Here is a 55,000-nt window from a genome sequence, read left to right on the forward strand (position 1 = left end):
TCATATGGTATTTTAAGTGTCCTAATATTGTGATGGAGTCGCCTCCATTAAATGCTTAGAACAAACTGAATATTTGGGTTGGACTGTTCTGGAACAGTGTTGAAATGCAACTTAACCACTGATTTCTAGTCATGTCCTCTTTTGGAAGGCCAAACAGAGTTTCCCTTCAACTCCACAACATGGCAACTGCGGCAACAGAGAGAATAAAAGTTGTGCCTTCTATCTTTGCATGAACCTTTGGGTCTGTGTAATGCAATTCTTCCCACGTAGTGATGTAGAGATGTGGCGGTGTGGTAGAACTAGACGATTTAAGGGAGTGTGGTTGAACCTTAACTTTATAAAGGATCTCTCTTTGGATTTGAGACTTTGGTCTTTGCAACTTAACAGATCTTCTTGATGCACCAAGAGCTTGTTACACTAAAAAGAGAAAGGAAAATGTGAAATTTCATCATATGACACCTTTAAGACCCTAAAGAATCATATAAACTTGTGGAAAATAGGCATTCAATGTCCACTTTAACGTAATCCTCAAGGTATCCTTTATGTGACAAAAGATTTTCCACACTGAGAGCAGGTGAAAGGCTTTATGAAGTGTGAGTTAACAAATGCTTCTTAAGGTGAGTTTTCTGTGTAAAACTCTTTCCACAATGAGAGCAGGAGAAAGGCTTTTTCCCAGCATGAATTAACAAGTGCCTATTTAGGCCTGATTTCTGTGTATAACTCTTTCCACACCGAGACCAGGTGAAAGGCTTTATCCCAGCATGAATTAACATGTGTTTTTCAAGGCTTGCTTTATGTTTGAAAGTGTTTCCACACTGAGAACAGCTGAAAGGTTTTTCTGAAGTGTGAGTTACCAAATGATGCTTAAGTTGTTCTTTCATTGTAAAACTCTTTCCACACTGAGGGCAGCTGAAAGACTTTATCCCAGCATGAACTAACATGATACTTTAAGCTTGTTTTATGTGTGAAACTCTTTCCACACTGAGAACAGCTTAAAGACTGTAGCCCAGCATGAATTGACATATGCTTATTAAACAATGATTTCTTTGTAAAACTCTTTCCACACTCAGGAAAGTCTTTATCCAAGTATGAATTAACAGGTGCTTATTAAGGTTTGCTTTACATGCAAAAGTATTTCCACACTGAGAGCAACTGAAAGGTTTTTCCGAAGAGTGAATTACCAAATGATTCTTAAGGTGTTCCTTCTGTGTAAAACTATTTCCACACTGAGAGCAGCTGAAAGACTTTATCCCAGAATGAATTAACATGTGCTTATTTAAGCTTGTTTTCTGTGTGAAACTCTTTCCACACTGAGAGCAGCTGAAAGACTTTATCCCAGTATGAATTAACATGTGCCTATTAATGCTTACTTTAAACGTGAAACTCTTTCCACACTCAGAGCAGCTGAACGGCTTTATTCCAGCATGAATTAACATGTGATCCTTAAGATTTCTGTTACACGTGAAAGTGTTTCCACACTGAGAGCATCTGAAAGGTTTTTCTGAAGAGTGTGTTACCAAATGACTCTTCAGGTTATCTTTCCGTGTAAAACTCTTTCCACACTGAGAGCAGCTGAAAGGCTTTTTTTTAACTTCTGATTTTTTAATGCTGCAAGTTCCTGATTTTTCTTCATTGACACCAGGAGCTTTCTGATCCTGATATTTCTCATCCACTTCTTTCAGATCTCGTCTTTCTTCTTTCTTTTTCATCAGGCCTAAAATGAAATCAGTATGAAGATGAAAATTAATTGAAACATTAAAAAAAAAAGTATAAAATATTTGTGTACAGACAAAAACTGTCAGAACTTTCCCTTTTTCAACACAGATCCATGAAAATCCCAAAACACTGCATTATGCTATTAATAGAAAGAGGTTTTGCTGTACGATCATTAAGTTTAATATATATTAAAAAAATAGATGGTCGACCAGGGCATGGTGCGATCCAATCCCACATAAGATGAAAGGAAATGGGGGATTCCCAAGGAACTCAATAGACTGAAAAAAGACAAAATTATTATGATGCTGGTATATAAAACTTAGTTTTTGGTTCTTGAATTGAGTTCTTGGTTATCATACAAGTGTCTGCATGTGTTAATGGCCAATTTAGACCAAGAGGGCTGGACAAATGCTGATTTCCACATAAAAAAATAAAGTTGTGCCATAGGGGTGTGTTGTTAGAAAACTTGAACTGTCCTCCCTTCCAGCATTCCACCCATTTCAAGATCCTAATAGAATTGGCCACAACTGGGACAAATTTATATTTATCATTTTCAAATATTATGGAGCCTATGTGGTTTAACCTTGTCAACTTTGATTACGCTCCATGAAGTTTTAGATTGAAGATCAACCTAAATCTGAAAAGCCTTGAGTTGAAAGGAAAAATAATAAAATTCAGCCAATCCTCCTGAAAGTATAGGATGCTGCAACGAAGCAAGTTTTATTCTGGGTCATTTACCATTCCAGATAAACTGGGAAAGTATGGAATTGATCTCTTTAAAAGTAACCTGTAGGAGGGGAAAGTGGCAACATGAAAAAATTAAATTAAGCAGAGGTAACAAAGTCTATTTGATGGTGGAGACTGTCCGTTGAAGAGAGACTTTAAGATTATTCCATCTTTGAAATGGTATGATTATTGTCATTAATCTTATTCTGTGGAATGTCAGATTTCCTAATGGCTTCTGCTAGTGGTTCAAAGGATAAACAAAAACGTAAAGTTGAAAGTGGACATCCCTGCCTTCTTGAAAAAAAAAAAAAATTGGCCAGTTTACACAGTTAGAAAATAACAAAATTTACAAAAACTTTTTTTCTGATCAACAAGCTACATGGATGTCCACCTTGAACGAGGAATATGACAGACTTTCACAATCAAAGACGAATTATTATTTTGAATATGAGGTCTAGCCGCTTATTTTCCCTCAATGTTTTGGTTTCGGTGAACATTCCTATGATGAAGACACTCTACTGGCTTCTACGAACTATTGTGACTGAAAGAGAGTGGATCATGTTGGAGCTGGAGCTTATTGAGGTCCAAAAACTGTTAATTTTAGTTAAATTACTAAAACTAAAAGGCAGAAACGAGAGAAGGCATCGGAGGAGATGGTACGTGCGACCCGTGAACCAGTTGAGACAGAAAGAGGGTGAATTTGTAAATTGTATTGGTGTAAAATATAATGCACCAATAAATGACATGAAACCATTTAAATAAAGATATATTAATTTCAAGAAACTCCTTTATACGATAATTTAGAGAATGAATGAATGTCTGATTTAATAATTTTGTGTTAAGATGCCATCTGGAGGCCTTGGTCATAATGTTGGAAAGGTGAACATTACATAATACTGCAAAGTGATCAGACAACAAAATTGGTAATATAGAATAGGGTTGGGCCGATAGACGATAGTATCGTGTATCAATTAGCAGATTTCTCTGTTGATAATTAAGACGATATTAGGTTAATTTTCCTATTAATGTATTACATTATAATAATAATTAGGGATGCACCAGTTGACCGGCCATGAATCGGAACCAGCTGGTTTTTGCTTAAAATACGCGATTGGCAATCGGCTGGTTTTTTTTTTTTTTTTAATCGGCCAATTTTTCCGGAAGTGCGCTCGCGTGCACAGACTACATTGTGAGAATTGGCTATCATATCATTTGTGTGGAAGTATTTCAAAATCTGTGCACAGGACACGGGCAGCCGAAATGCAGAGCTACACATCTGAGACACAGAGAGACGCAGCCTTTCCTGCGTAGTGTACCTGTCCGTGCCCTGTGAAGTGATGTTCAGCTCAACTTCTCACGTGTTGCATGAGAAATGAAACTGACTAATCTGTGACAGAAGTAGAACCTGCATACACGTTTGAAAAGCCAGAAGTAAACTTCAGTTATGTATAGGATGATTATTTTTATTTTACCTTAAAATTACATTTGACTTAATTTCATTTAAAAATAACCTGCTGTAGAAGTCTGAAATTAGGGTAACAATTCACATCTATATTTTTTAACTTGAGACAATAGTTTTTTTATTTTTCATTGGCTCAAGTAGAAAAATATATAGATGTGAATATAACCCTATTTTTTTTTTCTTTTAATTGGATGAATGAAACACTTTGCATCTTTGTTTTATTCGCACCAACATTTGATTTTAACATTTTGGAATAATGTGTTTATATAGCATACTTTTATTTAGTCTCACTGGTAAAGACCTTTGTTTAAATTTAAAACCAAATTTAAAAACTAAAATACTGAATGCTGATTAAGAAACATCATATTGAATGTGTGATGATTGTGTTGTTTGGACTGTAGAACTATGCAGTTATTGCCTTTAATTTCACATGGTTACAATTAATGTTATAATTTAAGGCCAGTTCTCTGTAGTTTCAACCCAAATCCAAAACAAAAGCTAAAGGCTGATGTCTGTATCATCTATGTTTGTACTGATTGTAGGCTACTTACTGTGCAGTTACTGCTGTTTATTTCAGATGGTTATTGTTTTCAATTGTTTAAATTTTTGTTGCTTAAAAAAAAAAAAGGAAATCGGAATCGGTCAGTTTGCTTGTAAAAAAAAAAAAAATCGGTATCCGAATCTGCCATGAAAAATCATGATCATGCATCCCTAATAATAACTATTAGGCGGTTTATTATAATTCGGCTATCAAACTGCCCAGCTACTTCACTTCAGCACCGCATTTCACACACAGGAGGATTAGAGCCTGTAGTCACTGAAGTTGTCCGCTATGACTCGGATAACTCGTTAAATCCATGAAATGAAAGAGACAGAAAACGAGGAGTTGGTGTCCCGCACATTTAATGGCTGGTCCACGGCAATATGCTCCTCATACATTTTCATGCACTCTGGAGTATAATGCGATTCAAGCAAAATAAAGAGTTTTGGCCATTACAAAGTCTCCATCCATAAACAGACGTACATTGTCTGTAGATATAAGGTATTTCATTGCACTTTAACAAGAAAACTGAATGCCCTATATATGTGCAATATATTAAATGAGCCCTCACTAACTGAGTTTAATGCCACGGTTATGTTAGAACGCATCTTATTCTTGTTTCTGTGGCAGTGTGTCGAGCTCATCATGAGGTGTGCGTTCTGGAGCACTGTAGGACTGATGCATCAGTTCAATTCAACTGTACTCAAAATATATGAACTTAGCGTTTTTGAATACTTTAAAATTGGGCATAAACGAACACGTTAAATATAGTGTTAAACTGCTGGACTTAAAATTAAATCTACTATTGATTTTCACCGTTGACTGATTTTTCAGAACATTTAGATGGATAACTTAAAAAATCCAAAACACATTTGTTGCAGAATACGGAACACATTTACAATTTATTGATTCAGTTTATATCGAGGTTTGTGTTTTGAATTCATATTTTGCCCATAGACAAGCCGTGCCTGGTCTGGAACAGACATTAGAATAAACAAGTTTACTTCTATGTTGTGACAATGCATTGTTTGACATATGCATAATTCGAAAGCTGAATAAATAATTTTTAGGATAGGATAGGATTTTTGTTAGGATAGGACAATGTTTGGCCGAGGTACAGCTATTTGGAAAATATGTGGAATATGAGGGTGCAAAAAAGTCTTGAGGAAAATCACTTTTAAAATTTTGCAACGTTACATTGTCCTAAAATAGTTTTTTCAACGTGTACCACTCGCATAAACTCTGCATCCGAAGGCAGTATTATTCGTAGGGGCTGCAATTGTTGTTTCGCGGGCTATGTGACGTCAGAACTCGGAACTCGGAGTACATCGATCTAGTTCACTGGTGGGAAGGCACGAGTTTAACTGACGTTCCAGTGTACTTTCAGGGGTTTAAGGTTGGAAAAAAAGCGGGTTACGGGTTGCCTGGAACGCAGCATAAGATGCCAGGTAGTATCACAGTTTGGATTGAAAGGTTATTTACAGGAATGTTATTAACACAACAAATCCACGAACAGCTTTTCAAATCCAGCCGCTGTTTTTAAACCAGAGCCATAACGCGCTTTTCCTCCTCCTGATCAGACGACTTGTCTTCTAGTCTCCAATTTGAGAAATAAAATTACGCAAACAACAAAACATTAGTTTGACTTACTTCGGCGCGCAGATCATCTTCGTCTCTTGAGTTGTTCAGGTTAAAGGCGCATGACCTCCACCTACTGGTCTGGATTGTGAACTGTACACGGTTCAGCTGAATTATCTAAACTATTATAGAAGAAGAACGAACAATAATTATAAAATAAACAAGACATTTTAAATATAAATACAAAATTCAAATTTTCAAACTCTTTCCATTAATATTGTCTTTTTTAAATACTTAAACAATTCTCCGTAATACTCTTGATTGCATTAATGTTTAAAGTAAACAGTTTATGGTTTACAGTTTACCATACCTGTTGTTTGTTTATTTATATTTTTTTGCTATAAAGTTGTTTTTATGCTATTTTAAAAAAGAGAGAAAATCTACAGTACACTTTAATTAAACTCCAGTACACTTCTGCACAGGGCTAGGAGCGATATGAGGAAAAAATCATATCTCTCAATTTGTTGTCTGAGTTGCGGTATATGATTGCCTATATCTTGGTATTTTGTATTTGGTTTAAACAAATAAAGTGAATGTAAGCATCTAGTAATATATTATGGACAAAAAAAGTGTTAATCACAATACATAGTAACATTGCAATCTATAAACAGTATATACATATATAAAAAAAAAGAAAAAAAAATATTTTTTTTTTTTTTTTTTTAAAGCAGAAGTATAGTTAAAAATAAAAATTATTAAAAAGCACAGACTAAGTATTTCATTATTCATTACACTTTACAATAACTGCTATCATACAAATACTTTTATAGGTTTAAATTTTTACATGTCACATTTATTGTACAACTATAAATATTTCATCTACATAACTATACAGGTGATCCCTAAAAAATTATGTTCTTTAGCCCGCAATGAATTCCTGGAAGTGACCACAAACTGAATAGCCTGCAGTATTCTAATGTTCCAGATATAAGTGTTTGCTCTCTGTTTTAACACTGGGTTCTGTTGTACAGTTTACAGAACGTCATGAGGGAGCAATCTGTTTCCCATCTATTGTAAAGTTTTCGCTCCATTCTACATTTTTACTAGCTATTTTTTTTTACGTAACAGGTCAGTCATTCCCAGGCTCTGTACACAAAAGCAAGATGTCCATGCGTGGCAGGGTTGAGTTGTTTGTTCCCAAGCTGCAGAACTGATGTACACTGTTTTGACTGTTATTGACAAGAGAGAAGGACAGGCATGCGCTGAGAAAATATGCACATGGACGAAGCCGAGCAAGAAAAAAGTGAAGTACGGTGAGTTGTCTAACATCTTCGCCAACAGAGTTACAATTCAAAACCATTTGTCACACACGAGACCATCTGCTGATGACTTCAAGTTGTTCGGAACACAGCTCCACCAAAGTGAATAATAAAGGGAGTCGTACTGTACTGATCCACTTTTGACTTTAATATTTGGTATATTATTATTAAGCAATTCAACAATATTATTCAGTGGCAAACCTGACAATGAGTACACTGGTAATTTGGCTTTTACTACCATTTACTTCAGTAAGCCTTGGACTTGATTGTCAATAATAATGTAAGAATGTGAGGTCCTGATTAGAGGTAAACTTAAAACTGACATCAGCTCAAAACTCATTTGAATTTATTATAGACTCCAAGAAATCCAAATCCCCAACTGATTCATTTTAACTTCTGTCACAGAACTTATTGTATCACCCTAAAAAAACAGCGGAATTACTCTTCATTCAGCCCCTACTGCAATAACTGTTCTGATCAACAACTTAGAACCTTATTCCACATGATGTGGGAATGTGATAAGATCAAAGAAAGTTTGGGAAGCAGTATGTACTGTATTATCAAAAATGATTGAGTACCCTATACTGGTGAACCCTGCTGTATTACTATTCAATGACGATTCTACGTCATGGGGAATCTTCTTCGAGTCAATTTGACCCAAACACAACCAGAAGGTTAATATTGACTAACAATGAATCAGTTTCAAATTCTTAAAAACACTTCAGTAGATTAACAAAACTTATCTAATACCCAAACCAAAATATTATTTTATTGTTTACAGCACTGGTTCTCATTCAAACTTTACCATACATTGGTGCAAATTAATTTGTCACTTGATAATGTTGCTCATCTAGTATTTATACAATAGCTCAGTATCTGCTCCATCTGTTCAAACCTGTCATTTTCTGTGAAGATTTCGCTCCTCCTTCACACAGCAGGTAAGCCGTGAGAAAACTGAAAGCACCATCATCTGTTCTTTCACGAGGAGACGGAGAGAATAATCCAGAGCACATATGGTAAGCACAACTGCACAGAGTGAGAGAATGATTGATAGATTACATTATTCATGATCAATCATATTGAGTTCAAGAGTAAGGACTTTGAATACATCAGGCACTCAATCTACTCTGATTTTGTTTAGTTGTATCCTATTATTTGCAGAAAGTATTCAAGCGTTTAAATGTCAGAAAAAGCACAAAATAAACATTATGATTCTACTTATTAAAAGTAATTTTATGATTACAAAATTTGTGTATTTATGTTTAGTCACACACTGTTAAACAACCAAAAGCCTTACACAACCTTATTTAACCAACTTCTCATGAACCAGTCTAACCAGTTACAGGTGGGGTTTTCCTTTAATGTTTTTCTTCCTCATTCTCCTCCTTGTAATTTCGTAAAGCCTTTGAGAGAGTAAAAATGTTTTTTCTTTCTTTTTTCTTTATATGATGGGCATAAACTTCAGAATAAATCTGTTGAGCAGTTAGGAAACCATAATCAGTAATGATGGCTGAAGACACAGACAATCACAACACTTGCAACAGAGACAAAAGGTAAGATAAATATTTGTGATATATTTTTACATGTATCTAATTTATGTACATTTAAATAAAATATTATTTTAATGAAGCAAATACATTATATGTATATGGTGATCGATTAAAGCAAAGTCTAGCTCAGTTTAAAGTTTGAATCATTCTGCTTGTAACCCATATGGCACAGTTAAATACATGTTATTACAAACTGCATTGATAGGCTTGATATAATTTGAGTGAAGTTGATGTTGAAATGCTTAGAACTATGATGTATTGTGTTGTATCTGACAGCATTAAACGAGAGCGATCACATTCCCCTGTACTCAGTGTTTTATCCATGAAGAGTGACAAATCAATGAAAATACCAATTCAGTTAAAAACTGAAGAGCGTCTGTTTAACCAAAGGTAAATCCATTTACATTTGGGTTTGAATGTGTCTTACAACCTGTGTTACTTTTCATTCCATAGTAGAATGTTGCAAATAGTTTTTTATTTACTTGAACATAACAATAAACTTATTATATATTAAAATACTTTGTTGATTAATTGTTTTTGTTTTTTTCTTACATTGTTTTTCAGTTCTGAGGAGAGATCAGATTCACCTGTCCCCAGTGTTTTGTCCATGAAAAGTGATAAATCAATGAAAATACCAATTCAGTTAAAGGATGGAGTTTTTGCATCTGATCAAAGGTAAATACAGTGCAATTTATATTTGCTTGCAAATTCTGTTTCCTGAGATGTTTTGACATGATCTTTTTTCATTGGGCGCACGCGCCTGGCCCTAGGTTAATTTCCGGTCTGTGTTTGTTTACCAGTCTGGCTATGGCACTGGTTACAAACACAAGATTTAAAGTTATGTGATGAGTATGGAGTCAATATAATGCTGCATATATATTCAAAAAAATAAAGTTTTGCAAAAGAAAATAAAGTTTTGCAAACTAAAATTAAAGTATTGAGGAAAAAAATTAAGCTTTTTGCTAACAAAAATAAAGAATTGCAAAAGAAAATAAAGTATTGGGAGAAAAAAAAATAAGTCTTGCAAACAAAAATAACGAATTGCAAAACATAAATGAAACAGCACGAAAGCAATAATTTTACATTACATTACATACAATACATATGGCCATTTCTACAAATTTATTTGCAATGCTGCTTTTATTTTGCATTTCAGTCTAGTTTGAGGTTTGCGATGCCATACTCCCTTTGCGCTTCACTTTTCTGTGTATCTCGCTTCTCGTCACTTAACTTTATTGTTTTTGCACATATATGCACCATTATATTGACTTCATAAAAATAACCATTTTAATGTCTGGTGAGACTGATTTTTTTTTTTTATTCATTATTTTCATAATTTTTATTATAACTCCCAGTTCTGAGGAGAGATCAGATTCACCTGTCCCCAGTGTTTTGTCCATGAAAAGTGATAAATCAATGAAAATACCAATTCAGTTAAAGGATAGAGATTTTGCATCTGATCAAAGGTAAATACACTGTAACTTATATTTGCTTGCAAATTCTATTTTTCTTAAAATGTTTTTCTTTTTTATATGCTAGAAAATAATCATATTAATCTATGGTGATACTGTTTATGTTATTTTTTCCATGCAATTTCATAATTTTCATATTTTTTTAATATAACTCCCAGTGCTAAGACAAGACCATATTCTCCTGATCCCAGTGTTTGGTCCCTGAAAAGTGACAAATCAATGAAAATACCAATTCAGTTAAAGAATGGAGTTTTTGCATCTGATCAAAGGTAAATACAGTGCAACTTATATTTCCTTGCAAATTCTCCTGAAATGTTTTGAGGTTTTTTTTTTTCATTGGGTGCAGTCGCCTGGCCCTAAGTTAATTAGGGCACTGGTTACAAACACAAGAGTTAAAGTTAGGTGATGAGTATGGAGTCAATATAATGCTGCATATATATGCAAAAAAATTAGTTTTGCAAAAGAAAATAAAGTTTTGCAAACTAAAATTAAAGTATTTAGGAAAAGAATTTTGCTTTTTGCAAACAAAAATAAAGAATTGCAAAACATAAATGAAACAGCATTTCACCATTTCTACTAATTTATTTGCAACGCTGCTTTTATTTTGTGTTTCAGTCTAGTTTGAGCTACCGATGACATTCTCCCTTTGCGCTTCACTTTTCTGCGCATCTCACTTCTCGTCACCTAACTTTAAATTTATGCATTTAGCAGACACTTTTATCCAAAGCAACTTACAGTACATTCAGGCTATCAATTTTTACCTATCATGTGTTCCCGGGGAAATCGAACCCCCAACCTTGCAATTGATAGCGCAATGCTCTACCAATTGAGCTACAGAAACACTTAATTTTTTTGCGTATGTATGTGCCATTATATTGAGTCCATAAAAATAAACATTTTAATGTATGGTGAGACAAATTTTTTTTTTTTTTTTTCATAATTTTTATTATAACTTCCAGTTCTGAGGAAAGATCACATTACCCTGATCTGAGTGTTTTGTCAATGAAAAGTGATAAATCAATGAAAATACCAATTCAGTTAAAGGATGGAGATTTTGTATCTGATCAAAGGTAAATACTGTAACTTATATTTACTTGCAAATTCTATTTTTCTTAAAAAAAAAATTAAAAAAAAAAAAAAAAAAAAAAATATATATATATATATATATATATATATATATATATATGCTAGAAAATAATCATTTTAATCTATGGTGAGACTGATTATGTTTTATTTTCATATAATTTCATAATTTTCATTTTTTTCAATATAACTCCCAGTTCTAAGACAAGACCATATTCTCCTGATCCCAGTGTTTGGTCCCTGAAAAGTGACAAATCAATGAAAATACCAATTCAGTTAAAAGGTGGACATTCACTGCTTGACCAAAGGTAAATTCATTCCCCTTTTAATTTGTTTTTGCTGTGATAAATGTAGCACTGCAGTGATTAATATTTTTTTATTATTTTTGTGAATGTTCTAAATCTAAATCTAATTCTGTTAATCTCAAACCACTACTTTAGTTCTCAAATCAAAACTATACATATTTTTCACCCATTTTCACTCATTTTCCAATTTGCTGAATGCTCCACAGAACTCCACACAGAAATGTCTTCATTAAACACTGGTTTAACCGCAGTCTCATTCAGGCTGAATGAATAAAGATTTAACCAGAGCTTGAAATAAACGTTTTTGCTCACCAAACACTGTGGTGCCCAGACAGCAAGCAGTTTTGGCCCAGATCCGGCCCGCATGAAATCCATGATGTGGTCAGATGTGGGCCAGATCTGGGCCAAACTGCTTGCTGTCTGGGATGAATGGTTTTCCAAAGTTACTAGCCACTTTATCCCAGCCTCTGATGGACCATTGGCTGACAAATATCTTTAATTAATTGTCTTACATAATACGTACTTCTCCACTTTGTTGTTTATGATGAGAGTCACTGAACAAAACTCTAAATGCCTCTGACTGACTGACAGTTGCATTCATTAGCTCAATTATGCGCAACACTATAATGTGTACTGCAGTAGTGTAACATTGCAAACAGTTGTATTTCAGATGCCGTTTGAGAAGAGTATAGTAAAATTTAACCAACCAATGTGACTTGTGGGAGTGACTGTGTTACTGTTTTTTAGTTTCCTAGAGACATTGAATTCGCCTGATCCTAGTGCAATACAAATGCCAATTCAGCGTAGAGATGACATAAATCTACCACATCAGAGGTGAGGTTTAATTCTGTTCACCTGTTAAAGTTCATTCATGCTAAGAAGGTCCACTTCAGGGGGTCTGATGACTCACCATGTCAATCACAGTGAACAAAAATAATAAAGATGATTTGCGACTAGATCTTAACTGTTGCAGGGTTTCAGCAACAGATGGCAGGGAATCTCCAGTTTCATGCAACAACATGCTGATCTTTCACATTTTTTTTTCTACATTTTTGAAAACTGAGAAATAAAAAAAGTAAATTAACCACATTTAATTGAGTAATGTATTTGCTCAAGTAGGGGAATCGTGATTATATTTTTGGTTTTGTTTGTAATTTGCTCAAATACAGTGTTCATTAGAAGAAAAATATTCTAATTAAATTAACCACAAAATATTGCTATTATAGAAATGTGCGACTTGCACAGTACTTTAATACTCAATAAGAAAAGTAAAAAAAAACTTCAAATTTACACTCAACTATAGAGCCTACATAGGCCATAGACTCTGTATTTTTATTATTTGCTCATTATTTGTTTTTACAGAGATGATGCACAAAATCCTGATCAAGAAATCCAACAAAGATTAAAATATAATATGAAACTGAAGCATCTCTACATTTTTGAAGGACTGGCAAAGCAGGGAAACCCAACACTTCTGAATGAAATCTACACAGAGCTCTGCATCATCGATGGTGGGAATGGAGAGATCAATAATGAGCATGAAATTAAAAGGATAGAAAAAACATTAAAAAGTGCAGCAGGAGTAACTACACCAATTAAATGCAATGACATCTTTAGAGCTTTACACGGACAAGACAGACCCATCAGAACTGTGCTGACAAAGGGAGTTGCTGGCATTGGAAAAACAGTCTCTGTGCAGAAGTTCATCTTGGACTGGGCTGAAGGGAAAGAGAATCAGGACGTCCAGCTCATATTTCCACTTCCTTTCAGAGAGCTCAATCTGATGAAAGACAAAACACTCAGTCTTTCAGATCTTCTTCATGTGTTTTTCCCTGAAACCAAAGAAATGGAAATATCCAGTGAAGAATATAAAGTGCTGTTCATCTTTGATGGTCTGGATGAGTGTCGTCTGTCTCTCAATTTTCAGAGTGATGTGAGGTTGTGTGATGCAAGTGAACCAGCCTCAGTGGACGAGCTGCTGATGAACCTCATTGTGGGGAATCTGCTTCCCTCTGCTCTCATCTGGATCACCTCCAGACCAGCAGCAGCTGATCTCATCCCCTCTGAGTGTGTCCATCGAGTCACAGAGGTACTAGGCTTCAATGAGCCACAGAAGGAGGAATACTTCAGGAAGAGAATCAGTGATCAGAGTCTGGCCGACAGGATCATCTCACACCTGAAGTCATCAAGGAGCCTCTACATCATGTGCCACATCCCAGTGTTCTGCTGAATCTCAGAGAGATTCCCAAGACTCTCACTCAGATGTACACACACTTCCTGATGGCACAGATTAGCATCAAAGACGCAAAGTATACTGAGAAGGACAACAAGGATATGGAGATGATCTTCAAATTGGGGAAACTGGCATATGTGCAACTGGACAAGGGAAACCTGATCTTCTATGAGGAAGACCTGAGAGAGTGTGGCATTGATGTGACAGAAGCATCAGTGTACTCAGGATTGTGCACTCAGATCTTCAGAGAGGAGTTTGGCTGGTATCAGGGGAAAGTCTTCTGCTTTGTTCATCTCAGCGTTCAGGAACATCTAGCGGCTTTATATGTGATACTCTGCTTTCGCAACATCAGCAAAAATGTGCTTGTTGAAGGTGAAGCCAAGACAGTGTCAATCATACTCAAATGTGCAATTGATAAGGCTTTAGACAGTAAGAATGGACATCTCGATCTCTTTCTTCGCTTTTTCATGGGACTTTCGGTGGAGTCAAATCAGGCTCTTCTAGAAAGGTTTTTGAAGAAAAGATCTATCATCGCCCAGGACACAGCGGAAACTGTTGAGTATCTCAAGGAAATGATTGTAAGAAATTGTCCAGATAAGAGCATCCTTATGTTCCACTGTCTAAATGAACTTAATGATCATTCACTAAGTGATGAAATCCAAAAGTACATTGCCTCTGGAAAAGTTAGCGAAGATATCCAGTCCCAGGAACTTGGCTTGGCTCTTTTGTTTATTTTAATGACATCTAATGAGAACTTTGATGAGTTTGAACTACATAAATATGGCAGATCAGATGCATTCATAAGCTGGCTGTATCCTGTGATCAGGCTGTCTACAAAAGCTTGGTGAGTACACTGTAAAAAATTTCTTGTTGTTTTTACAAAAACTTTTTGGCAGCTGTGGTTGCCAGAATAATTTTGTAAAAATACAGAAAACTGTAAACACATTTACGTCAAAAACTGTTAATTTTACAATATAAAGCTGTAATTTACAAACAAGAAAATGTGAATATAAACCAGTAAATTCAACAACACACAAAATTAAATCTGTTTTGTACCTTGAAAATACTGACAACCACCATAATAATAAAGATGGTACTGTATAAGAGAAAGCCACATGAAGTATCAAAGCTCATCACAAGTAGCTTCACCACAAGCAGAAGTATATATTAACATATAGAAGGTGCACATTTATGGAAACACAAAACACCATCATGGTAACACACGTGATACTTAAATAATGCAAAAAACTTTCATTAAGCAACAGAAGATGTAACATAAAGCTCAAATGTACATAACTGATAACAAGAACTATTTAAAAACATGATTATTTAAACAAAATACTTTCAAACGTGGAGTGTCACGCAGGGAATTCTGGGAATATCAGTTTACAGTTTTAGACTGTAAATTATACATTGATTTGTTCTTTTTTACTTCTAAAAGCTGTATAATTAACATAATTTTACTGTAAATTTACATTAAATGCTTTGTTAGATCTTTTACAGTTTTTCCCTGTATATAGTACGGGAACTTACTGTTAACCTATTATCAGGTTTTTTCCGTAGCATTTTTACAAAATTTTACAGTTAAAATTACACTTATTTTTTACAGTGTAATTTTAATAATTTATTATATGTGAATGGAAAAATGTTAATATACAATAACAAAAACCCTTGCTCTTCCAGGATGTGTAACTGTAATATCACAGAAATGGGATGTTTAAAGCTGTCTACACTTTTGTCTTCACATTCCAATGTGAGAGAGCTGGATCTGAGCCACAACAACCTGCAGGACTCAGGAGTAGAAATACTCTGTGCTGGACCAAAGGAATCAAGCCGTGCAAAACAACTGTGCGCGCCTATGGAGCAAAGTTTAATATTACAACACTGTATTATAAACTCACTGCTTACATATGGAGATATTTAATGAATTGTTGAATTGTTTCTGTCACTTCAGAATTCAGCAATGGTTCAGCAGTAGACCATGTCATCCAAGCAATCAGCGTTTGTTTGAGGATATTGCAAGTCTCACAGCTGGACTACAGGACGCAGAGTCTAGACTGGAATCTCTGAAGTAAGTTCTTTGAACTTAAAATAGAAAAGACTTTTAAATGTGTTGCAAGCATTTTTGTTGTTATATTGAGAAACACATTGTCTTGTCTGCTAGTCTGAAGAACTGCACAGTAACAGAAGCAGGCTGTGTTTTCCTGAGTTCAGCTCTGAGATTGAACCCTTCTCATCTGAAAGTGCTGGATCTGAGCTGGAATAATATAGGAGACTCCGGAGTGACCCATATCTGTGCTTCTCTGGACAAAGCTCATTGCTCATTGGAAATACTCAAGTACGTCAGAGCATAACAGAAGCACATATGGTGAATTCTGAAACATTATTTGAAGTTAATAATGACTTTCACTGCTTCATCAACAGGTTAAATAATTGTAATGTAACACATAAAGGTTGTGCAGCATTGGCTTCAGTACTACAAACAGATTCAAACCTGAAAGAACTGTCTCTAAGCAAGAATGAGCTCCAGGACTCTGGTGTGAAACTGTTATCTGTTGGACTTCATCATCCTCACTGTAAACTGGATACCCTGAGGCAAGATTATTCTCAATGACAACAAATCCACCAATAAACAACATTACTCAATGCACCATTTGTGTTTAAGAGTTACAGCTGAACATTAAAGAGCAAAGTTAGTGACATAAAATCATAGACAACGTAGAACAAGCATAAAGATTACTGTACTCACTGTCCAATATTCAGACCAGTGTGACAAATATGGCCAGTAACCATTAACCATTACCCTCAATCGTATCATGTATAACCCTAAACCCAAACATACGTATATTAAGAAATTAAGGGAAATTGAGAAATGCACCTTTTTTGAAACACACACAACATCCGAAAGATTAAACCATTATTTTTAAAAGGCACCATTTTTTTGATGATCTCCATGAAAAAAAAAAAACAACAACGCTCAATTCATAAGAATGCTTTTCTATGCTTGAAAGTTTCTACTTTTTAAAGCCCAGCAGGACAGTTAACACCTATATCACTGTATCCAATCAATACAATACATTGGAGATTGAAGAATGTTTTTCATTCCTTTTGATAGGCTTTCATATTGCAAATTTAAAGCAGAAGGCTTTGGATCCCTCACTTCAGCTCTGAAGTCAAACTCTCAGCTGAGAGAACTGGACGTGGGCAACAACAGACCTGAAGATGATGGAATGGAGCTGCTGTCAACTGTTCTTCATCATCCAAACTGTAGACTGAAAACACTGAGGTAAAGATGAAGAAATTAGTGGAAACATTAATATTTGAAGTTGGAATGCTATATATTTGAATTAATTTCTTTCTCAGGATGGACAAATGTGGAATCACAGAGAAAAGTTGTGCTGGTCTGGCTTCAGCTCTCAGTTCCTGCACTCTAACAGATCTGGATCTCAGTATTAATGATCTACAGGACTCAGGAGTGAAGAAGCTCTGTGTCGGACTGCAGAATCCTTGCTGTAAACTAGAGAAGCTGAGGTAAATGTTAGGAAAAATGATAAGTAGTGCAAAATCAGTTCTAAAGCCATTCAAAACAGCAATAATACCTGTGTTACAAACCCACTGTGCTCCCTTCAGGTTGTCCAACTGTAGTATTACTCATGAAGGTGTGATGTCACTGACTGAAGCTCTGAAATCAAATCCTTCCCGCCTTAAAGAACTCGATCTGCTGGAGAATGATCTGGAAGAATCAGACTTGAAACTGATTGGTAATATTATTTAAGGGACCTAAGAAGAAAGACATCAACTATCAATTTACAGCTGTATTTTTTATTAATTTACATAAAGATTAATGTTGTAAGAAATGTATTGCTAATTTCTAGTAAATACATTAATGTTAACTAATAGAACCTTGTAAAGTTTTATCATTATATAGAGGTTTATAAACATACTGTATATAATAAACATAATACATTTACAAGTATACATACTGTACATAAACCTTCATCCATGTGAGAGAAATTTAATCTTGCTGTGAAAAGTGCATTTAGGAAAACTCACAAAGTTGATGATCCAGAAGTAGAGATCTGAATGATGAGGGGTCAAGATGAAATATGAAACTGTAATCAAAAGACAGAAAGTCAAAGATAGGAAGATAAATACAAATAGAAATAATACATTAAAATGGATCCAGGATGTAGAGAAAGCTGCTTCTAGGACATGCAAGTTCACTGAACTAAATACATGCTCCAATCAGGTTTCAAATTACATGATGTTGAGTAGATAATGACAATATTATAGTTTAGGTTGAACTTGGTAACATAACCTCCTCAAGACATAATAACAAAGATGTGCTAGAAGTTGGTCATCCAGATCTAACAGGCAAATATTGTGTAAACAGAATGGGCCCAAAAATGGAGCCCTGAGGAACTCCACTGTCAATAAAAACTGAGGAGGAAGAGAAATCCCCAAGCTTCACTGAAAAGGATCTTCCCTTCAAATATGAAGAACACCATTTTAAAACAGTCCCTTTTAGACACAAAACATGCTTTAAACGTTGAATAAGGATGTCATAATCTTTTGTCTTGATGTTATGTCATGAATCAAAAGCTGCTCTAAGGTAGAGCATAATTACCATAATTAACTGACTAGAAGAGGTTGTGGTACTGGTCTTCTTATCTCTAATGATTGGAAATGTATTCCGTCAACCCCTAGGCCCACAAGGTAACTTCTTGAATGGATTAGATGTGCTGTTCTCAACCTTTCCTGAAGATAGTACTCCCCTAGTTATGCATGGAGACTTCAAAATTGACATACAGTGCTTTCCCACTGCATGGTATGGCACGGTACAGCTCGGTATGGTTAACTTTTGGGGGGTTTTTCACTGGGTACAGTACCTGGTACTTTTTATAGTGAAGTGAAACGTGCCGTTACCAAAACGTGATGTGTAAACTCTGCTGATCGCGGAATGACCGGAGAGAATCATCACTACCTGTGTCACTGAATTTGCAACACAAACAAAAATGAACCGCTAGATTTAAATCAGCACAGCCAGCGAAGAATCAAATGCAACTATTCTGAATGATCGCACATTATTTTAACAACCAAATAGTTTAGTTGTCTTTTGTGAAAGAACAGACGCTCCTCTCGAAGACAGCATAGGAGTGAATCCAGCGAGAGCTTGATGGGGCGACACGGAATTAAATGAAATGCAAACTGTGCCGTACCATACTGAGCCATACCGAGCCAAGTCGTAACACCTGAACATGGTTCCTCACACAACACATATCCCTGCCCATGTCATCTTTCGACGTAACATATGTTCACTCTCACCATCTCTTGATGCTAACAGTGCTACTGATACTTTCTGCTCCACTCTTACATCTTATTTAGACACTGGCTGTGTTCGAAATGGCATACTTCCCTACGATATATTATGGAAAAAGCAGTAGGCGAGCGAATGAATATGTTTAAATCTTTTGTGTTCATAAAAGAGTAGGCTAGAACTGCAATAATTCTCATGAGATTTGGATGTACGTATACTTAAAATGCCTACTAACCTACTATATATTGTAGCGAAAAGAAGTTTGTGAAGCAAGATGTACGTTCAAAAACCGCAGTTTTCATAAAACAGTAGGCGAGAAGTCCCTGGTTGTCCTACTGCTTCAGCCCAGATTCTGAAGTGTTCATCGATGGATACTTTTCAATCCCAGGATGCCACACGAGAGGATATGTCATCATTGAACGTGTAGGAGAGCAGCGACGAGGATTTATAAATGTGAGTATTATAAACCAAAACATGGTTCCTGTGTGTTAAAATTACATTTGTTGAGCTACTGTAGAGTAAACTGTTGATTTGTTCTGGTGTAAAACTAGCCAGTAATGTTACAGTATTGTTTTTTTCTGTAAAAACGTGTTTTATTATGTATAGCGAACAGCGGACCTCCAGTAAGCACATGTATGTCTCCAAAGTGGATTTACATAAACCATATACACCTTAAAGATGATTAAATATCTATTTAATATGAGACAGGAAAATGTTCTAAGAGGATTGCAGATGAAGGGTATCATATTTGTTGAGCTTCTGTAAAGTAAACGGTTGATTTGTTAAGGTGTAAAGACGCTAGCCAATAACGTTACAGTATATTTGTAAAAATAATTATAGTAATAATATTCTGTAAAAGCCAGGGCCGTAGCTGGGGTTTGCAAATTATAGTGTCCTTCAACCACTAGTAAAACAATATAATAAATTTTATCTGATGTTTGGTTTGACTGTGGATAAATTCTTGTTAAAACTACCAAGTAATTCAGTCAAGAACTTGGATTAATTTAAAGACACCGACAGCAGAGCTATTCAATTAGGCACAGTCACTTCCCAGACATCAAACAGTTTTGACCCAGATCCGGCCCACTAATAGATCCTACTGCTCTGTCCTATCGCCATATATGCTCTAATGCATAGGTAATTGCACTTATTATGGACTTAACAGTGCTTTCAAGATCATCGTCCTCCATTTCAAAACAAGCGTGTGCTCAAATTGTACAGAAATGCATATACTACTGCACTGGCCATCAGTGTGAACCAACCCAGTGACGTCACAAGAGGTGGAACTGCAATACGGCGGCGCCCTTGCTCCAAAAACTATAACAAAAACATTTATTTAAAATGGTACTGTTGTATATTCTTTTAAAAACAGAATATGTACCATGTGGTTAAAAAAATCCCTAGGCCTATAATATAATACCAATGTATTAAAGAGGTCATAGGACGTTGCTAAAAAGAGCATTATTTTGTGTATTGGGTGTAATGGTGTAATGAAAAATTTACTGCTCGAGCCATCAGAATACAAAAGTCCAGAATCAATATCAAAGTTATTATTGTTCAGCAAGTGCCCCTATTCTGCCTTTTCCACTATTACCTTTCACCATAAAAAATGGGTTTGACTGTCAGCGGGAATGCATGGACTTGAATATTAACGGACTTTGGCATTAAAGTCTGGTCACAAATATAAAAACGAGCATAAGTCTCTTTTAATCAGAGGTGGCATCGAACCGGCCTGCTTTGATTTGCCATGAAATGTTACCTTTTATGCAGTTTAATGTCAAACCACAGAAGGAAACCCCTCATAAGAGATGTGTGAGTCCTGTATATTATCTCGCACTGCGAGTAAGATGAATTTCTTTCTGCCATCTAGTCCCTTCACCTATTCTGACAGGGGATCCGCTATAAGGTGTGAAATATGTTTTCAATCGTCTATACGCTTAATTAAGATTGACTGTGAGCCAGTTTTCTATTGGTTGTTAAAGATTTTCCGATTATCATGGTTTGTGTTAAAGTAGCTATAGGATGTCTATTGTAATAACATTTGGAATACATTTCAGCGCCAGAATGATTTAGTCTTTCTAAAGAATAAACTGCTAATAAACGGCTATTTATCGTCGCTGTCAAAAAGACGATTCATACTGTCACACAGGCACTATATGCACATTTATATAAACTTAGCCTATACTCAACGTTCACAATAAACGTTTTGAAATTAAAGAAACTAAGAAGTCTTAACAGTTTAAATATAATGCTGCAAATAATAAATACATAAAAAAACATGATTAATATAGTTGGTAACCACAAATTAAAATGGTTTGGCTACACTAACATGATACTGTTTGTAATAAATACGCGTAAATAATTACAATTTATTATTATTATTATTATTATCCAGGAGGATTAATTTAATAATTAATTAAACAAATAAATAGCACAGTTTCTATAATTTTACTATAATAAAACCATTGAACATTTTCATAAGCATGTTGATAAAGTTAAAGTTATCAAGTGTAAGTCCCAACAAGCATTATGTAATCTTATTTTTATTTAATCCCCAAGAAAATGAGGAATGGATGTCAATAAGGTGAAAGAGCATGGTTTATTTTGATTTGATTAACTTCAAACTTGATTTGTACAGTGCTATCATCATCCCTCAATCTCAGGTGGAAACCCTTGTTCAAAGTAAAGATGTTCTTTTAAGAAGTATTGTTTTTTTTTACTATAACATAACTGTGACCCTGGACCAAAAACCTTTCATAAGTAGCATGGGTATATTTGTGGGTATATACAGCCCCCGCAGCACCCCCCTTCCCGCACCATTGTAACCATATATTTTTGTGAGTTTAGTCTTTCAGGAGATTTTCTGATAGCCATTAACTTATTGATTCTTCTTTTAAGAACTACATTTTTTTCCTCTCTCTCTGCCTTTTTGTTTTGCTATTTTGAGGCGTGTTGTTTTATCTTATACAATGCATGTGCATGTGTACTACTTGCTTTAGGAATAGATGAGGTCTATTCTGGGACAGGCAGTTGTCCTACACTGAACAGATGTCAAATCCTGAACACCTTCAGGCTAAGCATTTAAAACATGCCATATATTTAATGACATAATGGCATCTGTACATTCATTTGACATGTTTGTTCATCTTGGCTGTAAGTTAAAATGTATTAACTTGCTTGTCTTTCTAGAAAAAATATTGCATTCCTTGCTTGTGTTTGAATTGATTGTGCAGATGAAAGATACTAACTGTGTATCTATGTTCAGGTTTACATACTATATAATTCTGTTCCATGGAATAAAATAAATGTTCTGTGTTTCTGTTGATGTTCTAAGCATGTTGATGCAAAACACTCGTCTTTTTTTTTGTTTTTTAATCAATACAAAATCTAATGAAACTGTTCATCATTATTATAACTTTTAGGCCTGGTTTCACAGACAGGGCTTGGATTAAGCCAGGATTAGGCAAATAAATGCACAGACACTATTTAAACTGAACAGTGATGATGACATCACTTTAACTAAAGAATGAGTGTTTACTATTGTCCTTGTGCATTACTGACATAATGTTTTCCTATTTAATACTGTAAAGTTGCTTTGACACAATCTGTATTATTAAAAGCACTATATAAATAAAGGAGACTTGACTATGTTGGAAGAGGAAAACCCATCCAGGGTTTAGCAATGATTGGTGCAGATGCTGGAGGAGTTACTCTGTTTAACTCACCAGTTCTGATCTGAGAGTCTAGAAATACTTCAGGATTGTTGTTATTGATTCTGATATTTTCATCTGCTTGCTAACTGGATTTTATACTGTTTTCACTGTATAGCCCTGACTTTGACAACATAGCAAGCCTGTTACAAATTGAACAGCTACTTTATACTGTGTGTCAATTTCTTGAAATACTACAAATGTAAAAATGATAACAGCAAAATAAGATTTTAAATAAAGGTAAGTGATGAGACCGCTCTCTTTTTGGTCATTGGGGCAGGTGTGTGTATATAGCCTATATAATAAATATATAACAACACCTAGTGCCTCTCTCATATATATATATATATATATATATATATATATATATATATGTGTGTGTGTGTGTGTGTGTGTGTGTGTGTGTGTATGTGTGTGTGTGTACAAACATTGATGTACACGTATGCATACATACAGAAACATTCAGCTGCAAATGAACATTTAGCTACATTATCTTTTTTCTTTGTTTATATTTGATAAACCTTTTCAATCAAATAATATACAATACTGACCTTTATACTCATTTAAATAAGTATTAAAATTATTATAAATTAATGTAATTATTTATTTCTCCTGCTGACAGCTGCCAATTTTTCAAGTGTCAAGTGCATTGATAAAACTTTTTATGCACGTTCAAAAACAGATAGATTTGTAATGATTTTGAGTCTCTTACGCTGATCAAGGCTGTATCTATTTAATAAAAAATACAGGAAAAAAAAACATTAATATTGTGAGATATTAAATATTGGTTTCCTATTTTAATATACTTTAAAATATAATTTATATCTGTGATGCACAGCTGTATTTTCAGCATCATTACTCAAGTCTTCGATTGTTTTTGTTTTTTAATTTTGTTACCTGTGATAGCTACTTCTTTTTGGGGGGGCGGTGGGGGGTTTATTTGATGTGTGTATGTGTATTTAGCTTATATATACACACATATATCAGTGTGTCCCCCAGTGTTCAAGACATGTTACAGTCTTGCTGAAGTGGACTGATAATATGAGACAATCGGCAGCCATTGAGCTTGATAAATATTTAATAATTTAAAACAAATTTAGGAATACAAACTCTAGTGCTGCGAACATGATGCTAATGTTATTGATTAATTTACATGGTTGAAATTTGCTTACAGCTAGGATTAGTTTTAAAGGGGTCATATGATGCGATTTCAATTTTTCCTTTCTTTTTGGAGTGTCACAAACTCTTGGTGCATTAAGATCTGTGAAGCTGCAAAGAGATATCCAAAGAGATATTTCATTATTAAAGTTGAGACTCTGCCACGCCCCCTAAAACACCTCGTTTAAACACACCCCCACATCTCTACATCACTATGTGGGGAGATTTGCATAACCACACCCAGATGTTCACGCAGAGATAGAAGGTGTAACAGTTATTCTCTCTGTTGCCGCAGCTGTCATGTTGTGGAGTCGCTGTGACATGAATAGAAATCAGGGGTGAAGTTGTATTTCAACACTGTTCCAGAACAGTCCAACCCAAATATTCAGATGTGTATAGCATGGAGGATAAGGACTGTTTCCTGAACCAGCATAGTAAGAGGCGTAACCTTTCCGTCACATGCACTGGATAGCTGGCCAATCAGAACACACCTTGCTTTAAAAAAAAAAAAAAAAAGCAATAATGTACATTATATGGAAAGTATTGTGTTTTTTAAACTAAAACCACATTTCATTAACCAAATACACAACATAATGTTCTTTTATCAATGCCACATGACCCCTTTAAAGCACAAATCAGCATCACATATATACAAAGTCAAAATGTTTTGACACTAAAATGCAGCCTGCATATATTTACAGCTATTTACAAAATAACAAAACAAAAAACACACACAAAAAGCGACTTATTCAGTCTAACATTTTTTTTCTCCTATCATGTGTTCCCTGGGATTCAAACCCCCAACCTTGCACTTGCTAATGCTCTACCACCTGAGCTACAGGAACACTATTTTATAGAAAATACTGAGCACACAGTGATAAACCAGTGATATTAACAGAGAATAACATCATTAGACAGAACTCAGCAGATCAGTGTAAACACATGAGATTCAGATCAAACAGCAGTGTTATAATAATAATAATAATAATAATAATCTCTCTGTCTGTCATGTCTGGGCCAGCACTGAATCCGGCTGATTCTGCTCCTGATCTCCAGCGTTCAGAGGATTCATCTCTGTGCTCTGGTTCTGCTGGGGTGATCTTCTGACTCGTACAGATCTCATCTTGGTCTGTGTTCAGGACAACACACATCAGTTAAACATGTAACATCCTCACACTCTCTAGCATGAAGTAAAGTGTCCTGATGAACAGCACTGACCTGACAAGACTTCAGACAGTCTGCGATCTCTGTGAGGACAGAACAGAAGAAAGACTTGAGTGAATCACATCTCTCTCAGATCAACTTAAACACATTCACCATGACTTCTAGTTTAATAACTTCAGTGTTATTATTAGATTATTAGAGAGCTCAAGCTGCTGTACAGTGTGAATCTCTCAGTTATTAACACAACACTGGAGGAATAATCCTTATATACTGAGAAACACATGAAGACACGCAGCTGGTCTGATGTAAACCTGATCTGATGTTTGTAACAGTTTATACTCACTGGATCCTGAGAATCCAGAAATCAGCAGAGATACAACAAACAAACATTCAGAAGGAAAGACGATGAACCTCAGATCTGCCATCATACGATCACCGTTCACTGAAACACACAGATATTATTATCATCACTGTACTGAGAACCTGATGAAAAATCATATTTTACTGTAGAATAACTGCTCCAGATAAACACTGGTGAGTTCTGCTCATCATATGAATTATTAATACATGTTTAAGTGTATTTAGCATCGAGATTATTATCAGTAAAGTGAGTCTCCTCAAATGTGATCCAGTATATTGAGGTGTGTGTGTGTGTGTGTGTGTGTGTGTGTGTGTGTGTGTGTGTGTAGTTGAGTCACCTGTTTTGAGGATCAGTTCAGTTATTAAAGCAGCAGAGTTCAGTAAAACTACAGCCACTGATCCAAACACATACACAGACACATAACGCTGGAAATCTGTCGATCAAGATCACACAATTAACATGAAGATCAGACGAATACAGCATTATACAGACATCAGTGCTCACATAATCAGTGAAACACTGCTTTATCTGAATTCAGCAACATTTACTCAAATATTATTAATGTATTCACACTGAAAACAACACAAAACACAATCTTTACTTGCTTGAATGATTTGATTTCTTACTAACAGTTTAATCTGTGTGGAGTCTGATCTGACTGATTTCAGTTATGAATTCTTCTACAGATCATCTGAGACTCATTCACTCCAGGATGAACAGCACGCTCTATATTTATAGCTTGTTTCCTATTCAATATTTTATCACTCATCATAAATTAGTTATCATTCGAAACTGAAACATTTATTTTCTAATCGTGACCCAGCACGTATCACTGCAGAGGTCACAGACTCAGGGTTTTATGACAGAAGTGATATTGTAACAGTAGAGTTTGGTTATTTCTGGTTCAGCGTCTGAACACAATCACACAGAAACATCAGTTTTGATGAAATCAGCTCAACACTGAGATCACAGCTTGATCAGTTTTACAGTTAGACCGGTCTTATTAAATATAGACTATACTCTGAGTGTTTAGTGCTTTATTCACTTCAGCAATAATACTCTGAGTGTCTTCTTTATAAAGAGATCAATCTTAGCACTGTACTCTTAAACATTCATGAATTAAATCATTTCAGTTCAGAGTTCAGGATCAACAGAAACAGATTACAGTTGTGTGTTCATCACTGATTCATATTCTGTTATTAGTCTGAAACTATGATCTGATGATAACTGATGATGATGTTTCCATCAGGAATCAGATTTACAAGTTTACTCCTATAATTCAGTGTTTTCTGAACACACACAGACTGCTTTATATTTCTGATCCTGTGCTGTTTAATATTGAGAACTACACGAACACAAACTGAAGCAGAGAAACATCAGACAGAGAAGATGATCAAAGAAGAAGATCGATACTCTACCTCGAGACAAACTGAGAAAACTGTAAGCAGCATCTGTGAAGTACATGACGGTCCAGAGTATCTGCAGAAACACCATCACACAGCCCCATCCGATCGGATCTGAAACACCATCAAACACAGAGTTACACACACACACACACACACACACACACACACACACACACAAACACACACACGTCTTCATCTCACACACTCACACACACACACACACACACACACACGTCTTCATCACACACACACACACACACACACACACACACACACACACACACACACACACACACACACACACACACACAGACACACACACACAGACGTCTTCATCTCACACACACACACACACACACGTCTTCATCACACACAGACACATGTAGATCAGAGACACAACACACACACACACACACACACACACGTCTTCAAATTAATTATGCACATTATTAAAAATATTACTGACCTGTTCTGTTGCCCAGAGTGAATATGTAAAGGCCGATCATCAGTGCATTCGTCACTAATATGAAGATTAACATCACTGTCCTCACGACTGATTCTGAAACTGAAAAACACAAGAGTGTGAGAATGATCTGATCATTACACTTTCATTCTCACAGAAACACAGCAGACTGAATATAGACACACACACACACACACACACACACACACACACACACACACACATCTGAACACAGATCATCATGATTCAAATCACTGAAGAGTCAAATCAACACACACACACAGAGAGAGAGAGAGAGAGAGAGAGAGAGAGAAAGAGACTTTCTGCTGATCTGTCCTGAATATCACAGTGTGAGGGGAACATTTCTCTCCAGATCTGATCCTGATCCATCATTTACTGAACTCAGTGATACTGAGAAGATGCCCTTTACTTGAAAATGACAACACAGCTGAAATATGTGTTACCCGTTCACAATGTTAGATGTTAAACATGATTAACTCCAGACTGACCTATCTTTATCTCTTCATCTAGTTAGATGGACTTTTGCTCAGACTGTGTGTCCATTCAGTTCCCCTCTGACATCACAACTGACTCAACACTTACAGCACGAAGGGTTAACATTACAGTAGTGCTAAAACTGTCAGACTTTCACCATCCATCAGCTGAATTAAGATGATCACATCTGAACACATCCACACACAATCTGACTTTAGTTCTGCCTTTTACTTTGAGATCGAGCTGAAGTTCAATGCAGATTGAAAATCATAAGAAATAGTTTACTGTTACTGTTTCTGAAACCAAATCTTTGCATAACTACAGGAAACACATCTAACAATGGTTTGGATAAAAACAGTAAATTAAAAAATAATAATAAATAAAAGCATATACATCAACTCAGATAAGGTTATCTAATAAACATGTGTCTTATTCTGTGTACTAAACTTCTGAAACATTGCTGTCTCTTTGTAAATGATATGATGATATATTTATTTTTTCTCAAAATAAGTAAAATGCTCATGAAGTGACTCAGATCAGTTCTATAGATTGTGTTTATGTGTCATGTACTCTTATATTGAGGCTGAACACTGCTAGCATCAGTAGGCCTATGTGTAGTAAATGAAACCACATGTGTGTGACATTACTTTCCACGAGGGGTGGACTGTAAAAAAAAAAAAGATTATTTGTCTGCTAAATTACTACTGTAACATTACAATAGATAATAATGATGTCGTTTATACAGTATTTTGAGTGATAGCAATGTGCTGCTGCTGCTTCTTAGTAATCAAAGATAAAACTACAGCAGCATATTAACAGATGAAACTGACCTAACTATTTATCCAGAGTTTGGCCGACGGAGGAAAAGACCAGCAACACATACACTGACAAACACTGAACACACTGGACAAAACATAGGAACATAGAGACAGAAGACAACTCAGGTATGTATGTGTGTGTGTTGTTATGTGCAGAATGGATCCTGATGGAGATGGAGTGGATATGTTTGAGTGTATGACGACCAGCGTGCAACAAAAAATAACAGAACATTAACTGGAGTGTGAGAATCATTTTACTATGCTGCAGTGTAGCAAGAGATTTGTCCCTGTTTGCTTTCCTTACATCCAGGTGTGTTTGGTGTATTTGCATGCGACAGAATTAAGGCTACTTTTGGGCAATTTTTGATAAACTATTTGGATGGGTTTATTACACAGACCTGGCAACCCGAGGGGAAACAGGACTTCCAGAGGGGAACAGAATCGACTGCTTCACATAAAATATGAAAAGCTATTCTCTGGACTGAAGACTGAGGGTGTTTTTTGTGGAGCTTTTATATGTGTTCAATGTCTAGATTTAAGTAACTATAACATAAGAACAAGCTTTGACTTATTTATTTGCTCTGTGATTAAAAGGCAGCTTAAAATCTTTTTTCTCTAAGCGATGTCTACAGCTAAGTCATGAAATCACAGGAAAGGTGATTAAAGCTGCAAACTGTGCGTGTATAAGCAGCAAACCACGTCTCTCAAATGCATGTTCAAATAAAATATAACCTATTCTGCAATTCGAGGTCACAATATCAGACATAAGCTGATTTGCATTTTTTATTAGTAATTTAAAGCACAATTAATTTGACAGTACACTTATACTAAAAAATATGCGAAAATTAAACCATTTAAATGCATAAAAATAAATTCTAGTGTTATGTTGATTTCTGGCCTTTTTCACTTTTTTTTTTATCATTGCATGCCTCATCCATGATTAATGTTGGAGAACAAGCATTTACGAGTTTTGAGAAGCTGAATGAGCAATAAAGCTAAAGTGAGCCCCTTTATAAAAAAATCTGGAGGTGAGGAATAATACAAAAAAATTGTCGTATTCACCCAGTGTTACTTGATCTAAGTCGCAAAATTGCAATCTCAATTCAGTTAAGGAGAAATTAATTGTACTCAGTTGTTTTTAAGGCACTAAAATAGTCCAGTACGCCTACGTTATGGTCAAACACATATTTTTATATAAAATAATGAAGCTTTCTGTGCCACCCCAGACTGGGTGCTGGCCCTTCCCTGGCTTCAGCACTGCCAACCGGGACAGGTCACTTTATCATAATGATTTATTAGAGATTTAATTATCAAATGGTGGATTTGCATAATCGCTTCAGTACATTTGGCATGCCATAATACAATAACAATATTAAAATAGCGGGCCAAATTGGCTCCCGATGTCCAGTCCAGTCTCCTAATTACACAGACACGCAGAACGTGCAGGATTCATATATTGTCATTTTGCAGCTTAATACTGCAGCTTAATCCACAATATGAATGATCTGTTTTTATGACTGAATCTACAAAACACACTGTGTTTGCACATCACAGAGATTATAGAGCCGTATGTCTTAGTGCTATTTGGGAAAGAAATCAATTAAATCTGTATGTGGATGTGTGTAAATATTCAAATGTAATCCCCTTTATAATCATTAACATTTTCATAAGTAACTGTAATTTACTTACACATTTTTCTTTGTAACTGTAGCTGATTACAGTTAAATTTATTTTGTAATTAAATTACGTAAAACCATTACATGTAAGTGTGAACTTATATAAACATGGCCCAGTCATGGTGCAGGGAAGAGGGGATGAGATACAGAGAAATCATATGATCTCCAGTCAAACTCAGATCCACCACACAGGGAAGAGACTCAGGAGGGATGATCATCTGGACTAAATCTGACCGCTCCATAGAATTAGTCAAAAGAGACCAGTACCACATGTGACTGAAAATTAAAAGAGACCTCATATCAACCTCTCAGCCTGTCTTCCTCTGTGCCATACACATACCACCCCTTGAGTCTCTCTATTTCCAAGAACAAACCTCCGAAACTTAGAGCAAGAAATCAGCCATTTCCAGGCCCAGGGAAACGTGCTGCTTCTGGGTGACTTCAATTCTAGAACCGCTGACTTTCATAGAATCAGAAGGCAGCAGATTGATTGCTGGCAATAACAGATGTTCCCCTTCTCATCCTCGCAGACAGATCTGTGATCAGACAGTGAACTCTCACGGGAGACTGTCAGGATCTGTCTCTCTACATCGCTCGGTCGCTTCACCTACAGCTCAGCTCTGGGGAGCAGCAGACACAGATCTAGAGCTTTCCTCTGAGAGCATTCACAGTCAAACCCTTGAGACCGTTCTCAGACCACAGCCAGATCACCCTCTATATACAGCAGTCTGAAACACTACACAAACCAATCAAATGCACACAATTATCTCATTCAAATCTAATTACATTAACACTACATTCTTTACAAATACCCTGGAAATCAATTCGCCATTAATCAAGCAGTGAAAGATATACATTCTATAAGACAGCACAAAGAAGTGATATGACAATTATTAAACCACAGAAAAAGAAACTGTACACTGACAGATGGTTTGATTCAGACTGTAAGACTCTGAGAAAAAACCTCAGACATTTATCAACTCAAAAAAACACCATCAACCAGAAAACCAGGAGCTCCGTCTTCATTACTGCATTTCTATGGGATTCTTACATTTAATTATTACTGTGTTTCTGCAAACACTGAGGATTAATATTAATAAGACAGAGACACTGCAGCAGTTCAGCAGAGATCAGATCATAATTCAGCAGATACTTACAGTCGAGGCCATATCTGCATCTAATAAGCCATCTGTCATTTGTCATCATCATCAGTAAGACTGGTAAAACCACAATCATGATCAACCCTAAACACAGGAGAGGAGTTATATTAATGCTGGATATTATCATTCATCATCAGATTACAGCACATCATGACCAGCATCAGACTCAGTCAATAATGATCGTTTTAATGATCTCAGATGATTATGAATATGAACTCACCTCCTCTGGCCGCTCCAAACGTGAAGAAGAGGAGGATGAATTGTAAAGTGGGCAGAATTTGAAAGGTCATATCAGCCACAAGATCAAATATTTTAACTATCCGTCCAGTTTTCTTCCAGACCTCTGAAACTAAAACTAGAAGAAACAGATCGGATCATCAACATCTGATTTGATTCAGTTTTGAATCATTATAATGAGTTTTATCATCACACAATTCACAATAACACAGAATAAAATCATCAACAGAAGTTTTTATACAAACATATATATTATCTTTATATTATGAACATATCAATAAATCTGATGAAGTCATATAAAATAATAATATCATAAAAGGTTCTGCATTTTTCTAATAAAACTGCACTGTATTATATTTACTGGAAAGCTGAATATGTGCTGTTTCTATTAATACTCTGAAGTGCATTATCAGATCAGAAATACTTACTGTAAGTGATTTTGCAGAGGCAGCACACAAACACGATCGCAAACAGCACTATCATCATGACTTTATTAAATACAGCATAATTCAGAAACCTTTCCCAAGCACTAGCGAAAAGAGCTGGAAGACAAGAAGAGATGATCACAATCAAACTGTAAATACTGCACATGACAGAAGAATACTTGAACTGTTTTCATCTAAATCAGTTTATCTGTTATGATCTGAGCTTCAGTCTGTGTCCAAAACACAATCATATGAAGTCCTTTAATAAAATTGAATGCAGATTTTCACATGTACTAACACACATCACGCTTCATGTATGAGCTGCTTCATGTGTCTGCATGTGTTATGATTCATATCATACCGTTAATTTAGATTAGATACAGATCATTCTGAATTACAATGACAACCACCGTTTTTCTCATCTTTTAATGTGCATTTGAATGTTTTCATATAATTGTGGTTGACTGATATTTGTATTGTTTACCTGAATACATAACCAGTGAGAAAACAGCATATTCTGCCACATAACTGTATTTCTGAATCCATGTTTTAATCTTGTCTGTAAAACAGAAGAGACAGTAATTACAATCACAATATCACATGAACACCAACACAATCAAACACAAATCACACTATTTCATGTTTTATTGAATCCCTCACACAGAGATGATATAAAGTCCAGGCATCTGGGTATTGTGATTCATTCTCTCATCTCCGCTGATAAACAGAGCAATATTAATCATACCTGAAAACAAATCTTTAATAAACGGAGCTGCCCAGAGCAACAGGAGAGGTCTCAGGAAATAAAGAGCACAACAACACACCGTCTCACTCACAGATCCTGAAACAACACAGATATTAATCATCAGAAATCAGAGATATTCACTGACACACTGATAATACACAAGATTGTGATTACATGTGGTCTGATCACAGTTTAACAAACACAATCTGACCGAACTAATGACACAAACAACGCAGTACTTATTTCACTGAATACACTGATGAAAATTACTAAATGTCATTTAATAACAAAACATAGATTTTTTTAAAGAAATGTAATTTTACTCAGTTTATTAATGTGTTTACTCAACATCTGTGCAATGTTTGGAGGATTTATGATATCTTGTACATTTTTATGAATAGATTCAAACATATTGTTTAATTGTGTTTATACAAAAACAGATTTGTATGTAAAATTCTCTTCATAAAAGACCCACATTCCTAATTTTAATTCATGGGCATAACATGGTCAATGTGCCATAGTTCAATGCCAGACTTTTCCATCTATTTTAAAACAAATACTTTTAAAATAGATGATATGAAACAAAAAGAAAAGATGGAATTTGAACTGTAGTCACCAGCTGGCTCTAGGACACACGTGTCAAACTCAAGACCCCTGGGTGTATTCTGGCTCACCTCACATGACCCACAGCGGTCAGCTCAGAGGAGTTAGTGTGGACCTCATCAGTGCTCCAGCACCAATAGAGAAACACAATATTCTCCATTCATTTAACCAATTAAAGAATCGATCGCAGCTTTCAGACACGACTTTCTGCTCGTTTTAAAAGTTCATTTGAAGCGGTTTCTATAGAGTAATTTTAATGCCAAATGTCCAGAGCATGTATTGCCTGTGTCTCTCTGCTCACAGGTGGATTCACATTCATTCACTCTCACAGAAAACAGACACACTTTCTATCGACTATAGACTTGCAAATTTTTTTCTATTTTTTTTTTTTTAAGTGCTTTAAACTACTAAATGTAATGTGCAGATATTAATGTACTGTGGAGTTGCTTCATAACAGTGTATAATGAAAAGTGCTACACAAATAAATGTGAATTGAATTGCAAACAGTTTTTGATAAATGTAGGTTATGCATTTATTTTGGCACTATATACATTCACTGCAATTTCTTTTTTTTGTTTTGTGTTTTTGTACTACAAGCATTGATTGTGTATCATATGCACACAAAAGTCAATTTAAATCTCATGCCAAATAGAAACAGAAAACCATTTGTTTTTAATGCCATATCTGTCACACGTTCTTAGCAGCTCACAATTATTTGTTACCATAAATGTAACACAGAAGTTTTAAACCAAGTTAATGTAATGCCCTGTGTTTTGATGATACTTGTTTTTATTATTTACTTTGATTTAAGGAGTAATTTCTTACCCTGATAAATTAAAAGGATTAATATTAAAATAACACAGAGCAATAACATATTTTTCATATCTATGCAGATGCATATGCAATACTTAACTGTATTAATTTAAATAAGTAATAATCAAATAAAGAGACTATTTAATAACATTTAAAAACATGTTAAGGAGCGGTGACTTTTGTACAGTCTCGCATTTATACCTGGCCCTTCGATGGGAAGCGTAATGTAGAAGTGTCCCTCAGTGAGACTGAGTTTAGACCCTGTTCTAGAGCACACCAAACACGAATACTATAAAGATTTAGTTCTACAGATCATTCTCAGTATTAATGAATAGCAGGATCCACACCACAGCTATAAGGATAAAGGCACAGAGATACGATGTCACTGGAATCACTGTCAGAATGATTTTTCCCAGTTGATGATTGATAAAGACACTGACAGCCAAAATACAGCAAAAGCTGTAATATTATTGTAAAATATTTTTACAATGTAAAATAACTGCTTTCTATTGGAATCTGTGTTAAAGTGTAATTTATTTCTGTGATGCTCCGCTGTATTTTCAGCATCATTCCTCCAGTCTTCAGTGTCACATGATCTTCAGAAATCAGAATAATATAATGATTTACTGCTCAAAAAACATTTTATTATTATTATTATTATTATTATTATTACTATTATCATTATAACAAGTATATAAATTAATACTTTTATTTTGCAAGGTTTCTTAAAATTGATCAAGTGTGACAAAGACATTTATAACAAAATATTTCTGTTTTACATAAATTTTGTTCTTCTGAACTTTCTATCAAAGAAACCTGAAAAAAATCTACTCATCTGTTTTCAACATAATAATAAATGTTTGTTGAGCAGTAAATCATCATATTATTCTGATTTCTGAAGATCATGTGACACTGAAGACTGGAGGAATGATGCTGAAAATACAGCGGAGCATCACAGAAATAAATTACACTTTAAAATACATTCAAGTATAAAGCTGTTTTTGCTGTACTTTGGATCAAATAAATGCAGGTTTGGAAAAAAACATTACACATCTTACGGTTCAAAAACTTTTGACTGGTAGTGTATATATAATATATTTAATAAAATATATTTTATATTAAAATGATGAAAAAGTTGTTTAAATCTGATTCAACATCTCTTTCATAAACCTACTTCACTTATTTCATTACTGGATGAATCTGGGTTTTTGAACGATTCTCTTGAATTCTCTCGATTCTCACATCGCTTATAAATATTTCTGCCTTGTTTAGTGATTATAATCCACATCGGATCAAGTTATTTCAAACACTTGCTGCTAACTAAGAGTGAGTTTTGAGCTCAACTGATTTTAAAACGTCTTTAATACTGGTGTTAAAGCTGTTATCTTTCTGAAATGATCCGCGCTGACGCTCTCTAGACACAGAGAAACTCCGCCTTTGTTCATAACCCCTCCTCTAGCCCCAGCTGGCCCGCTTTGGCCCAAGGATTTCGTCAAGCCGAAAAAACCTGGCCGTTGGCCCCGAGGAAGCTCCGGCGAGGCACGATCAAGCCCCGGAAGTGACAGTGGAAACGCGACTGGCCCTGGCACCATAGACAGTAAAAGAAATGGACACAGCGACCCCATTGGAACTCAATTGAGACAAATGAAGCCCAGTTTTAGCGTTTTTTAGCACTTCCGTTTCTGACGCGCAGACTCAAACGAAGCTTGATGACGTCAGCAACCTGTCTGCCATATGTAAATCTTCTAGTAGCTGTGCGTGCAAACTGCCATCGTTAATCTTGCAGAGACGGCGAGCTTGAGCGGGGAGTTCTTTGTCGTGAGTGAGCAGGAGTAAGTATTCTGATTAATTATTTTGTATAGTATTTTAAAATGTAACGCCAGTACGCCATATTAAGTTAATTGCCTGTGAGCTTCTCCTCCTGTCTGTACGGTAATGCGACAGAGAGCCGAGTGGTTATGACGCAATCGTTAGCCTATTTTTACAAAAACTGTTTATACGGGGCCATAATGTAACATAGAAGGTAATGGAGCCCTTTATACATTGTCGTGTATCTTTAGAAATAAATAATGGACAAACAGAGTCTTTAAACGCCTCAGATGTAAAGTTATTCGCTGTCAAAGTGACGCCAAAATGAATGGGAGTCAATGGGAATGCTAACGCAAGTGAAGTTCTGCTAAAAGATGGCAGCCCCCACCCGACTTCAACTTCCGGTCGAGTTCCTTGCCCCTTGCCTGGCACGCACTAGCACGCCCGGTCCTAGCTCCATAGTGGAAACACGGCTATTGACAAATATATTTTTAAGTCACTTATCGCCGCCTAGTGGTGAAACAATGCAATCGACACAAACTTTATTTGAAACGCAGTACTTTCAAAAGGGGATTTGCTCTATTTTGATCGCTACAATATAGACATCAATGTTTATATCTGAACCATAAACTTTATCCCGGTATTTCTGTGATAATATGAATGACTGTAAGACAGATATAATACTGTGTAAAGTTGAAAAGACTGTTTGTGAAGATGTTTCTTAACCAAACATGGTAAGAGCTCTCTCTGTGTCAGCGGCAGTGCGAACACGGATCTGAATGATCCGGTGAGACTTTGCCAAAGGTTTAATAGATTCTGGGAATTGTTGTCATTTAGAAATGAGATCAAGAGGGTGTCTGAATCGAGATCACGATCTTTTAACGATTAATCAAGCAGCTCTACACTCACAGTTTTATTCCTGCCCCTGCATTAACAGAAATATCTATCCTAAACACATGCTGCTTCAGTCACTGCTGAAAAACTTTTGAGGACAGACCTTAAAAATATGAGATTGAATATAAAACAGAACTGATCCATAAAGTGTCATGTAAGTAGGTATGGTGTAATCTTCAGATGAATTAAGATATTCTGTAATTATTAGAAACACTTACCCTCAGAAACACCCCAGAAGACAAAAGCAAAGAACATGATCATATTTGGACAGACGACTAGAAACAGATGAAGATGGAGGACTGAATCTAGAGAGAGAACAGAGAAAATAATTTAAGATTAATTTAATGAGCAAATTGAGATTTTAATTTAAATATTTAATAACATTTACATTCATTTATTTAGTAGACTCTTATCCAAAGCAGCTTACTAATGAGGAATGCAACAAAGTCGTTCACTCTTTTTAAACGTGCATTACTAAATGCCCTAAATTAACTTTTTTCAACATTTCAGTGGCATTTGCAAAGACACACACACACACACACACAGACACAAATGTTTGTACAGTGTCTTTGTGAAGACATTCATTGACACAATGCAATCCCTAGCTCTTTTCCCTAACCGAGTGTAGACCAGCCAAACATTATTTAATTCTCTTTGTCCTAACTCCCATGGTCTACAGCTCAAACCGGTTCTCATAAAAATAGTTGTACAAGTGCACACACACACACACACACACACACACACACAAACTCAGGGGTGAAATGACATGTGAGAAGACGTTATACAGTCATTGACAAAAGTTTTGGCAGTGACATAAATCTGCTTCAGGATTTGTAGATGATCCTTTCATATGATTCTATAGTATACAGAAAAACAATCATTATTGGCAGAAGCATTCAATGTGTATTATGAGTCAATACTTCCAGTGTTGAGCCTGGTTCTTCATAAGCTCTGCAGTTAGCTCTCTGTAAGTGCTGGATATTATCTTCTGGCCCAGATCCTGACTGATGGAGATGCATTATTGTCTCATTAGTTCTCAGAGTTGATCACAGTTTGTGTTCTTCTGCTCGTCCACTCGTCTTCTGAGGACTGACCGCAGGTTCTCTCTAGGATTGAGATCTGGGGAGTTGCCTGGCCACAGATCCAATGTTTCACTGTAATGATCTTTGAGACTCTTCTTTATCACACTTTCTCTGTGAGATGGTGCTCCATCCTGGAAGATGCACAGATCATCACCAAACTGCTCATGGATCGCTGGAAGAAGTCGCTTTGATACCATTCTTTATTCCTGGCAGTGTTGTTGAGCAGAATTATGAGAGAGACACTCTCTTGGTTGAAAAGCCACCCCACTCATGGATGGTCTCAGGATGCTTCACTGTTGGCACGTCACAGGACTCATTTTCAGAGTTTCAGTCTGTCCTTGAGGTTTTCTTGGAGAGAAGTGTCTTCTCTGCTTGCTCTTTGTGACACCAGGCTGTTGTCCAGAAGTATTGTCCTCACTGTGTGTGCAGATGCTCTCGCTGACTCCTCAGGACGAGACGGTCCTGGACACTCTGGGACGTCCTCAAGACTTCTTCACTGCAGCTGAGACTCTCTCTTTGAAGATCTTGATCCAGTCAATGGATATTTCAGGTGTGATATTCTGTGCAGCGATTGTGAGGCTGTTTTGATGCAAAGTGACAATGCCTGCACATTTGTCTTTGGAGGTAACCATTGCTAGCACAGAAACACAATAACTGGAAGTACTTCTTCCCTCCTTTCACAGTAATCAGTCTGCTCTTATAATCCAGTCAGAACCAGCTCATCAGACTAGCACTCATTCATGCTTTCTGTGTGCTGATGATATGACTAGTGTAATAATGTCAGCTGCTCATTTTCTGATGGAGTCAAAAACTGTGAAACTGACATTTTTTGTGAATTATTATTATTATTTTTTTTTGGCCAGTTAAGCTTTTAGCAATTATTAAAATGTGTCTGATCACTCTTCACAATAATCAATGTGAATGAACAGCACAACAGATGAAGCAGCTAAATTTCCAAAACACAACATTGATGTCACTTCCAGTACCTTTACCCATCACTGTATGTTCACTTACCAAGCAGTCTTGGTTCCAAACTTGCTTGAGTTGAAAACACCGATCTCTGTTTGCTGTAAACTGTACATGTGTATTGTCCCTCATCTTCAGCTCTCAGATCGTCCAGACGGAGGGAGAAGTTTCCATGTTGAAACTCCTCAGTAAAGAAATGAGCTCTGTTCTGATAATCCTCCTGTGCTTGACTCTCTCCGTCCTGATACAGATGAACTAAAGTCTCTTTTATTCTCCACTCCACCTTCAGATCATTTGATGGCACACTTTTGTCACAAAAACAGGGCAAAACCACTGAAGATCCCAGAGGAGCCACCAGAGGAGCAGAGGAAACTTCCGCTGTCATTTTCTCCATATTGAGACCTTCTGTTAAAGCAAAAGATGTGTGAATGGTATTTTGGACATGAAGAAGCAGTATTGAACAGACTGGGAAATCTCACACTCATCCAGGTCATCCTATACACACACAGCAAATCCACAAACCACACACAACACTATTATCTGCATGGCCAGATGGAGCGCTGAAAGGGAAAGTTATCAATGTGTCTGTCCAATAACTAATAATGGACAAACAGAGACATTTCAGACTGACAGTTAAAAATGTTCACGCACCCACAAGTTGTTCTAACCCTGTAATAATGTATTTATTCTGTTGAACATAAAAGAAAATACTTTAAGTAATGTGGGTAACCAAACAGTTTCTGGTCCCCAATGACTGAGGTTTCTTTACCTTACTGTGGTAGTTACCGAGCACCATCATCTGTTTAGTTGAGACACATTCTTCAAAATATCTTCTTTTGTGATCACCAGAAGAAAGAACTGAATGCAGGTTAAGAACAAGCTGGGTAAGTTATGACTAATTTATTTTTGTGTGAATCATACTATTAAAGTGACAGACACAACCGTGCTTCTACAGGTATAGGGCTGCTGTTTTATTAACATTTGGATAGTCTGTTAATATAGGCTAATATTCCATGCATTATAAAAGCTTGGTAGACATAATTATATTTTTTGACAGATACATTCATATATTATAATTAATTTGTCACATTCATCCTTTTTAGTCCAGTTTAGTTTTAGTCAATGAAAACTGATGACATTTTAGTCTATGAAAATTGTATTTTAGTCTCTTTTTAGTAAAGCAGTTCTATTTTTATTTTAGCCAAACCCATTTCAAACAAGGTTATCTTATTATTGTTACCTTATAGACTCAAGAATACATCCATTCCAGACATGGAAGATGCTCTGATTTGAATGTAAAACATTTATTTTACTAACAAAATAATCAAAGACGGACCCCGGCGGGCCGGTCATCGGTCTGTTTCTATACTCAACGCGTCCGCAAGTTCGCTTGGGTGAGCGCGGGGAATATGACGTCACCGCGGTGTTGCCGGAAGTTCGCTTTGAGTGCGCGTGAACACAAAGAGTATAGAAGTAACAAGAGGCGAAACTCAATAGAACGTTCCATAGCAACAAACGCACCCATGCGCAGAGCTGCAGCTCCGCCATCTTGGACTGAACGCAACACAGCAGTCATAGAATTGAATGATACCGGTCCCAATTCAAAAGCGGTTGAGGGAATTAAATAGTAGTTTATTGTTTTTAATATCTCTATAGCAGACATCCCATGTCTCTAAAATGTGAAACACAACTTGTTCGGATTTTTTGCTTTCATTTTCTTGCAGTTATAGAGTAAAATATATTTTGTAATATAGAATATCATAGGATAGCTTACAACATTACAGCACCTATACTGCCCGCAGTTGCAATCAGCTTCCAGAAGAGATCAGATGTGCTAAAACACTAGTCACATTTAAATCTAGACTCAAAACTCATCTGTTTAGCTGTGCATTTATTGAATGAACACTGTGCAATGTCCGAATTGATTGCACTATATTTTCACTGTTTATTTTTTTATTTTTTTTTACGTAAAATCATTTTCTAACTGTTTTTAAATGTTTTAATCATTTTAAAAGTTTTAAAATTGCTTGTTTTATTTTTGTTATTATTTTTCTTCATGATTACTTTACTTTCTTTTATGTAAAGCACTTTGAATTACCATTGTGTACGAAATGTGCTATATAAATAAACTTGCCTTGCCTTGCCTTACAGACATAATGTTAATGCTGCAGTGTATACGGCAGTTCTGCCAACGGTAAAGCCGTTGGTTCAGTCCAAAATGGCGGCAGCGCGATAGCAGCGTCATCTAGCAATTGTTGTCAAAACTGCAATGGAGTTTAGCCTCTTGTTACTTCTATACTCTTTGGTGAACTCATTTCGCGTGGCGGAGTCATAGACAGTAAAAGAAATGGACACAGCGACCCCATTGGAACTCAACTGAGACAAGTGAAGCCCATTTTTAGCATTTTTTAGCACTTCCGTTTCTGACGCGCAGACTCAAACGAAGCTTGATGACGTCAGCAACCTGTCTGACAGATGTAAATCTTCTAGTGGCTGTGCGTGCAAACTGCCATCGTTAATCTTGCAGAGACGGTGAGCTTGAGCGGGGATTTCTTTGGCGTGAGTGAGCAGGAGTAAGTATTCTGATTAATTATTTTGTATAGTATTTTAAAATGTAACGCCAGTACGCCATATTAAGTTAATTGCCTGCGAGCTTCTCCTCCTGTCTGTACGGTAATGCGACAGAGAGCCGAGTGGTTATGACGCAATCGTTAGCCTATTTTTACAAAAACTGTTTATACGGGGCCATAATGTAACATAGAAGGTAATGGAGCCCTTTATACATTGTCGTGTATCTTTAGAAATAAATAATGGACAAACAGAGTCTTTAAACGCCTCAGATGTAAAGTTATTCGCTGTCAAAGTGACGCCAAAATGAATGGGAGTTAATGGGAATGCTTTTTCTGTAACTTTCTGCATAGCTCTGCATCCGAACATGCACGAGCTCAGAGCGATTCTAGCCGAACATTCACATCTGTGCAAAACAGAACCAGTCTAATGTGAAGTTCAAACTCCATCAGATGCTTTTTGACGGAAAATTTTTATTTTTATTTTTTTTTTTCGAAGAAAAAAAAAACCTTTGCATAGTTTGTCCAAGGCTTCCTATTTGAAGTACGTTTTATTTTTATTGTATATTTTTTTTATATACTGTAGAATTTATTTAGATATTAATAATACACTATTTGCTTTCAGTTGTCTTGTTTGATGTGAAATACAGCCAATAGTTTAAGATTGTTTTACGTTTGTACATAAAGAAATTATTAATTTATGGAATAAAAAAATAAAAAGGTAATTTTGAGTCTATATTTAAAAATTCTGACTTCTTTCTTGCAATTCCGAGATTATATCTCACACCTCTGATAAGAAACATCAACTCGTTATTCTCTCTTTTCCACTCGGCTCATAATCATGAGTTTATATCCCACACTTCTGGCTTTTTTTCCTCAGAATCGACAAACTCGCAATTGTTGAGTCAAGTTATAAAGTCCAAACTAGGAGATAAAAACTTGCATTTGCAAGAAAAAGGTCAGAATTGTAATATAAAATAGGTAAATGTTATGAAAAAATTGTATAGGTTTAAAAAACACTGTTTTTAATATCATAACTGTAGGGCTAATACAATATATCTCTTATGTGAATATTATATAGACTTAGGGTAATCACACAGCAGGTTTCATCCAGATTTAAATGTTTGTGTTCAGCTTCAAATGGCGTCTTTGACAACAGTATTATATAAAAATTATTTCCAAAAACACAATATAATTTTTCTCTTATTTCATGGATTTTACCCTTTTTCCTCCACTCGTTCCCAGTGTTTTTCTACCACAATGCGCGCACAGCTACAAGTGACGTAACTGTGACGTCCACTCCAAATTGGTCTATTGTATTGTATTATACATTTAATTATTTAAACCCAGTGTTGGGAAGGTTACTTTGGAAATGTAATAGGTTAGAGATTTTAAGTTACCCTGTTTAAAATGTAATAGTAGTGTAACTTTTTCAATTACTTTATTAAAGTAATGTAACTAATTACTTTTGAGTACTTTTTGATTACTTTTCTAAATTTGCGAAAATTAAATAATAAATAAAAGCATATACATCAACTCAAATACAGTTATCTAATAAGCATGTGTCATATTCTGTATAATAAACTCCTGAAACATTGGTGTTTTTTTTAAACTGCTGTCTCTGTTATATGATATGATGATAGTTTTCTCAAAATAAGTAAAATGCATGAAGTGACACAGAGCAGTTCTAGAAATTATGTTTATGTGCTCGTGTACACCTATATTTAGGCGGCAGAGGTTGAAAACACTGCGAGCTTCAGTAGGCCTAATAAATGAAACCATGTCTTGGCCATTAATTTACAGGAGGGGGGGACTGGGAAAAACATTCAGACTGAAAAATTCAAACTCATACAAACAAATTCATGGAGAAAACTATTTTTTGTATGGACCTGACATAAAAAAGGTTTAAATCTTTAATTTGGGGACATGCTAAATAATTAAAAGTTCTCTCCTGAACTGCACCTTCACTTCCATTTTTCTCTTCAGTCTCTTTATTTTGAACTGTTATCCATCTCTCTCATGACTTTAATACTCAAGATTGAACAAAACTATACTTTACAACACAATACTCTAAAATACTACAATATATTTATAGAAAAATCCTAATACTCTACACGAGTCATGTTTTTCCCTTACCATGCTTGACCATGCTTTTATTAGTTTATATAAAAGTACAATAACCTTGTTTTGTTTTTTGTTTTGCAAATGGATTTGTATTTATTTTTAAATAAACAAATTTGCAAAATAATTTAAAATTTTTGGTTACCACAGTTAAAAAATAGTAACCATTTTCTCCGGATTTATAGTTAAATAATAAAACGTTAATTTTCGTAAGGGTTGTGTTGTTGTCTGTCGTAGCTTCCCCAAAAAAATCTGATTATTTTTCAGCTAAATTACTACTGTAACATTACAACAGATAATAATGATCATAGACATCATATAAGTAGACGCCCTATTGGCCGCTGGGCGACGAGATTTGCGGCCGCCATCTTGAACCGGTCGTACTCCTAGTTTTGTTGCGCAGCAGCAGTTAAGACGCCAGAGCACTGTGCAGCATTTTTCTGTTCTAATCGGCGGAGCATCGCTAGTACGGCTCGGGATTACTTTTCACAAGTAAGATTTAACATTACTATTGTACTATTGATTGTAGTTTGTCCTTAAATCCAGAGAATTGAGAAGGAGCAAGGATCTTTGATAGTACTGTACTGAAATCGTAGCTAGCTAACATTAGTTAGACTATGTATCTCAACTCAAGTGTTTCTCACATAACTTACTATTACCATTCAGATCAGAAAGAAGTTCGAAAAAACACATGTTAGATGCACGAAACTTACTTTTAGCGTTAGGTAACGTTAAGTGCATATTACCAATAGAGTTGTTCCGATTCCGATACTAGTATCGGAAATATCTCCGATACCACAACAAATTCTGGCATCGGCATCGGCGAGTACATGAACCCATATACCGATCCGATACCATTTTCTTAAAAAAGACCTAGTTATGACCGCAAGCTTTGCCTAACCGCTGCACGGTTCTTCTTCGCTGCTCAAAATGCATTGAAAACACAGGAAGTTGTGCTGTGTTGCCACAAGCAACCCCTGTTTAGAGCAGCGAAGAAGAAATGAAAACGCGTTAGCAGCCCTTATCTATATATGACTGGATCACTCATCACATTCTAAACTGCCAAAAGACAGTGAAGCCGCTACTATATTATAGATCAGTGGTTAGCAGTATGTCTCTGTAGTACCGGTAGTTACAGACTCTCGAGTATATTCAGTACCGGCAATTGCGTTCAGTCGCTTCCGTGTAAGTCAAAACGCAGGGCTCCAGACAGTAGCCGAATATATACTAGTGTCTGTGAATATTAAACTGCAAAATACTATTTAAATATTACTCCCGCAAAATCTACATCTCTGTGGGTGACTGGCACAGATGCGCGAGAGCTCGCTGTTTTGTAGTCTCTGCTGTGTGTCATGAGGACACGAACGCATAAACCGTCACTTCATGAGAATTTACCGTTTCATTTGAGAATACTGTCATATCATAAACACAGACACTCAAAGATCTTCATGGCAGCCCATTCAAATAAATGTTTGGTTTACATGAGTAAATTGACAATATATAAAGCTACTGTTGTAGCCTACAGTAATAATAATACATCTCTATAATAATAATAATTATGCCTAGATGGTTGCTTGTTTTTTACTTGTTTTTTAATTGTTAGAGATTATCTGATTAATAGATCTTTTTTTATATTCCTAGACTTATTTGTTGCAGTTTTTTTATACAGTTATATTGTAAAACTTAAATACCTTTTTTAGTTTGCGGTGTTAGATTTTTGGCTGCATTTGAAGTTCTTTTTTGCATAAGAAAATAAATAATACTGTCAAATTCATGTTAGATAATAAAAATACTGTAATAAATACAGTAGTTCACCATGTATTTGTTCATGTTTTATTGAGGGATCTGTCTGAAGCACACCATAAAAAAATTCTAGCAATTTACACAGGGCTAGTAGTATATACAGCTGTATATACAGATATACACCCAGGTATCGGATCAGTACTCGGTATCGGCCGATACCCTGAGCCCAGGTATCGGAATCGGTATCGGGAAGAGAAAAAGGGTATCGGAACATCTCTAATTACCAACACAATCCAATCTGAGTACATACATTGTTCGACAGAACATAACTGTTATTTGTGTTAGCGCACGTGATATCAGGAAGTAATGTATATTAAGGTTGCTTTGTTCATATTTTCTCTCTTCTGTTAAGTGTATTTGAGTACTGTGTAAAGCGCTAATAAATATGCATAATTTGTATTCTTATTATAAGGTGCTGAGAGCTGCAGAGAGGGTGATCCGCCAAGCTTCAGCAATACAAGCTCCTCAGGTGTCAACAGAAGAGAGAGTGTGTGTGTGTGAGAGAGAGAGAACCAGTGTATATGTCACAAATTATAATAAATTGTTTCTTCAACTTATTAAATATCTTATTTTACTGCAACTATCTGTTTCTGCTTCTTTATCATATTTATAGTGTGTGATTTTATAAATATTCTACCTCACATATTTATATTTTGGGCGTCTGGTCATTTATATCTTCTATCAGAATAGAATATGTAACTGTAAAGCCTATTATGAATATTAAAATACGCCGAATCATGTGTCCTATATCATAGCTGCATGAATGACCTTTGCAGCAAAAAAATCCGCGTCAAAATCAGTGAGGTATTCAGTGAGCTATGATTAATTTAATGCGCTGACAGCTCATTGCACCTGGCAAACAAGTTGCACTGAGTGGAGCTGGCGACCGGTCCAAGATGGCGGCTCCACGGCTCGTTCGTGCCAATGGGCTAGGTGCACAAGATGGCGCCGGTGAGCTTCAGCGACGCGAGTGTGTGCGTACTTATTTCCGGTCTTGCGACGCTCGCATTGACTGTAATGGAAACTTGCACACGGATCTTGGCTAGATGTATTTAATTAATGATTTTCAAATTTAACAGCCGATATTGGTATATCAAAAACATGGGGAAACATCCTCCCTATATTTTGCGTACCTCTGTGTGGAAATTCATCAAGATACAACGCGGAGATTGCTTTATTATTCTGTTGATTATGCGGATCAGTGTCAGGTCAGGTCCACAGGGATTTCTTCTTTCAAACACAAACCATTCAAATATGCAATACTTTTCATTTTGAAGAGCAGGTTTTGTTCTGTTATGTAAGATAAATGTTTCTGACTGTCAAACAAGATGCACAGAGATTTCTGATAAAGCATGTTTTATTAACTTTATTTGATAACATAATTTATAACTAACTGTACAATTAAACGTAATATAATTATGGTATGTTTTAGGGATGTCAAATTTCGATTATTTCCATGATCGATCGTCGTTTAAATTAACGATCAATTAATCGATTAATCGTTAACCATAATACTGCAAAATGCGTCTATTGCAGGCACACAGTCAGCGGTATGACAGGATGTGCAAAAGCCACACACACACACAAAACGCTTTCTCACTTGAATTAAAGAGGTTTTAGTCTGAATAAAATGCTAGTAGCAGGATTATAAAATGAATAGATGCGATTATGATCATTTGATAAAATGAAATGAGCGCGCCATACTTTTGAGGTCATTTTACTTTGTTGACAGTTTCCAATCCCGCACGGAGAACGCTGAACGCGCATCTTTAAATGGTTTTGTGGTGCTCGTTGTTGTATTTTAAAGCACAATTGCGATGTTTTCAACTGACATTATTGTATAAAATTATCCGAAATGTGGAGCGCGTGTGACTGCGCTGCACATTTAGTGAACTACATCGGCGCTGCTGCACCAAAACACAGTTGCTCACATTAATTTGATCCTGCTGGATTCTGTCCTAGAAAATGTCAGATTTTTAAAAATCCGGCATACAGCGCATTAGATCGTGACAGTGCATGCGTGCACACGAGGATGAACGAGCGCGGATTTGGCTAGATTTATTTGGAGGTTATTGCTCATGTCTCATTCGGCACAAATCGAAATGTTTCCATATTCGCAATGTATTTGAATGTTAAACTATTATTTATAATGTAAACTAGGCTTGTACTTAACACGCATTCGCATATAGACGGAAAAGATGATCCTCTTCATATGAGCAAAAACGTCCTTGGCATAACAGCAGAGTGGATCGGTATACTACGGTCTATTTAAACTGAATGCTCCAGGAATGTGTCGGTCACAGCGCCTATTAATCGCTGTTTTGAATCCAGCAATTATTTATTTAGAAATGATAAGATCTGATTATGACAAGTGTGGTATAAAAGCTTTGTTTATTAGAGGAATAATAGGTTAACTGGAAAATGTTAGATCGCGACCATGCTTTTGGACCCCATAGTCTTCATTTACGCGGCTTTGTTCTGGTTTGCCGGTTGGTCACGAATTTCCACAAATTCAGTATATTTAGGCATTGTTTCTTTTCCTAAATCTTCATAGTCTAACCCTCTAATTTCCCAGGTTTATTTTATTATCTTTCGCTTTTAATAACTGTTTTCGCATCTCTTACTGTGGTAAACATGGGAAGGGAAATTAAAGATTTCATGAATTAAGAATTCGTTCGATTTATTAATTTGTTCCCTTATTTCACTTAAATCATGGGTTATTTAGGGAACAAAATTAATGAAACATGGACAATTGCCACATTAATAATTCGTAGGAATGAATTAACAAGTTGTAGGAATGAATAGACTACCTGTCCTGTCACTGTGTCCCGCAGCCCTGCAAAGCGCACGATATAAAACAGTTATCTGATGAAATGATTAGTAACTACATTTCTATTGCATTTAATGTTGAAGAACTTTTATGTTGTTTCTATTTTAATGTACTTTAAAGTTTAAATCACATTAAAAGCTTAATTTGTACATTGTGAATGAATGATGATGCTTTTATATATCGTCACCGTCACTCACAGCCGCTCGCACGTGTTGAGTGCGCATGAGCCGCACGCAGCCCAACATTGAATCGGTTAACCGACCATCAATAGCCTTAATCGATTGCATCTCTTATCGACAATTAATCGATCATCGATTAATCGTTGACATCCCTAGTATGTTTGCATTAAGTTCGCTGTTTGCATTCATGTGTGTTTTTATTTGTTTTGTGAAAGATCTGTAGCATAAATCATTATTTATGTATATTGTTATTGTTTTGCATTAATTATCAGATTAAACATATTAAAATTAGTCACGTATTTTTTTACTGTGTAAAATAAAATATGTTGTGAAAATGAAACAGACTGATGTATGTGTACAATTGAGAAATAGATATTTCTGAAGATAAATCGCAGACCACGTCTCCCGAGGTAAATATTTAATATAATAATAATAATAATAATAATAATAATAATAATAATGCAAACATTTTCGAGAAATAAGTAATTTGTACATTTACATATTTGGTAAGATAAAATACATTATATAGCTGTGTATACACACCATGAGTTCAACTTTCATTTCGTGAACAGTAGTGAACATTAGTGTATTTAATTCATTCACCGGACCCAAACATACACAAGTTTCAAATCCACTGGCTCAGTTAACATTTGTAGTATAGTGATAATAGCAGTGTATATCTTATTTGCATATGAAGTGATATTATACATCCTGTAAACATATAGAAGGTATTATTTGGACTTCTTCAGTTTTCTGCACTGACTTTAAGCACAACCGGAAATATCTACGCACACACTCGCAAGACCGGAAATCCAAGATGGCGGAGATATGCAACTGGCAGTAGCGTTCGATGGGGCGTCTACCTATATGATGTCTATGATAATGATGCCCTTTATATAGTATTTTGAGTGATGACTGATAAGCAACGTGCTGCTGCTTGATTAAATAAATAAAAAAAACAAAGACAAAAAAGCATCTTTACAGATGGACCTGACCTGAAACCCTGAACAGTAGTTATGCTTCTCTGCTCCAGCTGTGCGCTTCTCTCTCGCATTGATTACTCGGAGTCTGATCCAAACCGTTTGGTGGAGGCGCGGAGAGCGCGCGAGTCATGACTAACACTTCATGACTTATTAGAGATTTAATTATCAAATGATGGATTCACAAATGATCGCTTTAGTACATTCGACAGGCAATTATACAATAACAATATTAAAATAGAGGCCCAAATCATCTGCCAGGCCACCAGGAATTGTCCCGATTCTCCCGGTGTCCGGTCCGCACCTGATCTCCACAGACACACAGAACGTGCAGGAGTCAGATATTGCATTTTTGGGGCTTAATATTCACAGACACTAGTCCATGTCATGTTTTGATTCAAGTGTACTGACCTACTTTTAAATTAGTCATCCAAAATGTGGCATATTCCGTCCGCGTTAGGCATTCCGTTTTTATGACTGGATTCTACGAACCAGACTATGTTTCCGCATCCCGGAAATTATTAGGGCGTATGTCTTAGAATAGTCAGTGCAATTTGGGAAACAAATCAGTTAAATCTGTATGTGGATGTGTGTAAATATTCAAATTGTATCCCCTTTGTAATCGTTAAAAATTTAATAAGTAACTAATTTAATTACTTTTTTACATTTTTTCTTAGCTGCAACTAATTACAGTTAGCCTACATTCATTTTGTAATTAAATTACGTAACGCCATTACATGTAACTAATTACTCCCCAACACGGTTTAAACCTGACTCATTCACTAACTTTACTCATGCTGTTCTTGGAGGCCAGTATCTTCCTTCATACACATATGTAAACACACATGATATAAAATCATATTAGAGGTGAATAAAACATGTACAATCCCATCCAGGAAAACATGTCCAGACTTCAGTTCGAGGAGATCAGACTGCAGAGTTTCATCAGGTGATGTAGGAGCATTACAACATCTCACAGTTATAATCAGGACTGGAATCACATCGACTAGTTATGATCAATCAAATCTGATACCTTAAACAATCAACCTGAGGAAACTCATGTATTTATTAGGCTCAGTGCTCTTTTCTGTTTTATCAGTTCACTTACCATTAAAAAACAGGAAATCATCATCTAGAGAGAAAGAAGAACAATAACATGTCAGTCAAAATGAACAGGTTAAATGTTCCATTACTGTTTAATTATTAAAACTATATTCAATTATTTACTTGTAAGCTATTATTAATGATATTTTAGTGGCATATGCTGATAAAAGAAACGTCTTGTGTTGTTCTTTTAAACTGAACTATCACATCAGTTAATGCACGGCAGACACAAAGATCATGTGTTTAAAACATTAGATTTAGTGTTGAGAAACAAGACACAAATATTGAGTCATTTAGTGTTTGTCATCTGTATCAGGACAGAGAGAGTGTAACAGAAGTTCAGGAACAGGATTTGCATTCAGCTTCAAATGGCGTCTTTGACAACAGTATTATATAAAAATGATTTCCATTCTGATTCTGACACCCAAAAACACAACAATATTATTTTTTCTCTTATTTCATGGATTTGACCCTTTTTCCTCCACTTGTTCCCAGTGTTTTTCTGCCTCCACAATGCGCGCGCAGCTACAAGTGACGTAACTGTTTATAGGATGCTGCACTAGTGTACACACTAATGGTTGATGTGCCAATATTCCATCAAAGCCCATACATACCAGAGAAAATAGTTTTTGAACAGCTGTCCACTGTAGTGTCCTCACTGCATGAAAGGGTTAATCTTTTAATTAATACAGGTCTTGTGCTGCTGGGTTATGATCGTCAAATACCGCATGAAGTCAGAAGCTTGGTTTTGTTTTCAAATGCATATTATAAACAAATGTGAAATGAAAATCACATCTCTTTGAGAACGATTCATAAACTATAGTCAAATGACCGGCAGTTATTGCTGCCAAAACATAACTGTAAAATAAAGTAAAATACCCTCATTTTTATAAAGTGCAAAAATAAATAAATAAATCATTAAAATAACTTTTACAGTAGCTTTCCTTAAAAGCTTTACAGGAGGAAAAATCCCTGTAAGTCCACGTGTATTTCTTAAAATAATTAGCAAACACCTTCAATAAAGTGACAGCACTAAAAGTTCAGCAGAGAAACACTTAATTCAGAGAATTATTTCAAACATCCTGGATTATTACGTTCAAATACCTTCACTGTAAAATGTAAATCATGTAAATTACATTATTATTATTATAGAATTGTAGCACACTTTCATGAGTATATATATATATATATATATATATATATATATATATATCTATATCTATATATATATATATCTATATATATATCTATCTATATATATATATAGATATATATATATATATAGATATAGATATATATATATATATATATATATATATATATATATATATATATATATATATATATATATATATATATATATATTAGACATCACTGCATCAGCAACAAGAGCAACACTGCATACATCGACAAGAGTCCTTATTGATCATTAACAGAGGTTTAGATGATGTTTGATTGAAGATAGTAGTTTGGATTGAAGTTGCTGTCATGTCTATTAGTGTTTGCTTTAGTTGGGTACTTAAGTGCAACAGTCAGGTTACAGAAGTACAGCCTCCATAGAGAAACTGATCTGTAACAATAACTGATCAATCTGTAAAGACAGCCCTGTTATGAGCTCCGATGTTGTTCATTGATTGTATATGCTTTTCTTATTCAAATTATTTTATATATATATATATATATATATATATATATAATTGTGTTCAGTAGCTGAATTAATGGTTAAAAACTACATTAGCAATGATGCTGTACAGAAAATGACACCAAGTCACAGTGAGCAAAGTGCCAAAAGAGATCTTTAGCTTCACACACTCCCATGAAGCATCAGATTACACTTAAAATATTGTTTCTATACACACAATCAACCACTTTAAATGAACAGATTTATATTTCTAAATTTTTGTTCGATTATGTCTTTCGCAATGCTTCGTGGGATTGTACTTCTTTCTCTCAGTAAATGCATAGTCTTTACATTTTATTATTATTATTACTATTATCATGCTTCATATTAAAATGTTGTAATTCACCTCATAGTTGGCTTGGTTCATTGTTTATAGCATTTTAACAAAGTTTCTTTTCTATTTTTGGAATCACTATGGGAAAAATATTTGTATATTTCATATTATATTTTGATGTACAGAGATCCAGAATCAGCTAATAAAATAAACAATAAATGATCTGTTTAATGCTGTGTTTTGCTGGGATCTAAAATGTTTGTGTTTTAACACTGAGCTGAAGAGCAGATGCTTCAGATGAGGATGGACTGGAGAACACTGATTATATGCTGCATGCTGCTTTATTTACAAGACAGAAACTGTGTAGATGAAGATGCAGTGATGTCTGTATATACATCAGTTCATGCATGTGTGCTATAACTGTAAGAGATTTACATTTTACAGTAAAGCTATTTGACATTTATAATTCAATGAATATCTGTAAAATAACAGTTTTTATTGTTTTTTTCTGTAAAACATATCAAGAAAACGTATGTAAACATTTTTGCACTTTACTTAAATTCAGAATTTTGTTTGGTAGCTATTGCTGCCAGTCACTGAAAGTTTGTGTATATATACCTCATCCTGTTGTCCAGTTAATTATACAGGTCAGTGTTTTGCTTTGTTTTCATCACATGTAGTGTTCCTCATTTAAACCTGACTCATTCACTAACTTTACTCATGCTGTTCTTGGAGGCCAGTATCTTCCTTCATACACATATGTAAACACACATGATATAAAATCATATTAGAGGTGAATAAAACATGTACAATCCCATCCAGGAAAACATGTCCAGACTTCAGTTCGAGGAGATCAGACTGCAGAGTTTCATCAGGTGATGTAGGAGCATTACAACATCTCACAGTTATAATCAGGACTGGAATCACATCGACTAGTTATGATCAATCAAATCTGATACCTTAAACAATCAACCTGAGGAAACTCATGTATTTATTAGGCTCAGTGCTCTTTTCTGTTTTATCAGTTCACTTACCATTAAAAAACAGGAAATCATCATCTAGAGAGAAAGAAGAACAATAACATGTCAGTCAAAATGAACAAAAGCTTTAAATGTTAAATGTTCTATTATTGTTTAATTATTAAAACTATATTCAGTTATTTACTTGTAAGCTATTATTAATGATATTTTAGTGGCATATGCTGATAAAAGAAACGTCTTGTGTTGTTCTTTTAAACTGAACTATCACATCAGTTAATGCACGGCAGACACAAAGATCATGTGTTTAAAACATTAGATTTAGTGTTGAGAAACAAGACACAAATATTGAGTCATTTAGTATTTGTCAAACTTTAGTGGAACACGTTCATAGTTCATGTGATGGAGACGTTTTAATTGTGATTAAAGAGCTGAAACACTGTTCTAGGTCACTGCACAGCCTCATTTGCATAAACTCTGACAATCTATGACTGAACATGCTTCATGGTGAAGTCTATAAAGACACATTTAATACTGATAATGGTTAAACAGCATATATTTGTATTCATCTATTCACTTACGCTTTTCCACAGTAATCTGAGTTGAAAACACAGATCTGTGTTTGCTGTGAATTGTACATATGTATTCTCCAGCATCTTCAGCTCTCAGATCGTCCAGACGGAGGGAGAAGTTTCCATGTTGAATCTGATCAGTGAAGAAATGAGCTCTGTTCTGATAATCCTCCTGCTGTTTCTCTGTTTGACTCTCTCCGTCCTGATACAGATGAACTAAAGTCTCTTTTCTTCTCCACTCCACCTTCAGATCCTCTGTTTCTAAAGGTTTAACTCTATAACACTTCAGAACCATTGAAGATCCTGGCTGAACATCTCTGTTCTGAGAATACGTCACAGTTAACCCTGAGAATGAAAGAGTTTGTTAGTACTGTGAAACATCTTGAAGGTGAAAAACATGATGTACATAAATATACACATACTGTAATAATAAAAAAAAGAATGAATCACAAGTACAATACTCAGATCAGTGTTTGGAGTCAAAGTTGAAGTTAATTATTCTAGGTAGGGGCGTAGGTAATGGGGAAGCACGCAGGTTTTGACCAGGCTAAAGGGTAACTTGCAAGAATGTGGATTGTGCAGTATGTGGAGATATTAACTGTGCACGAAGGAAGGGGAGACAAAG

At 35.5% G+C, this 55,000-nt stretch overlaps 3 protein-coding genes across 3 annotated transcripts in view; 1 reads left to right on the forward strand and 2 right to left on the reverse strand.

Annotated features, from left to right (window-relative positions):
• The first annotated feature begins 8,289 nt into the window (after window positions 1-8,289).
• On the forward strand, window positions 8,290-17,760 carry LOC113093333 (NACHT, LRR and PYD domains-containing protein 12-like). The gene is given in 18 exon segments (XM_026259154.1): window positions 8,290-8,358; window positions 8,808-8,895; window positions 9,169-9,282; window positions 9,457-9,567; window positions 10,248-10,358; window positions 10,523-10,633; window positions 11,324-11,434; window positions 11,645-11,755; window positions 12,500-12,586; window positions 13,115-13,986; window positions 13,989-14,829; window positions 15,669-15,833; window positions 15,940-16,056; window positions 16,150-16,323; window positions 16,410-16,598; window positions 17,101-17,271; window positions 17,349-17,516; window positions 17,616-17,760. Coding segments are annotated over 17 exon segments (3,648 nt in total). The 5' UTR covers window positions 8,290-8,358; window positions 8,808-8,845.
• Window positions 17,761-25,045: 7,285 nt separating this feature from the next.
• On the reverse strand, window positions 25,046-39,680 carry LOC113093337 (uncharacterized). Its single transcript, XM_026259156.1, has 13 exons — window positions 39,336-39,680; window positions 37,458-37,544; window positions 33,121-33,216; window positions 32,860-32,934; window positions 32,379-32,492; window positions 31,934-32,068; window positions 31,711-31,797; window positions 27,568-27,666; window positions 27,114-27,212; window positions 26,033-26,128; window positions 25,678-25,776; window positions 25,389-25,417; window positions 25,046-25,299 (listed from the first exon to the last, which is right to left on the reverse strand). The coding sequence occupies exons 1-13, from the start codon at window positions 39,670-39,672 to the stop codon at window positions 25,177-25,179; spliced, it is 1,476 nt and encodes a 491-aa protein (XP_026114941.1). The 5' UTR covers window positions 39,673-39,680; the 3' UTR covers window positions 25,046-25,176.
• A 14,608-nt stretch (window positions 39,681-54,288) lies between these two features.
• LOC113093334 (butyrophilin-like protein 2) overlaps window positions 54,289-55,000 on the reverse strand; it is a 23,850-nt gene continuing 23,138 nt past the window's right edge. Inside the window, exons 5-6 of the mRNA XM_026259155.1 lie at window positions 54,385-54,720; window positions 54,289-54,317 (exon numbers count right to left, since the gene is read on the reverse strand). Of these exons, the coding sequence (XP_026114940.1) occupies window positions 54,289-54,317; window positions 54,385-54,720 (365 nt within the window). The remainder of the gene's footprint in view (window positions 54,318-54,384; window positions 54,721-55,000) is intronic.

This window comes from Carassius auratus, unplaced genomic scaffold (genome assembly GCF_003368295.1).
Source record: "Carassius auratus strain Wakin unplaced genomic scaffold, ASM336829v1 scaf_tig00214965, whole genome shotgun sequence".
NCBI lineage: Eukaryota > Metazoa > Chordata > Actinopteri > Cypriniformes > Cyprinidae > Carassius > Carassius auratus.

Excerpts from the sequence above, each read along its gene's own strand:
- LOC113093337 (XM_026259156.1), bottom strand. The coding sequence starts at position 39,672 with ATGACAGCGGAAGTTTCCTCTGCTCCTCTGGTGGCTCCTCTGGGATCT. Across the intron at positions 33,217-37,457 it reads CTTCTGGGGTGTTTCTGAGG|GATCTGTGAGTGAGACGGTG; the intron begins GTAAGTGTTTCT and ends GTGTTGTTTCAG. Across the intron at positions 27,213-27,567 it reads CACTCTGGGCAACAGAACAG|ATCCGATCGGATGGGGCTGT; the intron begins GTCAGTAATATT and ends ATGGTGTTTCAG.